The sequence below is a fragment of the Camellia sinensis genome, chromosome 5 (assembly GCF_055761805.1).
Source record: "Camellia sinensis isolate YWXY chromosome 5, ASM5576180v1, whole genome shotgun sequence".
Lineage (NCBI taxonomy): Eukaryota > Viridiplantae > Streptophyta > Magnoliopsida > Ericales > Theaceae > Camellia > Camellia sinensis.
In genome coordinates this window covers 13,200,476-13,272,564 of record NC_138965.1, presented here as the reverse complement: position 1 = coordinate 13,272,564, position 72,089 = coordinate 13,200,476, and the positions used below count along the sequence as shown (strand labels likewise).

The window sequence follows — 72,089 nt, the reverse complement described above, 5'->3', positions numbered from 1 at the left end:
TGTTAACAGTTATTAGATGAATTTCATCATTTTTCCAACAAATGCAACTTTACTCTCTTTTTCTAAGAATCTAAGGTAGTGTTTTGATAGAGTTTTAGAATTATGATTTGATAATAGAGTTGTATTTTGAGTTTGTGAATTTTGGAATTATGTTTTGAAAAGAGAAAATTTGTTTGATTATGAGTTTTGAATTGAGTTTTGAATTTTTTATATGACATATGAAATGAAAAAAGTTGTTTGGTTATAAGTTTTGAAAAGAGTTTCAAAACTTAATCGAAAAACTTATAACTCATAAATAAATACACAATTCAAAACTCTATTGAAAATTCTATTCAAAACTTATAACCAAACTCTTTTTAAAATTCAATTCAAAAAAATAATTTGTCATTTTGGTTTAAAAAATAATTTATATATTTAAAAAAAATATCAAAAACAAATATAATTTTTTTTTTTCCAAATAAAAGGTGGCAATTGGCAATTGCGCGCACACGCGAGCGCGCGCGCACACACACACACACAAAAAGTGTACTGTTCCGGTCAACCGGCCGGACATCAAGGAGGATATTCGGGCAAACAACTGAGTAGACCAAAAATTCAAAAATAGTCTATTTTACCAAACATGTTGTCAAAATGTATTTTGAAATTGATTTGAAATCATGATTTGAAAATCTAAACCAAACATAGCATTTGAATGTATGGGTGAAATTAATTTTGACAAAGCTCTAACAAACATTTCATAATTCTACACAGGAAATTAGATCCAACAATACATAATTTAACAACCACCACACAAAAAAAAAAAAAAAAAAAACAAAACAAAAAAAAACAAAACAAAACAAAACAAAACAAAAAAAAGAAGTCTCATAAAAAGAAAAAATTAATGACTTAATACAATAAAAGACAAACTAACTATTCTTATAGTTTCGAGTTTGTGTCACTTTAGTTTTTGATTTTTTAATTGTGACACATTTGACTCTAAATTTTAAATCTTATTTTAAATAAGAACAATTAAAAATACCATTGTTTAGTTTCAATGGCAAAATCGTCAATTTGATAAAATATAAACTAATTTGACAAAAATAAATGTTAAAAATATGTTTTTGAATTTTTAAAATTTATTTCTACCCATTAAAGATAAAATTATGTAAAATTGATAAATCTTTTAGACATTTATTTATTTTACCAAATTAATTTTTATTATGTATTTAGATGATAATCATGTAATGGGTAGTTGTTTTTATTTTCATTAAATTAGTTTCTATTTTTTCAAAAGTCAAATATGGCGACAATTTTGATATCATTATTAAATTAATATCCATTAAATCAAAAAATCTAAAACTAAAAACATTTCATATATTAAATATATCGATTACACATTAAAATCCTAACAACTACCCATTACATAATCATCATCCAAACACATAATAAAAATTAATTTGGTAAAAATAAATAAATAAATATCTAAAAGATTTATCAATTTTACATAATTTTATTTTTGGTGGGTAGAAATAATTTTTAAAAATTAAAACTTATTTTTTTGATATTTATTTTTGTCAAATTAATTTATATTTTATCAAATTAATGATTTTGCTCTTGAAATTAAATAATAGTATCTTTAATTGTCCTTATTTAAAATAAGATTCAAAATTTAAAATCAAATATATAACAATTAAAAATTCAAAAATCAAAATAACACGAACACTAAACTATAAAAATTGTTAGTATAACTCGCCGGAAATAAAAATCCTAACAATGCAAAGGAAATCATTATTATTATTATTATTATTATTATTATTATTATTATAAGATTAACCTTCTCTCACCTCCCATGTAAAAATATACTAGTGGCAAACTCAAGTACATCAGATGGTTGAAAATCAGAAATCAGTGTTCACAAAGACTATTCATTGCATTTTCCTTTTTCTTTTTCTTTTTTTCTTTTTTGGGAGAATGATGACATTACACTATGATGGAACAACGAAGCATAGCCACATTTTCTCAATGGTTTCCGCTTGTCTTCCCTTGGAGATCAAGATTCTACCTTTTAGTTTATTTCATGAGCCTATTTTTAGATCTCATCTCAATAATTCAAACCATTCACATTTTAAGATTTGTCAAGTATATTATTTCTGTAAAATATTAAGTCGATCGGATAACGACAATTACTTATTCGAATCAGTTTTATATGAACCATTTATTTTTTCAATGTTTATTTTTTTAATACAAAATTGATTCGAACACATAGTTACCGTTATCCAATCAGTTTGATTTTTTACAGAAATAATATATTTAACAAATCTTAAAATATAAATGATTTAAATTATCGAAATGAAATCCAAAAGTAAGCTCACAGAATAGACTGAAAGATCCAGTCTTGATTTCTAACTAAAGAGAGACAAGCTGGACCTTTCCCAATCCATTCCCTTCGAATCCGGATCTTCGGTCGCGCTCCCCTGTCGCCCTCCACAACGACGTCGTTTTGGAGGGTTTTTTTTTTTTTTCTTTTCTTTTTCTTCTTTCTCTTCCGTCTGTGTTTGGTTTTTGGAAGAAAACCAGAGGAGAGGAGAGGGGAGGGGAAGAAGAGAGAGAGGAAGGGAGAAGAAGAGTTGAAGCAAACCACCTCTCCTCTATCCTCTACTCCGGCCGGATTTGGAACAAAAACCCAATTCATCAAAATCCAAATTCAAAAAAACCCATCTGTAAAAAAAAATCAGATTTCAACATATCTACAAATCTAATTCAGAAATCTAATTCAAAAAAAAAAAAACATATCTACAAATCTAATTCAGAAAGATTACCATAGCTGTGTTGAAAAAAATTCAGAAAGAGATCCAGATCCAACTGTTTGTGTTTTTGTTTCTTTCTCTTTCTCTCTCTTTTTTTTTTTTTTTTTGGATGACCATGGCCATTCGACAGAGCTCTGTTCTTGGTTGAAGTTTCCTAATAGAACATCATAGAATCATTTTGTATCTTTGGACCCTTGAATTCCTGTGTTGTTTTGGGTTTCTTGCTTGATGATTTTTAGGCGAACATAATCTGTAGATTTAGATCCAATTTTGATGGGTTTTTTTTTCTTTAGATCAAGAAATGAAACATTTTTACTTTTTATATTGGTCTCTGATTCTGTAATTTTTGGGGGGGGCCTCTTTTTCTGTAGATATAACCAGTAAAATTTGATGTTTCAGTTTCAGTTTCAAATTGAATTTTTGATGGGTTTCTATTGGGTTTGATTCACATATATGGGAAGAGCTATATTTGATGGTAATATTTTTTGTTGTGGGTTTGGTGAAAAAGATGCTGAATTTTGAGAGTTCCAGATTGGTTTGTTGATGGGTTTTCAGTAGATTTTGATGTTTATCACAGCTTCATTTATTTAAAGTTTGTGAAAATGGAGAAGCAAACAAATTTTGGTTGTGGGTCTGTCGTGAATTCGGGTAGAGAAACGAAATTAGAAGAAGATGAAGAAGATTTCCGGAGTTGTTGCGAAGATGAAGATGAATTGATGGAGAGGGAAGAATCAGCGAAGGAAAGTTCGAAGGACATTCTTGATGAAGGTTCAGTGAATATGCCCTCATCTTCTTCAAAAACCAAACACAGACGGAAGAGAAAGAAGAAAAAGAAAAGGAAAAAAAAAACCCCTCCAAAACGACGTCGTTTTGGAGGGCGACAGGGGAGTGCGACAGGCGAGTGCGACCGAAGATCCGGATTCATTCCCTTCCACATGCAAAAAGCTATTAGGTGTACGGTTTTGGCCACAATTGAGTTCTCACTTTCTTGAGTTTTGTTTTGTTTTACTGCAGTGTACCAAATAATGTTTTGCATCTTTTGTGTCCTAAGAAATGGACAAGCACTCATGGTATGTTTTCATACAAAATGGGAACAACTTTAATGGCCTCTTTTGTAGGCCTAAGCCACCTTGTTAGAGCATCTTTAATGTTAATCATAACAGCAGCCAAAGTTAAAATATGATAATTTGAGTTGATTTGGGTTTTCTAGTGACATGTTATAGCGGCTGTCAAATTTGATAATTGTCAAAATTTATATTAAATTTGGCACAAATTTTGGCAAATATCAAATCTGTTAGCTCAGTCAAAATCAACTGATTTCATTCATTCCTTCCTTCTCTTCCTCCCTTTCTCAAATAATTTTTTTTTTTAAATGAAATTCACCAACAAAAAAAAAATTAAACAAAATTCACCACTAAACCCTTCAAAAAAAAAAATTAAAACCAAATTTCACCAAAATTTTGTTAAATAAAATCAGACAACAACAATGTATGCACATGCCGATTGCATAAGATATTACATAAAGTGGTCATCCTGCGAATGTCCTAGAGGATGACCTCAATATTTTAGAGTAGTTGTCCTGGAAAATGTCCATATCTTGGTTGAGATTGTGCCAAAATGGCTTTGCACCATTGAAACTCTAATGCTATAATTTGACAATTTATTACTGCAGCATGTCAAATTATAATTTTGCCAATGCTATAATAACAATTCACATTAGAGATGCTCTTAGAATGACCTTTTAATGTCATCTTTTACCTTGAAAATGATTTGTAAGGTACAAATTTTAAATTAATGTAAAATTTGACTATTGTGAGTTATATTAAATTGAATCTTCTTTACTTATTTAATTATTGAAGGAGGCACAATTACTCAAGCCTATTTATATGGAACCTAGTTGGGTTGGACGAAGATCCCCGCTCCGAAGTGGGCCCTCTCTCTTACACTAAGATAGGCCGAGCTAAGGGATCAGTCTTGGCTCATTCCTTACTCCGAACAACAGAATCGCTCGCAAACGATGGAATGACGGAATCGCTCAGCCAACATCATGCAAGTGAAGGGCACGTGGTGCTCGACGAAATCACTTAACAGAATCTTTGCTCTCCTCTATTAAAGGGCATATTAGCATCACGGTTGGGTGTCAGGTGGCGAATGAAGACGACTGAGTACCAGGCAATGAACGAGGAAGCTTGATAAACAAGTCATACGATCCTTATAAAAGGTAACCTTACTCTCTTTGAGAAGGGGCAATCTATGGACTCTAGAGACACACTCGTACTCTCTATCTTTTCCCTACCAAACTCCGATGCTGACTCGACCGTCAGAGAGGTTTCTGACCAACCCTCGATCGGGCAGCCTAACCGTTTGTTCCTTACGCAAGCCTCTACCCATCGGTGTACTAGGGTTCATCTACAAAGTTCCATCTTACTCTATTGCAAAAACAAGTTCGCATATTTGGCACTGTTTATGGGAACCGTTCTCTGATTGCTTTGTGATGAACTCCGACAATGGGTATTGAAGAAACCACACAACCTGGGGTTGGATAGAAAACTCCAAGAACGGAGAGAGCCAAAGACAAGGGTCTGGCTTTCCTTACTGGGAATGACAACCTAATGGACCACGATAGTTCGACCATCGATACGGCGGAGGGACGTCATGCCGCCGTATATTAATCATCTCAACGACTGTTTGTTAAGAAGGACCACCGTGAATGCATCATCGACTCGATGAGTCTGGAGATTGAGGAGCTACGTGCACAATTGAGGGAGCAGATGGTGCCTCAAGGTGAACCAATGAAGTCTGAAGGGGGACCGTCACAGCAACGGAGGCACACTCCACCCCCATGATGGGAACGGTCCAACTACGGTCCTGTTCGTAGTGAGCGTAATCGACCAATTCCAGTACACAGTGAAGAGGCCAGCAGTAAGACGGAGAATCTCTGAGAGGACTCTCGCAAGAGACAGAAGACCGTTAGTCATCATTCAATAATTTATCCTCCTCCGTGCCATCGTGACGAGCGACCACGTAACTTGAGGACATAGTTGAACGACAACTGAGGGGATGACCGACGGTCGAACAAGGTAGCAGAACGGCGACTAGAAAGGGGAAAAGAGCATCTAGATCAATTTGTTCATCATATAGAGCTTCGTGCTCTAGACCGACTAGTTTCTTCCCTCCTTTGCCCTGAGATTGAAGCAGTGGAAGCTCCTCATAAGTACAGTCCACCAAAATTCATCCTTTATGATGGGAAATCAAACCCCCTGACTCACATCAGCCACTACCAGCAAATGATGTCACTTTGGAATCAGAACGATGTGTTCATGTGCAAGGTTTTCGCCTCTAGCCTTGGTGAGCACGGCCTCTAGTGGTATGACAAGCTTCCTCTTCAATCAATCTATGATTGGGCTCAGCTCTCCGAAGCTTTCCTTGCATGGTTTGTTTCTAATAGCCGAATCCCGAAGGGATTTGACACCTTGTTCAATGCTTGGAAGAATAAAAATGAGTCTTTGTACGAATACGCTCGGCAGTATTGGGAGGCGTATGGCGATTTAGAAGAAGATGTTTGTAGTGAGCCATTAGCAACTCTATACTTCAAACAAGGTCTCCCTTCTTCACACAAGCTTAGACAATCGTTGACGAAACGACCCGCCTCTAACTTGAAAGAGTTAAGGGCCTGGATAGAAGAGCGAGCTCGTGTGGAAGATGACGCTGCCGCTGTACAAGTGTCAGTTACAAATGATACAATTAAGGCCTCCTAGCAACAAAGGGCCTAAACAGCCTAGGAAGGAGGATCACCGAAGGAGGTATGGCCAAAATAAGTAACCCACAGTAGAACCCAAAGAAGAAAGAAGTAGATCTTATGAAGCCATAACCACTGTGTTCACGAAGGCGATCTACAGGCTCTTAGAAAAGATCAAGGGAGAACCCTACTTTGTTTGGCCCCCTAAGATGATGGGGGACCCTGCTCGGCGTAATCAAGAGTGGCGATGCTCCTACCATTGTGAGAAATGACATAAGACGTAAAACTACAGAGACCTTATGAGGCATCTTAAAGACTTGGTCACTGTCGGCCACCTCCAGCAATGGATCGATGTGGAGAAGACAAGGGCAAAACAAGGGCAACCCCCAGCCCCTCCACCAAAGACCAAGCCCCAAGGCTAGTGATCAACGTCGTCCATGGGGTAACCGACCCCCAAAGGGAGAATTCCCTTTGTGATGAGATTCAGAGAGCCATGCACTTGCAACAAGTCATGTCAATAGGACCATTGCTTAAGAAGTCCAAAATGGAAGCAAAACCCTCTCAATTCGACATTATGTTCTCCAAGAAAGATCTGAAAGGGATCCAACATCATCACACTGATGCACTTATCGTCACCGTTGGTGTGGCGAACAAATTTGATATGAAACGGGTCCTAATTGATCAAGGGAGCGCCGCTGACATTATGTATTATGACATTTTCAAAAAGTTAGGTCTTAATGAGCAACACTTAATCCCCACAATCTCCCCTCTGGTTGACTTCCATAGACAGACAGAGTGGCTGCTCGGCCGGATCACCTTGTCTATTACAGCAAAGTCCAAAGTGGTCTCCCTATCGACTTCTTGGTGATCAACACTTCATCTCCTTATAATGCAATCCTCGGTCGACCTTGGATTCATACAATAGAGGCGGTGCCATCCACTTACCACCAGGTAGTCCCTTTCCCAACAAAGAATGGGATAAAAGAGATCAGGGGTGACCAAGTAGCAGTGAAACATTGCTTCATCGCCGCCATAAAGTCTAAACAAGCATGCAAGGAAGTCCAAATGGTCGAATTGCCTAATCAGCCTGTACTTGAAGACTTTGGTAGAGTACTAATAGAAAAGATGGTGGAGGACCTCGAAACGATCTTGGTGGACGAAGGAGGTCCAAATAAGTTCTTTCTGCTTAGCACTTCGCTTCTCGCTGGAGAGAAGAAGTAGTTGCTACCTCTCCTCCGCAAGAATATCCAAGTATTTTCCTGGTCTGCTTACAAGACTCCTGGGTTGGACCCAGCTTTTGCATGTCACCAACTCAATGTCCAACCAACAGCTCGGACCGTAGTCCAAAAGAGCAAATGATCGTTCACAGAACACACAAAAGCGGCCATCCATGAGGTAAACAAGCTTCTAGCGGCAAGGGTCATACGGGAGGTACAATATCCGAAATGGTTGTCTAATATCATTGTGGTGAAGAAAAAGAATAGCAAATGGAGGGTGTGTGTAACAACCCAAATTTTCAATTATTCTGTAAAATTTATACTAATACTATTTAATCATAGTTGGAAAAATATACGATTTATTTTGTATTATTATGTGCAATTTTGTAAAATAAAATAATTAGTTTAAGAATTGAGCAAGGTTTAAAATAAAAAAAAAAATAAAAAGAACAAACCGAAGCAACACGTAGCCTAGATGATAATTAGGCATGCATAGGTGTAGACTAGTGAGTCACCTTTGAGATAAGCTTGAATTGAGGGAGGAGAATTTGGAGAAGCCACGTGTGTAAGTTGTGCTTGGGTTGCCTCCTATAAATAGGGAGGTGGTGATCAACTATGTGGAAAGAAAAGGAAAAAAAAAAAAGAGGGGGAGAGGCACGTAAGTTGTTAGTAGTAGGAATCTATAGTAAGAAGGTTATGATAGTGGAGTAAGGCTAAGGGTCAATATTAAGGTGTGTTATATTATACCTTGAGTTACCATAATATATTTTATGTATGTTTCGACTTACCATAATTTATTTTATACACGTTATATTTTATTAGTCATATTAATACAAGTTATGTTTTATTAACATTTTAATTACGTGGATTAATTTCTGAACTCTATTTGTGTGACACCCACCTCCTTAATTAAGTGATTAATTAAGTTAATTATCTACTTATTATTAATTATGTGATTATGTGTTATGAGAATTATGTGCCACGTGATATATACATATATATATATATATATTTCCGTTGATGGGTATTGTAGTGTTATTGTGAACAGATACGTAAAAGAATGAATTTAACCTGTCTGATTCGCTAATTTTAATAAATTATAATTAAGAAATTGGATATGAAATTAGGGCCTAATTCACCTTGGCATAATTCAATTTAGTGCAATTAAGCTTAGATGATGATGAGATTAATTAAATTTAAATTACTTCACTATAATTTAATTTAAGAAATGAATTACTATTATTATTATTGTAGAAAATTCCACTTATCTTTTAATTAAATTGGAAATATGTTCTTCTTTATCCATTTATTATTATTATTGAAGAGAACTAGTGGGCCTTGGTAACTCAGCCTTATACACGTAGAGAGAGAGAGAGTGGTGAAGTGCTCTAAGTGTAGAACTCACAAGGAGGAAGGAATGAAGGGAGAACTAGGAAGAAGTTGTGAACTTGACTGAATTTTCTTCAATTATCAACAATAGGTAAGCTTTTCTTTCCAATTTCTTGAAGCTAAAGCTCTTTTACTTATCACCTTCTAGAATATAAGTGTAATTGAGAAGGATTTGCAAGGAATTAGAGACCTTAATACATGCAAGCCAAGATAGAGAAGAATGGAGGGAAGTAGGTCCTAATTTCAACATGCATGTTATGATTTCACCAAAACTTTCTCCATTCATCTAGTTCCTTGCATGAGGTTAGGATGTGTAGGAGGCAAACTCACTGAAAACTTAAGGATTGGGACCCAATTTGCATGGTTTTTGAAGTTTGCATTGCAATTTATGGATTTAAGCTTTTTGCATAATTTGGGGCCTCAATTTGTGGACATGAATTTAGTTTCAAGTCTTCTTTGTTATGTGTAATATTTTCTTGAGTGTTTTGAGACTTGAATTACTTGGAATTAAAGTTGAATTGCTTGGAAATGCACTGCCCAACAGAGAAGTTTTCGAGCTCTATTTCAGTCCAGACTGCTCGAGCGGATTAGGCCCCCGCACGAGCGGCTCATCTCCACTGGCCCAAGAATGCACACTGTTTTCTGCCGCTCGTGCGGCCAAACCCACCACACGTGCGGCCAAGCCACTGCACGAGCGGCCAAGGCAACCGCACGTGCGGCCAACATGGCAGTTCCAGTTTTGTTCTTTGCTTCACTTTTTCCTTTTCCGGGCCTCCGTTTGCATAGTTTTTAAAGGTTTTCATGGTCGTTTACATCTCATGTGTGCATTAGAATGCATGAATGAAGTTAAAATCAAACGAGTGAACAATGAATAGAAATTAACGGAATAATAACCAAGCGAATAAAAATAGAAGTGATTGAATCCGAAATGGGTGAAATTGAACTGTTGTGCTTAATTTTGTTTGTTAGGTCGGACGCCATAGCTTAGTGCCGTATCGTTTGCATATCGAGGAGCCCACTGTGAGAAACAATGTTGTAAAGATATGTTCAATCATATTTATTTTCAGATTGATAAATTATATTGCTTTCGTAAATGATACTTTTATAGATTGAATGATGATCCTATTTTGAACTGTATTCGTGGCATCCATAACGTATTGTGATTGTTATTGTTATTGACATTGTTATTGTTATAGAGATCTCTATCATTTCCAAATCTTGGAACTATTGTTATTGTATGATGGCTATCAATTGATTGTTCGATCTTTTAAGACCTAGTGTATTGTTGCTTGGATGTAACCACGTATGACCCATATGAACACGACGAATCGAAATGATAGAATGAAATGATTGATTGACGAATGATATTGATTGAAAATGTTCTAAATGCTAGTCGATTGTTTCAAAAATTGAAGGATATCATTCTAAACCTCTTTACACATTCGTTATTCACTGGGCTATAGCTCACAGTTTATTATATATATGTAGGTGGCCAAGCACCGGACCAAAGCTAGAGGCGCTGACCCAAGCTCATGTTTTGTCAAGCCAGCCATCATGCCTCATATCGAGGTTTCGAACCTGCATGAGTCAAGGCTTTTTGGGTGATACTATCCACCCTTTTGCTAAGTGTTAAGAATGTCTAAGGTTTTTGTTTGTACAATTTTTGATGATGGATTATGTCCCTATCTTGTATTTGCATTTTCTGTTATAAGTGGTTGTGAATATGGCTATGTGCTTGAAAGTTTATTTCCATTCAGGTCTTCACAACTCATTGGACGATGTATATTATTATTGATTGGCTTCCGCCTGCCCTTTTATATCGCATTATTGTCACTATTGTTATGCAGGTCTTTGGTAATCACGGATTACTGGCCAGTTACGATGCTAAACCTATTTGGGCCGTGACAATTTGTTAAAATGAAAACCCATGGATATGTTTGTTTAAATTTTAAAGAATATTTTACTATGACCTTATAAACAATTATGTTTTGTAAGTACCACCAGGGAGTCTTATGCCTTGGGAGACTTAAATAATCATTGGCCTCTGTTTGGTCACTTTGTGGGCCTCTATTGTTATGAATCTATTGACCTCTGTTCTGTGCAGAGATAAGTACTACACTAAGGTGGGAGCCACCTCTATAATCCGTACAAGCCACTTATTGAATCCGTACCTCTGTTCTGATTGTCACTCCTATGACCTCTGTTCTATTCTGTTCGGTACCGTGGTTATGGTTATTTATTTACATAATCTCACTTTTGTTACTTAAATGATTATTTGTTCACACTAAGTTATCTTAAATATTTTAATTACATAAATATCCATGATTATTTTGTATTCTTTATACTCTGGGCATAATATTTCTCACTCTGCCATGTGCTTATAGCTATTTACCAATTTTCAGGAAATAATGCAATTCAGAAATAGCTTTTGAAAAATCTTAGACACGGGATTGCAAAATAGACACACACAGCACTTTTATGATATTTTTATATGTAAATATCGGCCTTTTTGGTCAATAAATTTTGTAATAAAAATAAAAGCTCCGATGATTATTTTGGTACCCTCACTTAAATATTATTTCCGCTCGCGCTTATTAATTTGTTCAAGAATTAGCTGGAGGTAACTTTAGTTACTGGCCATCACAATACTTAACCATTGGGTATGGGGAGCGGGTCGTGACAAATGGTATCAGAACAATAGTTTATAAATAAAAAAAAAATCATCATTGGAGCATAGGACACACGCATATTTAAGAAGTAAGATAGCGGGTAATTAGTACCTAAATATTATAATTTGTTAGTGATTTAATTATATTATAATTTTATATATATATATATATATATATTAAAAAAAAAATTGTGTGTGCATAATTTGTGAAGGATATTAGATATAATTTATATTTGTTATAGCAAAAGAAGGAAAAGAAAGAAACGGTGTTGTGCTCAAGCACCCACCAAAATTATAATATAATTAAATATATATAATTTCCAGTTCAGTATTCAAAAAAACAAAAAAATCATTTCGACTTTTTAAAAGTGGGTTCAAATTATAAAGATACTAATTTTGAAACTATTTTCCATCAGTGAAAAGTTCACGGATAAAAGAAATGGAAGCTCATCTCAAATTCGTTCAACTCTTGCATGTGATTCTGTCATTTCATTTCCAGTTGCTTGTTTAATTATATTCTTATTTTTTTCTTTTCAGAAATAAAAGCAATGAAAAGTTTTTAAAGCCACCGCTTGTTTCTCATTTTTGCCCAAAACAATTTTTGACAACTAAACAGTGAGTTGTTTTTGGTAAAATTTTTTTGAGGTAATATTTTCTGCTAGATTAATCATCTAATATGTATTTATCGAGGTGCGCAGCGGATAGCTTACATATATGACAAATTCGAGGACGAAATTTTAAAAGGAGGGAAGATTGTAACAATCAAAATTTTTAATTATTCTGTAAAATTTATACTAATATTATTTAATCACAATTGGGAAAATATACGATTTATTTTGTATTATTATGTGTAATTTTGTAAAATAATATAATTAGTTAAAGAATTAAGCAAGGTTTAAAATAATAAAATAAAATAAAATAAAAAGAACAAACCGAAGCAACACGTAGCCTAGATGATAATTAGGCATGCATAACTGTATAATAACTTTGGGATACAATACCTCGGATAAATCTTGACTGTTTGCCTCGGCTAACCATTTTCATACCTCGGCTAACACTTTAAAAATAAAAATATTTTTACAAGTGTTATTATTTTTTTACCTCCATACGCTATCTTCTATTAAAACTTCACCCTTTCCAAGTTTTGACAACCTGGTTGGTCACCTCTGATAGCATGTATCTCGGATACTTTATTCATCATTGCATCAGCTAACTTCAACTTCTAAATTTCTCCGAAATTTCAACAAGTGTTAAGTCCATTTCTGAAAATTTCAACAAGTGTCAAACACTTAAGTTTGTTTATCACTTCAGCTCCCTGCACCCTAATGTGAACCTAAGTTCCACTTAAGTTCACATTAAGAATGTGACTATGGTCTTTTGCCAAAGTCATATCCAAACAAAGGCTTCTCAAGGTGTTTCAACCTTGGTTTCTCTGTTAATGAACTTAGTTCCATTCTAAGTTTGACTCTGCCGATATGGCAAGTCCAGGTTAATTTAACTTAGTTCAACCCTATTATATGCAAGTATAATTCAACTATGCCATAAGTTTAAGTTATTCGTCATATTTCATTCAGAAACATCGCCAACTTAGTTCAACTCTATTATATGCAAGTATAATTCGACTGTGCCATATAATAAGTTTAAGTTATTCGTCATGTTTTATTCAGAAACATCGCCAACTTAGTTCAACTCTATTATATGCAAGTATAATTCAACTCTGCTATATAATAAGTCTAAGTTATTTGTCATGCTTCATTCAGAAACATCGCCAACTTAGTTCAACTCTATCATATGCAAGTATAATTTGACTCTGCCATATAATAAGTCTAAGTTATTCGTCATGTTTCATTCAGAAACATCGTCAACTTAGTTCAACTCTATCTTATGTAAGTATAATTCGACTCTGCCATATAATAAGTCTAAGTTATTCGTCATGTTTCATTCAGAAATATTGCAAACTTAGTTCAACTCTATCATATGCAAGTATAATTCTACTCTGTCATATAGTAAGTCTAAGTTATTCATCATGTTTCATTCAGAAACATCGCCAACTTAGTTAAACTTTATTATATGTAAGTATAATTCAACTCTGCCATATAATAAGTTTAAGTTATTCGTCATGTTCACCATGGGAACATCGTCATACGATATTTCGGTCTTATCGCATAATCATGGATTCCAACAACATTTTCACGCTTTTTTACATAAGCTTCGGCATCCTTTTGCATGTAGGGTCACCAGAATCCCTATAACATAGCTCTGTGGGCAAGGGATTTGCCCTCTGCATGGATTTCGTGTAAAAAGTCTTCAACTTGGGAAGGATGTACACATCGCAATAGAGGTCCACTAAAAGTCCTTCTGTATAGATGGCTTTCTGCCAACAAGAAGAACTTGGCCGACTTCAATCTGATCTTGTGTGTTTTTTGTCTTCTGGGATCTGGGATCTACTCATTTAGGCTGAGTTCTTATCTTCTCGGACCTACTCATCTAGGCAGAGATCTTGTCTTTTAAAATTCGAGATCTGGAATCCGGGATCTGCTCACTTAGGCTGAGCTCTTGTCTTCTCGGACCTAATCATCTAGGCCGAGATCTTGTCTTCTAGGATATGGGATCTGGGATCCGGTATTCGAGATTTGGAATCCGGGATCTGCTTACTTAGGCTCAGCTCTTGTCTTCTTAGACCTACTCATCTAGACCGAGATCTTGTCTTCTAGGATCTGGGATCCGAGATCTAGAATCCAAGATTTGCTTCACTTAGGCCGATCCTTCTATACTTGAAAGTCATCTCCTTGGAGCGCTCATGCCCCCTGTCTTTGCATCCCTTCTGAAAGGGTCTTCATTCTGTTAATGTCGACACATTCTCCATCTTCGTTAAACTAGTCGTTGCCGACATGTTGATCTTGCACGACACATTCTAACTAAGTTCCCACAATCGGTGCCAAATTGTGGGTGTTAATTTCCGACCACACAACCAAACGGGGACTCAGCTGGAGAGCAGCGGCAGAATAAATTTAGCCCAAACACCTACCAACAAGAATATGAGAATACCGTGGCGGTTCGTCCACCCGGGGACACTTTGACGATCAAGTCAGTAATCTTATCTCTCACAGACATCAATACAAGTATTTAAATTTCAACAATGAAAGCATAAAAGCATCTCAAATAAAGCATACCTTAGACCCACGATGGTGCCTTACTTTTATAATGATCAGTGTCCAACTTCTCCTATAAGTCTTACTTCATGGGACTCTATCCTTTACAAGAATGACATTTATCACAACTCACACTTCAGATTAACATGAACTCCCTCAAGAGTCCCATCTCTATCCAAATAGGTAGCTTGATGTCATCTAGAACTCTAGTCTTCTATCCAAATATCTTGAATTCCGGTATTATCGCACCATATCTCGGTACCATGGTCCATCCACGTGGCACCTCGGCTAACAACCTCGGCTACGTGGACTATCTAAAAATATATCCCCACAACAATTAATAAATTATTGATAAAAAAATGACCAAGGTTTATGTAAATTAATCTGGCACATTCATATTCATTGATAGTGAATCTCATATGAGTTTCATTAATGTTTAATGGTAATGGATGTATCAGATCAAATGTTAAATGAAAAAAATATTTATAAAAACATGATTAATTTAATAGTATTATTAAAGATATCAATCTTGTGACTGGTAGATGGTGGAGTACTTTTTCCCCTGCCAATTGAGTTATGGAAAATTTTCCCATCCTAGAAAGAAACAACCACTACCAGTGAGTATAATAATCACATGATTAGTGTACTCTTTGGCCTTGTTTAATTAATAAAATTAATAGTAAAAGGATTAATAATTTCATAAATTAGTTATCTAATTAAATTAGTGAGACAACTATTTATTATGTATTTATTTTATTTTTTTTCCTTTCATATTTGAAATTATGATTCCTAGCTCCTTCAATATTAAAAATTCGTCAATTTCATTAGATTAAATGTCCGTCGTACATGTAATTCGGTTAACAAAATTTGCAATTAAACATGGGATTGTGAGTCCTGGACTAACAATCTCAGTTCTACACTATAATCTCAAACATAACCTTTATTCCAAGATTTTGGCATAGGTGACCCGTGAGCCTTTTAACTCATATTAGTTCATGAGCTTGGTTCAGCTCGTTATATATGTAAATAAATTCGATTTAAATTTTTAGACTCATTTAATAAACGTGTCAAACTCATAAACTTGACTTATAAAGCTTGACCCATATTATTTATAATCTTATTATCAAACAAAATAAAATATTTTATATATGCATATTTAATATAGAATAATAATGAGTTGATTGAACTTGATTAGCGAGTTAATTTTTTCCTTATTGAGCTAAAGCATGATTAGAATAAATGAACCGAATCGAACTCAAACTAAGTTAATTTTCAAGGCTGAACTAGAGTTTGATTTTCAAGCTCGATGAACGAACGAGCTAAACTCAAATTTTACAAAATTTGACTTAGCTCGACTCTTTTTATAGCAGAGTGAGTTTGACCAATTGATATTGTCCCATAGAAGACATTCCTTCGCTTATTTTACTTGCCTTGAAGGCCTTTTGATCCTATGCTCCGAGCAGAGTTGATGGAAAGGGTTAAAGTAAAGTTGGAAGTATTGTATTGGTTCACGAAACTTAGAAGCATTTGAAACAATTTAATAACGCCAAGTTTAAAGTAGTTGAGTCCTTAGAATCACACCAAAGCTTGAGATAGTGGGTTTCTATGTTGGATCACATTCTGGCAAAGAGGTATACCAAATACCAAGACCTTTGTTAGGAAAAGTTGGCATTCATGACAAGTGGGCACACACCATTCCATGTGGGAGCTTAGAGGTAATCCAACACAACTAAGTGTTTTGTCTAGTAAAAATACACATAAAAATATATATTATATTTAAAAATATTATATATCATAAAAATTTATTCTAAATCTTATTCCGAAAGTGAGGGTGTACTGTAGATTTAAAATTAGTGAAAGATAGATCACACTTATAATAGATGTAAATCATTGATTCTCTTTTTTTGCTTAATTTCCTAGATAAATTTTTCTGAATTTGTAGCATTAGTATATTATATTTTATTTATTCATTTTCAACATATTTTCAAAATTAATTTGTTGTACTTTTAAAACATTTTACATGTAGCTAATCCAGACAAGACTAGGTAACATATTTAGGTCATGTTTGTTTGGGTGGACATGAGCTTGGGATTGGACTAATAGTCTAATAAAATTATTAATCCGATGTTTGGTTAAACAATTGAATAATTATTTTACACTTGACTATTAGTTAAGATAGGATACATAATCCAACGGATTCGTAGTCCTAGGACTATTAGTCATGGGAATGCTAATCCAGTCCGCCCAAACAAACATGGCCTTACTGTGCTAGCTATTTTCCTGGAGCTTCATTTTATGATGACACAAGACCAATTGCATAAAAATTTAAAGCATCTTTAATTCTTGTTGAAGATGCTTCAAGTAAGTGGTTGGGGGCTTACTCTCGTATGACTTGATTAGGGGCGGTTTGACATCTCCTATATAATTCATCTTTTTATCTTTTTTCTATTACATCACATCTTTATTTTTTTCCACATTTTTTCGTAAAAAGACAAAAAATATAATTATTTAGATCATCCCAAAAAGACAAGAAGAGATGTCTCTGCGATGACAATTAGGCTTAAATTTCGTTTGACATTGGTTGCTATAATCAATTTTTTTTATATTGAAATTTTTTTAGTTTGGTTTTTTTAACCTTGTTTGGTTTGGATTTTTTGATTTTTTTTTATTTTAGTAAAAAAAATGTAATAATTATAAATTGAATGTGATATTTTATCTTATTAACTTATTTAGTCTATTTTATTATTTTATACATTTTTAACTCCAAAATAATAGTCAAACTAGAGTATCTCCAAAAGGATAGTTACAAAAGGCTTGTTAGACATTTTAGCCAATGTAACTCTAATTTTGAGTTCCAATGAGCTGGCTATTGGGCTAGCTACTTTACCATCTTACTTTTTTGGTGGTTACAATTGAAGAGCCTCAGAGGCTCTCCAAACAAATATGTATGTATATGTCTTAGATTTTTATATATTTATGCCTTGAATTTAGAATTTTATATATTTTATATATGTATATGTGTATATAACAATTTTATATGTTCTTTTAATTCTGTTTGATGAATTACAGAATAACTTATTTTGTATTTTTTTTTTCTCATTCTACAGGTTTTGTATGTTTGTATGGATAAATTTATTATTATTGTAAATTTATATTAATAAAATATCAGTAATTAGTATTTTTTGGTTTAAAAATTAATTAAGTTAGTTTGAATGACTAACTAAAATAAAAAATGTGGTTAAAATATACAATAATTAAAGTAATTAGATAAAATAAAAAAAATATATTTTTTCATATTTTAATTAATGAAAAGTAAAATGTGTGATTGAAGTTTAGGTCGGCATTAACTCTTTTTCGTTGTGCCATTGATGGGACTAAAGCAAAGCCATACTCTCGTGTTTTCTGATCCGTCTAGGTCTCTTTTGTATTGATTCCTCAAACTTCTCTATGGTCAAAAGAAAAAGTGAGTCCAATCTCCAAAAGGCAACAAATGCATCTACATCATAAATGTACAACCAATGTAAGTAGGCCCCAAAAAAAAAAATAGCACCTTTTGTCCATTTGAAAAAATTATTTATTACAATGTGATATTGCCAGGCATTGCAACTACATCATGAATGTAGTACCGATTAATGTTGTGACGTGTCACACACATCGAAAACCTTCTCTTCTGTTTCTTTTAGTGATCAGTATGCCTGAATTAGTTTATATATTTTAGTGATCAGTATGCCTGAATTAGTTTATATACATTAATTCTCTTTTCAATCGGATTAAAGGCAAGTTATTCACATTAATATTAAAAAATTTACGGGAAATCATTTTCTCGGCAGCCTGACTTTAAAAATCAAACTCTGAAGAATTGTATGGGAAGCACAATCATTAATCACTCGGAACAATCTTATGGTTATATGAAATTACCTTATTATTTCTATATAAAAAATATTATGAACCTCAAATAATCTATTAAATTTTTTACTAAACCTTTCACATGGATGTGAGATTCATATAAATCTACATGTGTATAGATCTCACACTCATAAAAAAAAAATTAATAAAAAATTTAATAAATTATTTAAAATTCTTAACCTCACACTTTTATATATATATATATATATATATTTTGAATCTTTTTGACATGCTCTCCTATAAAAATACATCTTTCCACTCACCTTCTTGTCTTAAAAAAAAAAAGAACTCCAAATATTGAGAGACAGAGAGAGAGAGACAGAGAGATGGGTGTGGTTGTAATGCTCATGATCTCTCTCATTGTAACCATGCCATGGGTTCAAACCCTTCAAGTCGAGCAACCCAATAACCAACTTAGTTGGGCGAAGACACTCAAATCCAAAAAACAAATTGTAACCAACCTCCAATTCTATTTCCACGACACAGTCAGTGGGAAGACCCCAAGCGCAGTGCGCGTGGCTCAATCTATCTACACCGAAAACTCGCCGACCCGTTTCGGAGCCGTGATGATGGCTGATGACCCGTTAACCGAGTCGCCCGACCCGTCATCGAAGCTGGTGGGCCGGGCCCAGGGATTGTACGGGTCGGCTGGGCAGACAGAGTCGGACTTCGGGTTAATAATGGCTTTGAATTATGTGTTCGTAGATGGGATTTACAATGGAAGCTCTATTAGCATTGTCGGCTTGAACTGTGTTCTTCATTCGGTCCGAGAAATGGCGGTTGTCGGAGGTACTGGGCTGTTTCGACTGTCTCGCGGGTACGCCGTCGCGAAGACCCACTGGTTCGACCCGATCACTGGGGATGCCATTGTAGGGTACAATGTTACCATTGTTACTTAATAAAGTTGCTTTTGGAGAAAGAATCACAAAATTTAATACAATATTTGAATATTTATTGTGTGAGATTTTGTGATCGGATTCAATGTATTTAGAATTATTCTAACAACAATGTTATGGACTTTTAAAAGTGAGTGTGTGATATAGATTTAAAATTAATGGGATATGGGTTAGTCTCTTCGCTCGGAATGGTTAACAGGACACTCTGGTGATCTCTGAAAGGGGCGCTGCCTTGGACCTGCGGGAGGGTAGGGAAGATTTTCGTGTAACCAAAAAAAAAAAAATGAATGTAGACTTTTGATTTATTTTTGTAAATAATTTTCTGAATTTATAGTGGTGTTTTGAATAGTTGGTAAAAAATTGATTTTTTGACTTTTTAAACTTTTTTGGTGGTTTTTTTTTATAGCAAAAAGTTGGATTATTTTAGGCAAAAAAGTTGACTTTTTTTTGACTAAAAAAAGTAAAAACCTAAAAAGTTGACTTTTTTAAGCCTCTTCCCAAAGTGCCCCATATTGTTATTCTAATTAGAATTTAGAAAAAGTATGGGGACTTTGAAGGGGGTAATGCTAAGCATATTATATATATATATATATATATTATCACATTTGATTTATTATTCCTTGTAAGATTATCTCCAATGTTAAATAAAAAATTTGATCAAATTTGAGTAAAAAATTGATGAAAAAATTGATTTAATACCGTTTACTTTAGTGCTAAAATAAATTTTTTATCAACTTTTTTTACATCCCCGGTTGTCCGGAAGGATGTCCAGGCAGATGTCTTGAAGGCGGTATGAAAATGAATAGAAAAGTTGTCAAAGTTGCTCTTGGGTGGACAACTAGAAAGATGTCCAACCCAACGGTAGTAATTTAAATTTGATGAAAGATAAAAGACTCATTTTATTTGATGAAAGTTTTTGTTTTTCCTCTATTTTATATGAATATGATGAAAGGGTTGAAGCATCAAAATGAGGCGCCTTATCTGATATTGGATTGGAGATACTCTAATGCAAAAATAACATATTATATATGGCAAACTAGATATAGTAGGAAAAAGACCTTGGGATTTGACCTAGTGGTCTTATAGTTATATCTTAGTGTGTGGTGAGGAAAAGGTTAGGGATTCAAGCTGATGGAGCAGCGACAATACCTTTAGTTGTAATATAACTTTATAAACAAATTAATATCCTATAATCTTGACAAAAAAATTAGTTGTAATATGACTTTACTAGCAAATTAATATTTTATAATCTTGGCAAAAAAAAAGTAGAAAAATGTGATAGGTGTAACATTACTTAGTCTAAAGTAGCATAGTTTCTTTTTTTAAAATTTACTCATAAATGAAGTGTATGATATAAATTTAGATTTAGTGTTTTGTATATTATACCTAAATTTAATCTAGTACGTATATTTTATTTTTTAATAAATTTTTAAATAATCTTTTAATGGTTCTAAACAAATTCATAAGAAAAGGGAAAGGGCGGCATATAGGAATGGCAATGGGGGGCAATGGGGTGGATATTAATTCTCCATCCCCATTTCCCTATAATAAATTTTCTCCATTCCCCATTCCCCATTCCCCATTCCCATGGATACCACCCTTCCCATTTTTTAATGGGTATGGATTTTCTCCAACCCACTTTAATCCCCATTTTTATTTTTTATATTTAATGTTAACAACCACTTTTTTTTTTTTTTTTTTTTTTTTTTTTTTTTAAAGGTTCACAACAAAAACTAAATATACCTTCAATCTTTTTTCTTTCTTTTTTAATATATTTAATGTTAACAAATTTTTTTTTTTTTTTGAGATTCACAACAAAAGTTAAATATACCTTCAATCTTTTTTCTTTCTTTTTTAATATATTTAATGTTAACAACCTTCTTTTTTTTTTATAAAGGTTTTACCTAAATATACCTTCAATCTTTTTTCTTTCTTTTTTAATATATTTAATGTTAACAACTTATTTATTTATTTATTTATTTTTTTAAGGTTCACAACAAAAGCTAAATATACATTTAATCTTATTTTATTTTATTTGGTTCAACAATAAAATCAAATACACATTAATTAATTAATTAAAAAGTTTGTTTTATAATAATCAAATATATAATTTTGAGACAATCAAATAAGTTTTAGTAATTGAAAAAAAAATGTGGAAGAACGTGTAAGATTAAAAAAAAATTACAACCATCTCTCTCTCTCTCACTCTCACTCTCTCCCCTACATGTTATAAGAATTTGTTTGAAGAAATAAAATGTGAAAGAACCTGTTTGAAGAAAGTGTTATAAGACTCATATTAAATTGCATCAGGGCATAAATAAGGAATTGTTTGTTGATCTCTTAGCCACGGACATTTTAGACATTAAACCATCTTTTTCTTAGCAAATTTGAACCATTCATTTTAATTTATCCAAAATCTAATTATACCTTTAACAAATCTGAACCACTCATTTTAAGATATCTATGCATTACCACACCCAATCCATCCTCCATCTTCTTCCTTTAGTCCCCCACGAATTTTGTTGTTTGTTACTTTTAAAAAACAAAAAATATTTTTTCAATTAAATTTTTACTAATTTCACAACACCATCACCACTATTCTCACTTTCATTGTCACACTACCATCACCATAGCCACTACCATCATCACTGCCGCCATCACCCCACCACTATGTAACAATCTCTATTTTCACCTTCGTTCCATCACCACCACCACCAAATATAAAAAAATATATATTTTTAATTTTTTTTATAAAAAATATTTTTCATTAAAAAATATGTTCTATCTAAATAAATGAAGCATAACAATGGGAAACAAGCTGATTTTAGTTAAATCTGTTCATAACTAAGAAAAATTCTTTTAATTTAAAAAAAATTATTTAGTAAGACTTTGTATCCCCTTTTTGTTTTTCTAGCAAATAAATCTTTGTACCCATCATTTCTAACCAATCACGACTCATGCTTGTTTTGATTCTCTACAATTTCCTTATTTTCAAATACATTCATATATATATATATGTTGTATAAATTGTGTGATAACATAAAGCAAAGAGATTCATACTCGTTAATTGAAATTTCAAAACAAGCAAACCATTCTGAAAATTACAATACATAACAAAATAAAATAACATAGAAAAGCAAACCGAAACCTACACTAGACAGTGTCCTTAATTTTTTTAAATAAATTAAAAAAATTCTAGATATGTATAAAATTTGACAAGAATAATGTGACAATGTTAATTAATGTGTATTTGATTTTATTGTTGAGCCAAATAAAATAAAATAAGATTGATTGTATATTTAGCTTTGGTTGTGAATCTTAAAAAAAAAAAAAAAATTGGTTGTGAACCTTAAAAAAAAAATTAAAAAAAAAACAAAAGAAAAAAGATTGAAGGTATATTTAGCTTTGGTTGTGAATCTTAAAAATTAAAAAAAAAATGGTTGTGAACCTTAAAAATAAAAAATAAAAAAGATTGGAGGTATATTTAGCTTTGGTTGTAGATCTTAAAAAAAAAAAATGGTTGTGAACCTGAAAAAAAAAAAATAAATAAATAAAAAAAGATTGAATGTATATTTAGTTTTGGTTGTGAATCTTAAAAAAATAAATAAATAAATAAATAATAAAAAAAATAAAAATATGGGGAAATTAGTGGGTACCCATCCCTAACCCATCCCCTGTGGATATTTAAAGAATATCACTTACCCTACCTAATGGATAAGAAAAAGAGGGGAAAACCCATATATTTGGGTTGGTTCTCCATGGATATCCACAGGGTAGGTTATCCATTGCCATCTCTAGCGGCATAGAGGAAACAGGATGCTGACCTGTTCTTTTTAAAGTTGATGCCAAATTTTGTGTAATTTTATAGTGATTTTATTTCACTTTTAAATTTGGCCATTTGAATTAGGTTTTGAAAAATGCCTCGTAGCTCAAATTTTGTGGCTCAAAAGTGGCTCAAATGGCCAAAACGACGTCGTTTTGGCCATTTTTATGTTGTTCTGTTCTCAAAACGACGTCGTTTTGGCTATTTGAACCACTTTTGAGCCACAAAATTTGAGCTACGTAGCATTGTCGATATGTTTTTTCATTGACATTTAATGTTAAGGTAAAGATCATAACAAGATCGAAACACAGAAGTACAACAAAAACCCTTGGTCTATGACGAGTGGATGATCTGGGTGGAAGACTCAAAGTACTGATCAACTTGTTTTTGTTTGGATTTTTAGGATTTATTTTTTTTAAAATTAAATTTTTTTATTTTTCATATTTTTTATTTTTATTGAATTTTTTAATATTCTAAGTATTTTTTTTAAATTTTTAGATACATCTAATATAAATACACTTAAAAAGTATAATATTTGTGAAAAAAATATTTAGAAAACTTACTAAATACCGAATATATATATATATATATATATAATATGAGAATTCAGTACATTTTTCGTATTCTTGTGTATTTATTGATTTTTAAAAAATATTTTACTTTTTAAATATATCTAAGTAAAGTGCATCAAAAAAAGTAAAAAAAATTAATTAAAATTTTTAAAAAATTCACAAAAAAAAAAACCTCAATTTCTAAAAAATTGAATTCAGAAAATTGATACCAAACACACTAAGGATGCGTTTGATTGGAGGGATAAGGGAGGAGACTATTTACTATTTTGAATGTAATCCATTGGAAGTGGATAATCCGGCTTCTTCTTTTTTTTCCGTCCGTCAGACATGGAGTCCGGGCGGGGGATTATACTGTCTCGGGGGGGGGGAGGGGGCAGTGTGAGACAATTTTCATGGGATAATTTATTGTTGAGATTAGGTGGTAAAATGATCATTTTGACCCTCTACTATTTAATTATGTATTATATTTAGTAAAATTTAACAAAATTTAAATGTCTCAATTTAAAAATAAAATAATTTAATTTAATTTTTTATTGATGTTTTATTTATTTAATTTTTAAAAATAATTCTTAATAGATATTTTATTGATGTTTTATTTTAAAATTTTGTTTATATTTTATTTAATTTCATTATTTAAATTTTAATAGATGTTTGATTTAATTTCATTATTTAATTATTATTATTTTTTAAAATAAATGTATTTAAAATTTTAATTAAAAAAATAACATATATTTTTATTGATATTTTATTTATTTAATTTTAAAAAAATAAATTTATTTAATTGTGTGAGAAATAAAATAAAATAAATTTTTATTTAATCTAGCTAAAAATAATTAAAATATTAAAGATATGTTTAATATTGCTATTACTTAGTAAATAATTGAAAAAATGATAAAATAGTCGTTTGCTCGTTTATCTTATCCAGTCCATCCAACCAAACATTGGATTCACTAAAAATAATCATTTTCAAATATTTAATCCCATGAGAAAACAAACACGAGATACACATTCAATCCAACCAAATAGTCCGGGGGACACATAGTCCCAAGATTCAAGTCTGATGGATTCTAATCCCCCTTATCCAGTTCGTCCAATCAAACACACTGGACTATTAGGTTGGATTGGTTGTGCATCCCATGTTTGTTTCTCATAAGATTAAATGTCTGGAAATGACTATTTTTAGTGAATCTAATGTTTGGTGAGATAGACTAGATAGGAGAGATGAGCAAAATACTATTTTACCTTTTTTTTCAATTATTTACTAAGTAATAACAATATTAAACATATCTTTAATATTTTAATTATTTTTAGCTAGATTAAATAAAATTTTATTTTATTTTATTTTTTACACAATTAAATAAATTTATTTTTTTAAAATTAAATAAATAAAATATCAATAAAAATATATGTTATTTTTTAATTAAAATTTTAAATAAATTTATTTTTAAAAATAATAATAATAATTAAATAAATAAAACATCTATTAAAATTTTAATAATGAAATTAAATAAAATATAAACAAAATTTTAAAATAAAACATAGATAAAATATCTATAAAAAATTAAATAAATAAAACATCAATAAAAAGTTAAATAAAATTATTTTATTTTTAAATTGAGATATTTGAATTTTATTAAATTTTACTAAATATAATACATAATTAAATAGTAGAGGGTCAAAATAGTCATTTCACCACTTAATCCCAACAGTAAATAGTCCGATGAAAATTGTCTCACACACCCCCTCCCCGGATAGTATAATCCTACATATGGGAGATAAGGAATTCGGCTGAACTCTATATCCGACGGACTAAAAAAAAAAACAAATGCCGGATAAAAAGCTTTCCCTGAATTATAATCTCAATAGTAGATAGTTCCCTTTAGTCCGGCGAATCAAACGCACGCTAAATGTTAACAAAGAATTAAGGGCAAATTACACAAATAGTCCTTATAGTTTGGGACTCGTGTCACTTTGATTCCTGACTTTTCAATTGTGACACATTTAATCCTGAATTTTGAATCTTGTTTCAAATAAGGACAATTGAAGATACCATTATTTAATTTCAATAGCAAAATCGTCAATTTAATAAAATATAAACTAATTTGACAAAAATAAATGTCAATTTTTTTTTAATTTTTTAAAAATTATTTTTATCCACCAATGATAAAATTATGTAAAATTGATAAAAATTACATAATTAATTTTACATGATCATCATCCAAACACATAATAAAATTTAATTTGGTAAAAAAAAAATGTTTAAAAGATTTATCAATTTTACATAATTTTATTTTTAGTGGGTAGAAATAATTTTTAAAAATTCAAAAATATTTGTTTGACATTTATTTTTGTCAAATTAGTTTATATTTTATCAAATTGAAAATTTTACCCTTAAAAAGTCTAATGATATCTTTAATTGTCCTTATTTGGAATAAGATTCAAAATTCAGGGTCAAATGTGTCATAATTAAAAAGTCAGGGACCAAAGTAACACAACCCCTAAACTATAGAGACTATTAGTGTAATTCAGCCCAGAATTAACTTACCATTTTGCTTGTTGATTATGTTATTAGATGAATCTCATCATTTTTCCAACAAATGCAATTTTACTCTCTTTTTCGGCTCCGTTTGAAAAGTTGGAGGGTTGGGTTTTTTTTGGCTAAAATAGTCATAAAAATAAATAAATAAATAAAATAATTTTTTAGTTTAATGAGATAAAACATCATATCCAACTCATAATTATTACATTATTTCTCTCACAAAAAGTCAAAAAAGTCAAAAATCTTTCCTAAATGAGACTTTTTAACCCTAGACTAAAATAGTAAAAAAAAAACCAAAAAATCAATCTACTTTCCAAACGAATCCTAAGAATCTAATTCTACACAGGAAATTAGATCCAACAATACATAGAAATTTAGCAACCATCCCCCCCCCCCCCCAAAAAAAAAAAAAAACTCATAATAAGAAAAAATTAATGACTAAATACAATAAGGGGTGAATTATACTATATGTCCCTATAATTTGAAATTTGTATTACTTTAGTCTATAATTTTTTAATTGTGACACATTTGACCTTAAATTTTAAATCTTGTTTTAAATAAGGACAATTGAAGATATCATTGCTTAATTTCAAGGACAAAATTGTTAATTTGATAAAATATAAACTAATTTGACAAAAATAAATGTTAAAATTATGTTTTTGAATTTTTAAAAATTATTTCTATCCATTAAAGATAAAATTATGTAAAATTGATAAACCTTTTAGACATTTATTTATTTATTTTACCAGATTAATTTTTATTATGTGTTTGGATGATGATCATGAAATAGATATTTTTTATTTTCATTAAATTAGTTTCTATTTTTTCAAAAATCAAATATGACGACAATTTGATATCATTATTAAACCAATATCATTAAATAAAAAAAATCCAAACTAAAAACATTTCATATATTAAATATATCAATTATACATTAAAATCTTAATAATCACCCATTACATAATCATCATCCAAACACATAATAAAAATTAATTTAGTAAAATAAATAAATAAATAAATAAATGTTTAAAAGATATATCAATTTTATATAATTTTATCTTTGATGGATAGAAATAATTTTAAAAATTTTAAAATATTTTTTTGACATTTATTTTTATCAAATTAATTTATATTTTATCAAATTGACAATTTTTTCCTTAAAATTAAATAATGGTATATTCAATTGTTCTTATTTAGAACCAGATTCAAAATTTAAAATCAAATATATCACAATTAAAAAGTTAAGAATCAAAATGATACAAGTCTCAAATTAGAAGAACTGTTAGTATAATTTTCCTTATAATAAAAATCCTAATAATACAAAAGAAATTATTATTATTATTATAGGATTAACCTTCTCTCACCTCCCATATAAAAATATACAAAGTGGCAAACTCAACTACAGCAGATGGTTGAAAATCAGGGTTCACAAAGACCATTTTTTGCATTTTCCTTTTTCTTTTTCTCTTTTTTTTTTTCTGTTTTGGGTGAATAATTACATTACACTATGATAGAACAACGAAGCATAGCCATATTTTTTCAATGGGTCCAGCTTATCTCTAGTTGGATATTAAGATTGGACCCTTTAGCCCGCTTCATAAGCCTATTTTTAGGTCATACTTTAATAATTCAAACCGTTCATATTTTAGAATTTGTCGAATACATTATTTCTGTAAAAAATTAAATCGATCGGATAACAGCAATTACGTGTTCGAATCAGTTTTATATAAAACATTAATTTTTTCACTGTCTATTTTTTTTATACAAAACTAATTCGAACACGTAGTGTTGGCTTATTTTTCCTACGAAGGAAAATATCATAAATGCGAGCGTGCCAGCAAAGATTGAAAAATCCTTACAGATTAAATTCAAGCCAATTATCAAGCGATTGTGTTGACGGTTCTTTTGCCTCAACAAAGAGGACTTCAAAATTGCCAAAGTGTAGAGAAAAGAAAAATTAAAAGAAGAATGAGGGAGACGGAGAAAGATGATTGAGTGAACAATCAAAGTAATAATTACTTACCTTTACTCCTATGCTTCGAAAAGGAAGTGCATGAAATGCTTCGAAATGAAAGTGCTAAAAATAAATGCTTCGAAATATAAATCTATGTTAAACTACTCCTAAGATAAGGAAAATAACAAGAAATATTGAAATCAAGTGTCTTTGATTATGAATTCTGGATCCTTTACAATGTAGCCATTAATGGCTATTTATAGAAGAAAAAATACAGCAATAACTACTTAGTAACTACCCATTTCTTCCATCTTCATTCTTGTCTTACCATGTGTCCTTCCACTCATCCACTTTGTCCTCCCACTCATCCACTTTGTCCTTCATATTCTCCATTATCTCTATAACTTCTTTTAACTTCCAAATGAATAAGAGGATGCCACGTGTCCTGCAATTATATAAATAATAAATAATAATAAAAATTGCAGATTTATGGTGCTAACATTACCTCCCGCGGCCCTTAAAAATGATGTTTATTTGAATTTTTGAAGGGCCGAACCAAGCACATGACTAACCTAAGCAGCAAAGTGCTTCGAATGATGTAACGACACCAATAAAGTGCTTCGAATGAGTATGAAATTATGACTAGATGACTCGAATTATTACTAGTAACAAGCTTCGAAAGTGATATAAAGGACCAAAATCATTCTTCGAAGGTCGATGGAACCGACAAAAGACGAATTACATCCTCAAAAATACTCGACAAATCTTCGAAGGTTCAGAACCACCATTATTATTTCTTCGAAGCTGTTGTTGATGCAAGATAGAGTGCTTCGAAGCTTACAAAATTATGGCAAAACGGCTTTCGAAGCAACTTATGGCAAAACGGCTTTCGAAGCTGTTTTTGGCCAACCATTGTGGTTTATTCAAAACTTATATGTTCTGGTTCACACATATAATGAAAATATTAATTTTGTGCTTCGAACCAATTATTAATTCTTTGAAGACACCAAAACTGTTGTTCTTCGAGCCAACTTATGATGCCAAAAACAGGCATTATTCGACAACTAATTAATTGTCATTTTACATATATTTGAAGAGATGTACACATTTCGAAAGTTTTCAAAGTTTTATACAATTTCGAAGGTGAAGTAATCAACCTTCGAAACAACTCTTGATGTTTCGAATGTATATTCAAAGCTTTATACAGCTTCGAATGTGAAGTAATCAACCTTCGAAACAACTCTTGATGCTTCGAATGTATCTTCGATGCTTTGATTGTGTACATACAAACAACTGGCCATCAATTTGAAAAGATAAGACATTCTCAACCATTTATTTAAATGCACAGGCTTTTTCTAGCCAAGTTCATGCATTTTAAATGGTCATCCATTGTTCTTAGTGCTTCGAACTCATAAGAACAATTTGTTAATTTTATTAGCCACATCATCATAATTATATTTTGATGTGAACCACAAATCCAAAAAGGATTTTGAACACCAAAAGTCATGGTATAGTGTGACCATGAAAATTTATACTTTTTGACATTTTGAAAAATATCAAAAATTTTGAATTCATGAACAGTGGCTTGTTCATTATTCTTGACCATGTTTGTTTTAAAAACATGACTTTTGCCGAATAGGTTTTCATAATTATTTGGCAAAGTGGGTTGTTTTTCCATGTTAGCCATTAATGGCTTATGAAAATCACCCATAGATATATTATTTTCATGACTTGACTCTCTAAAATTTGGTTTTTGGACCCCTCGAGTCATACATGGAACATCATTCTTAGCCAAATTTGGCTCAAGAACATGCTCTTTCGTTGTGTTAATTTCATAATTTGGCTCTTTTAAAACAAACTCTTGAACCCCCCGAGCCATTGATGAAATCAATTCTTTGCTTTTGCTATTTTCAACCATGGAAAAATTCAGAAAAAATTCAACAATTCCGACCATTAAAGCCTCAGTTAAAGACTTGGTAGTGAGAGTTGATAACTCATCATTCCATTGGCGAATTTCCATATGAAGTTGATGAATTTCTCCAATTAAATGGTGTCTTTTTTCTTCCACCAAATAATATTGTAAGGGATGAAAGTTTATTTCATCAAGAAAATGGATCTCTTCTTGAAGATCCAAAATTTCTCTTTCACGCCAATATATTTCATATTGACAAGTTCGAATGGCGAAATCCAAATCGTTTGTCATTTCTTACACTTCGAGTCCCACTGGGCGTGCCAAAAATGTTGGCTTATTTTTCCTACGAAGGAAAATATCATAAATGAGAGCGTGCCAGCAAGGATTGAAAAATCCTTACAGATTAAATTCAAGCCAATTATCAAGCGATTGTGTTGACGGTTCTTTTGCCTCAACAAAGAGGACTTCAAAATTGCCAAAGTGTAGAGAAAATAAAAATTAAAAGAAGAATGAGGGAGACGGAGAAAGATGATTGAGTGAACAATCAAAGTAATAATTACTTATCTCTACTCCTATGCTTCGAAAAGGAAGTGCATGAAATGCTTCGAAATGAAAGTGCTGAAAATAAATGCTTCGAAATATAAATCTATGTTAAACTACTCCTAAGATAAGGAAAATAACAAGAAATATTGAAATCAAGTGTCTTTGATTATGAATTCTGGATCCTTTACAATGTAGCCATTAATGGCTATTTATAGAAGAAAAAATACAACAATAACTACTTAGTAACTACCCATTTCATCCATCTTCATTCTTGTCTTGCCATGTGTCCTTCCACTCATCCACTTTGTCCTCCCACTCATCCACTTTGTCCTTCATATTCTCCATTATCTCTATAACTTCTTTTAACTTCCAAATGAATAAGAGGATGCCACGTGTCCTGCAATTATATAAATAATAAATAATAATAAAAATTGCAGATTTATGGTGCTAACACGTAGTTACTGTTATTCGATCGATTTGATTTTTTACTGAACTAATGTATTCGACGAATCCTAAAATATGAACAGTTCAAATTATCGAAACGAAATTCAACAATAAACCCACGAAATAGACTAAAAGATCCAATCTTGATCTCCAACTAAAGACAAAGGCAAGCTGGACCTTTCCCAATTCATTCCCTTCCACAAGCAAAAAGCTATAAGGTGTACAGTTTTGGTCACAATTGAGTTCTCACTTTCTTGAGTCTTGCTTTGTTTTACTGTAGTGTACCAAATAATGTTTTGCATCTTTTGTGTCCTAAGAAATGGACAAGCACTCATGGTTTGTTTTCTTACAAAATGGGAACAACTTTAATGGCCTCTTTTGCAGGCCTAAGCCACCTTGTTAGAGCATCTTTAATGGTTAACAGTAGTCAAAGTTAAAATATGGTAATTTGAGTTGATTTGGGTTTTCTAGTGACATCTTATAGCAATTGTAATTTGGCACAAGTTTTGACAAATGTAAAATCAATTGATTTCCTTCATTTTTTCCTTCTCTCCCTTCCCTTCTCATCCTTTTAATATATCAATTTTTTTTAAAAAAATGAAATTCACCATCAAAAAATAAATAAATAAATAAACAGAATTCACCACTAAACCCTCCCCTCTCCAAAAAAAAAATAAAAAATAAACAAACTTCACCAAAAATTTGTTAAATAGAATCAAATGACAATAACAATATATGCACATGCTGATTGCATCAGATATTACATAAAGTGATCATCCTACGGATGTCCTAGGGGATGACCTCAATAGTTTCGAGTTGTTGTCCTCGAAAATATCCTGATCTTGGTTGGAATTGTGCCAAAATGGCTTTTCATCATTGAAACTCTATTGCTATAATTTGACAATTTATTACTATAGCATGTCAAATTATAATTTTGTTAATGCTATAATAACAATTACCATTAGAAATGCTCTTTAAATGACCTTTTAATGTCATCTTTTACCTTGAAAATGGTTTGTAAGGTACAAATTTTAAATTAATGTAAAATTTGTATATTATGAGTTATATTTAAATTGAATCTTGTTTACTTATTTAATTATGAATAAAATTATAATATATATTTTTTCTCATATTTAGCCCAACTGCTTGGTGGATTATACATCCTAGAAACTAATAACTTACATGCTTCGCTTCCCTACCCAATTCATTACATTGCTTATCGTGATACTAAATAGTTCTATTTTATCATATTTTTTTTACAGAATTATCCATCAAAATGATATGGTATTGTACTAGTAGTGGCAATTTCGATAATAAGTAATCTTGATGAGATTTTGTTTTGAAGTAATAAACTGGCAAGTCTATCACATCATTTTATATATGGGTAATTCTATTTTCACACTATTACTTGTCTTAATATACATTATTTACTCAATTCACACCATACACAAATTAATACTTTTAATTTTGTCTCAATACATATCAATAATTTTCAGATAACATTAAACTACCCTCATCTTCTCCAACAAATCCTAACCCCAACTATCGTCAGCAACCACCGTCTTCCACCGGCGTCGTTCCCTTCTTAGCTTCTCTCAACCTCCCACGGCTGTCGCCCCTCCTCAATTTCTCTCCCCCTCTTGCCACTGTTTTCTCCTCTCAACCTCTTTTCCTTTAATCGCTGTCCTTTTCTGTCAGTCCCTCATCATTGTCTCCTTCCGCCATCATCGCCGTCGCTATAGCTCCCTTTTATTCAGTCGCAATCACTAGATTGCGATCTTTCTTCCACCTGCAATTTCTCTATCTCTCTCAATCGCAATGACCATCAGCCTTCGCCACCCTTATCGCCAGTAACCCATCCAACCTTTCATTTCCAACGACAATGTCGCAGCCCCCCATTGCCAATAACCCCTTCCGATAACCCTCTGTCGTGATCGACCCCCTCATTCAGCTAGGGTTTGGGTTTCTAGATATAGGGTTTGAGCAAGAAGAAGAAGAAGGGTTTGGGTTACTAGATTTAGGCTTTGAAAAAGAAGAAGAAAAAAGAGGGTTGCGAGATGGGCTACGAGAGATATTGGGGTTAGGAAGGAAGGGGATGGGGCTAGTTATAAAGGATGGAGAAGAGTAGAGGACGACAGAGGGGTAGACGACGGAGTTAGGGAGACGCGATCGAATTCGGAAGAGTAGGCTAGACTGGGAGAGCGGTTGGTGGTGGTTGCAGCGACAAGGGCTGGATAGGGGCAATGAGATGGCACTGGTAGGAGGAGAGGAATGCTATGAATGTGGTGATAATCGGAAATGAGTATAGCGTTTCTTGTTTAGACACTATCCATTTTGTATTTTAGACTCAGGATTCATAACCTTGTACGGTTGTTCATGTCTTTTTCCCTTTATTCTTCCTTAAACTTGATTGTTGGAATGTAGTTATTATGTTTGGAACATGTTGGTTGTTTGATTTTCAAACCTTTGTTGCTCAGATTTTTGCTTCTCCGCTTGAGCAGCACTTCTTGCACTCGAGCGGGCTTTGCAAACCCTCAGTAGTTTTACAAGTCCTGCAAAACTACTAGGAAAGTGTATTCTACGCTCGAGCGGCATTTTTTACGCTTGAGCGGGTATACGCTCGAGCGATGTTCTTTTGTCTGCAAAACTACTAGATGTATGTATTCTGCACTCTAGTGGCCATTTCTTGCGTTCGAGCGGAACAACTCATTGTGGTTGACGTTCGAGCGTTAACTCTTGCGCTTGAGGGGACTGTGCGTATATCAGGTTACAGCAGCAACTTTTGACATCACTTTTTCACATCTTTTTCCACCAAAACCCTAGATCGGGACTCTCTCTCTCTAAAACTCACATTCTCTCTATATTTTCACCTAGATCTAGTGATCTCTTTACCCGTGTGCCTTTGTTAAAAAGGTAGAGCACCTCAAGGGCATCGTTTTGATCCGAACAGACTTTGGTTTTGGCATCTTTGGAGTTCCTCCTTTGCTTTGTTTGCCTTCTCTCTTTGAGGTAGGGACTCTCTACACTCTTTATGAGTTTTAACTTGGTCATTTTCTTGATGTGTGAGAAACATTGGGTTGTGAAGTAATTTTGACAAACCCAGGGTTTGGGGTTTCAATTTTAAAGAGAGGTTTTATAATGGATGTCTTAGAAATGGTTATGGGAATGGATACGACCTTGGGTTATGCTATAAATGGTCGATTTTTGGTGATTGAGATGAGATTGAAAAAAAAAAGAAAGAGTTTTGTCCTAAAATGTTCAAGTAATTATTTTGCATAAAACAATGAAATTGGAAATGAGAATATAAAATTAGATGAATGGTTATATAAATGGTGAAGTTGGACGTGTATCACCTTTCACCTATGGAAATTTAAATAATTATCTGTTGAGAAGATTGTATATCTGTTTTGGGCTATCAATAGATGATAGCTATGATTGTTGTAAAAATTGTATAAGGATTAGGTAAATTGAAACCAATTTCTTATTGATTGTGTTTAATACATTGTGTATGTATGATGTTTGGGAGGAGAAAGGTGATAGACTCCATTAAATTAAGTTAGCCTATGCGTCCAGGGTGAAAGCCTCGAAAACATTGTGTATACATGGATGTCGATTCCCGCGAATGAAATTTCTGTAAAATGGCAAATTGAAATGTTTGTGTGTAATGGTTGTGTGATAAGAAAACTACTGAGTTGTAATCTCAATTGGGTTGTTTGGACAACAATGGATATGACTCATGAAGTGAGGAGATATGAAATGAATTGATATAAAATGGATTGGGATATCATACTTGGCATAATATGGATTTGGAAAGAAGAGTTGTAAAGGGTTTTATTTTAAGCATTGGCCATGTGCATCATGTTTATAACCTTGTTAAAGTTCATATATTGTGCTAGATTGTTTCTGCTGGGTTTTGGCTCACTCTATTTGGGAAAAACCATTTTCAAGTACTTGTGATATGCCTCCACCAAGGCAGTAGCTTGAAGGGATTGGGAGTAAGAGCTTATATTATGTTATATTTAATTTTGTATAGCCAAAGATTTTAAATTGTGTTGAGCTATGCTTACTTTCGTTGTAACCAAGAAGTGTCTTAGAAAGATGTAAGCCCATAAGGTATTTATTTCGTTGATAATTTAGTTTGGTGCCATATGTTATAGATTTAGGGTAGAGCTTATGAATGTGTAATGCATGTGCCCCTTTGTAAATGGACTCTAATTAATGAAAGTTTAATACTCTATTTATGTCATTTTGTATTATTCTTTACGGTTAAATTATTGCATTATTTTCAGGGTGTAACAAGGAGGGAGATGGTTGCCAATGGCCGGTCGAGGCAAATGTTAGGGTTAAGTTGAGAGGGAGGGAGTGAGAGAGAAAAGGAGGGGTGTGTTGGTAATTTGATTGAATGATAGAAATGTAATAAAAAAAAAAAAATTGGAGAAATGGTTTGAGAGAAATAGTGGTGTGTAGATAGAATCACCCTTTATATATATTTTCTAAGATAAACTACTAAGAGGTCCTAATAGTTGGATTTAATTCTCATTAAATCCTATTAAAAATAAGTTCTAATAAAATCGTCGATAAAAATAATTTTTTTGTGACGATTTTTTGCATGTCACTAAAAATTAATAATTAGTGACTTTTTTTTTTGTCACGGTTTTTATAAATTATCGCTAAAACTTACAATTAGTAATTTTTTTGTGATGAATTTTTCAAACTGTTACTGAAAGTTAAAAATTAATAACCTTTTTTTGAGACGATTTTTTTAAACAGTTGTTAAAACTTATAATTAGTAACATTTTTTGATAAAATTTTCAAATTGTCGCTGAAAATTAACAAGTAGTGACATTTTTTAATAGTAGTTGATGAAAAATATCATTAATTCACATAAGACCTATTGAATAATAAGTTCACCTATTAAAACTTAAAGTAAGTCTTCCTATTTTCTATTTAAATATCAGAATAAAGCTTTGGACCCCCAGTGGGGTACTGGGGGTCACCTCCCATTGGTCCAAAAAAAAAAATAGTTTTTTTTTTTTTTTTTTTTTTGAGTTTTCAGCCAACCCCAGGCCGACACGTGGCACTGGGGGTCACTGGGGGTCATCCCCAGTGGGGGTCTGTAGCATTGCTGTTAAATATCATTACCCATATTATAAATATGTGAGATATGTTTGCCTAACTCACGTATCATGACTACTTATGAACTGCATGAAAACATAACTAGGTGAAGCTGGGATTGAGATTGGTATTGGGATTGGAAAAGCTGATAAAAATTTGTAATGTAGTGAGCAAACCATAGAATATATCACTCCATCCCTAGCCAATTTATCTGGATGTTGGGCTAGCTGAGAATATTAAGCGGGTCACTAGCCGTCCTATCTTCAAACATTCTCGTATTTCTTTTCCTAATTAATGAAAATTTTAGCTATCAAAATCTTTTGTCAACAACTTTATATCAACATAATCACTACTTTGATTTTGATACCCTGTAAGATTGCACGCCAAACATTTGCGCTCTAAACTCTAAAAAGCTCTGCTACCGATATGAAATGCCAACAAAGAGAATACTCCACCAAAAATCTGTCATAGTTTAGTTCAATTTTGGACACAAAAATATAACCAAATTTGATACGATACTTTGGCCGGTTGAGAGAGATATAGACATACAAAACTCACTCTCTTCTTTCACATGGACAATCTACATCAAAAAAGCCATTCTAATCTACTACCACTATCATTTTGAGACAGAGAGAGAGCGAGAGAGATGGGGATGAAGAACCTCTCTATTATGTTTCTCATACTTGCCATAGCTGTGATGGTTTTTTACAACCCAAGCCCAATTGCCTTTGGGCCCAAACAAGTTCTACAAAAACTATGCGAAAATCCCCAATTTCACTTCTACTTCCATGACAAGATCAGTGGGAAGAGCCCAAGTGCAATGCGGGGGGCCCAATCCGACATCACCGACAAATCGCCCACCTTCTTCGTCATGCTCAATGCGATGGACGACCCATTGACGTCTTGGCCCACCCAAATTCAAAGATTATGGGCCGGGCCCAAGGGTTTTACATCGCGGCAGGTCTTGACGAACTGGGCCTATTAATGGCCTTGACCCTTGTTTTCACAGATGAGGACTACAAAAATAGTACTCTTTGATTTTGGGCCATAACTTCATTCGGTGAGGGAGATGTCCACCGTTGGTGGGTCCGGTGTTTTTCAACTGGCACGTGGCACCGCTAAGGCGAAGACACATTGGCTCGATACCACCACCGTTGATGCTATTGTGGAGTACGATGTTATGGCCATTCATTATTAACAAGGATAAATTACAAACATATTTTCTGTAGTTTACTTAAATTATAAATTATTCTTTGTAGTTTTAAAAATTACATTATGCTTTCTAAAGTTTTTAATTTCATAAGAAATAAGTCATTTTATTAATAAATTATTAGGTTAATTAATAATTTTTTGATAATATTAAAATTTTATTTTAATTAATAATTCAGATAATTTTGTTATTACATAGGTGAACAGTTAGAAATTTTACTTTTTCAATTAATTCTGTTAAATGAAGAATTATGACATGAAAGTATTTGTAATTTTTCAAACAACGTTATGTAATTTGTATTTTAAGCAAATCTCAGGGGGTATATTTATAATTTATCCTATTAATAAAGGCTTGGAGAAAAGGGTTAATTGGTGATAAATCTAATTTAGAGCTCGTTTGGAAAGTTGAGGTTTGGGCTTTTTTGGTTAAAATCGTCACAAAAAAACAAAATAGGTTTTTTAGTCTAATAAGACAAAACATCACATCTAACCCATAATCGTTACATTATTTCTCTCGTAAAAAGTCAAAAAAGTAAAAAAAAAAACCATTTTCAAACAAGACTTTTTAGCCCCAAACTAAAATAGCCAAAAAGTCAACTCGCTTTCCAAACGAACCCTTAAGGAAAGTATAAGGCTTTAGGTTGAAGAGATATTTTTTGTTAATGAGAAGTCCACGTTTTGTGAAATAGTTTGGTGAAAAATCCTAAAGAACATTTTGTTTCAATTTTACCCTTTGACTTTTTTTAATCTGTTTGACTTTTGGTTGATTATCTGTTCAAATTTATATATATTTGTTTAAATTTTTTACCTATCTGTTCAAATTATTTTCTATCTGTTCAATTTTTTTGTCTACTTGTTCAATTTCCGCCATAAATTATATCTATTTGTTCAACTTTTTTCCTAAATTCTATTTATCTGTTCAATTTCCCCCCTAAATTACAACTATCTCTTCAAAATATTTCCTAAATTCTATTTATCTGTTCAAATTTTTTCATGAATTTTATTTGTTCAAATCTTTGTTATAGAAATACACCAATCCACTATTGAGCCACTATCTGTTCAAAATTAACAGATCTTTTTTATCTGTTGCACCACAGATTTTTTTTATATGTTGCAGTCATTATCATCATCAACAACTATTTGTTTCATCATCAACAATAACAACAAAAATTGCAACTACAGAAAAAAAAGAACATACACATAAATACATACATTTAGATCTATAAAAACAACAGTAACAACAAAAAATTTGAATAGATTTGAACAGATCAAATCTGAGTAATAAATAAATTAAAAAAAGAAGAAGACAAAAAGAAGATCTAAAAAATTAAATAATTAAACAAGTAAAAGAAGTGAAGGTATTTTTTTTTCGCCATCAAACACCGGCAGTGAATCCCTGCTGTCGAAGTCTCTGTAACAATAGATCCACAGAAACGCTTCCAACTACCATTGCCAACAGCAGCTACAACAAAACCAGAGACTCCTTCCTGATCTCGTCTCGCCGTTAGATCCACCGAACCACCGCGACCTCTTCCGAAATGTTACGACGTTAGAACCATATGACTTTAACACCTGTACATATGGTGATGAATGAATGGAGGCCCTAGACAGCAGCGATCTAAGGCGATGATCTCATATCTGAGGTGATTGACGGCGATGGTGATCGTGACATGTCGGCGAGTGGCAAAATAGGGACCAAAGCAACAGGAGTTGGTGGTAGAGAAGAATAAGCGGGCGACAGAGATGTTGCGGATAGAGATGGAGAAGATGGTGGCGGCAAGGTAGTGTTTGTCACCGGCGAAGGCGTTGTAGTGGCCGATGGTGGTGGTGTTAGTAGTTGGTAGTGATGTTGGAGCCAAAGATGCTCCTAGAGATGAGAACATTGTCGAATACTTCTCTCTCTCTTTATCTCTCTCTATATATATATATATATATATCTGTGTGTATATGATGAGAATTGAAACTGTGTGTATAAAAATGAGCCTAGTGGCCAGAGCAATGTATTTTGTTTTTCTCTCTATATTTTGTTAGAGAGAGAAATAGAGAGGGAAACGATAGCGACACGACGTTAGGCAGTGAAGGTGGGTTGCTGGTGGTAGAGAGGAGGCAGTGACGGTGGAGGCGGTTGTGGTGGAAATGGCGCACTTAGGGTTTAGGTGAGGAAGAGAAAAAGAGAGAGAAAGAGATAAAGAAACGCGAATGATTTCATTTAAGAGAAGTAGGGTTTGATTGGTATATATAGATGGTTATTTTGGTCATTTTGATTCAATTTGTCCTTATGGACAAACTATTTCTATGCCTGGAGCTTTGGCCAAAGAAAATGTAGTTTTAGACTTTTGGCCTGAGCACCCTTGGGGAAATTATTAAAAAAAAAAAAAATTGATGGTTATAACAAAATAAATTTATAATTTTAATTTTGTCAATTTAAATCTTAAATTTTTAATTTGTGTTTAATCTAAAGGGCATTCGGTTGATAAATCCAAACTTAAATTTTGTCGTCAAAAGTCCACACTCTAAAATACCTTGTCCATAAGGACATGATTAGATAAAAGGACCAAAATACCCCTATATATATATATACACTAATGTAACCACGGTTTGGCCTTTCTCTCTCTCTCTCTCTCTCTCTCTCTTTGTGTTTTCTCTTCATCTTCGTCGCCGTCATTGCCGCTGACTGACCACCATTACCTTTATCTCGTCGATCTATTCTCTCTCTCTCTCTCTCTCTCTCTCTTTCTCTCTCTCTTTCTCCTTTTCTCTTCATCTGTTTGTTTCCTTCAAATCTGAGCGAATTAGATCTGTTGTCATTATTGGTATAGCTCCTAGCAACTATGCCGCAGCCACCTCTTCTTTTTTCTTACCTACTAGATCTATAGATGCTTAAAGTTGTGAGTGAGCTTTCCTTTTGGTCCCCTCATTTGAAGGGCGTTCTCGTTGTCTTCGGCAACGGAGATTATTTGAAAGAGAATAATGTCATTTTTGGAGGAAAAAGTGGTAGTGATAGAGAAGAAGTTTGAATTAGGGTTTTGGTGGTAAAGGCAAACGTAGGAGGTATGAAGAAATGTAGAGAGGACAACGATTTCCCGATGTGATGTCACTGATGTTCAGGTCGAGCAATACTTATCAAAACTCTTTGACAAAGAGGTAATCTATCTCTTTCTCTCTCTATACACACACACACACACTATTGATGTTCAACAAATGCTTTGTTTGTTTTTGGAGTGATTTTGATTTCAATTATGTTGATTTGTAAGCCAGATTTTACTTGACTCTCAAGTCTCCATGTTACTATCAGTGTAATTTTGTGATCCTCATTTGAGATGCCCATAGTCTCTGACAGCAGAATCATTATCACCATCGCCGCTTCGTTTGCCCTCAAATCTAAAGACCTCAGATCACACAAACAGATCACACTCTTACTCACTCTTGATCTTCCTTCGTCTTTCTTTCTCTCTCTCTCTCTCTCTCTCTCTCTCTCTCTCTCTTTATAGTACCTGTCTTTTTTCTTTTCTTTTTTTGCCTTTTCTAATTACTATTGTAGATCTATTATTCTCCTTGTTGTTTTTGTTGATGATGAAATAGATCTGTAATAACATTGAAACATATCTATTATTGTTGGATTTGGTTTGTTTGGATTGTTGAAAATATGACAGATAGGACCTCCTGTGATGCAAATTTGTTCAAAAAATGGCTCAGATCTGTTTAAAATGACACAAATATTTCAACAAATAGTATTTTTAACAGATTCATAATTTAACAAATAGGTGTTAATTTTGACAGATAAGAAAAAATTCAACAGATAGGTTGAGGTAGGTTTAAAGATAATGTTGAACATATAGGAAAAATATTTGAACAGATAGTCAACAAAACTCAATAGATAAATTAAGGGGTAAAATTGAAAACCAAATGTCATTCAAAACAAACAAAAAGACTTCTCACTAAACTATTTCACAAAGGATAGATCTCTCACCAACAAAAAATATTCACTAGGCCGAATACCTTAGACAATTACTAGAGTGAATTTTTTTTAACAATTTTCTCTAATCTAAACCCTTTACATATTTTCGTTACATAAAATTAACAAAAAAAATATATTTTTTAATCATTAAACCCAACGAAAAATAAAATTTTAGACATTTTATGTATATTTACATTGAATTTAATGAGTAAAATACCCTTTTTCGTTACTTAACAAGAATGGATTGATAATTTAGATTGAAAATAAATCAAAAGATTGGTACTTAAATTGATAAAACAAAAAATTTAGATTTATTTTATTATAATCACTACAAGAAATCAACTTTTTAGGGACAAATTTATTCTGTCTCTAAAGGTGTAATATTTGTTAGGAAAAATTTTAGCCAACTAACTTAATTCGTCGCAAGGTTTGTCCCAAATGATCCATCCGGAAAGTCAAAAATTGACTTTTAGAGACAAAATTTTGCATTAGTCACTATAAATAGATTTTTAGAGACAAAAACACGTGGTTGCAAAAAGTTTTTGTTCTGAGACAACCAAAATTTGTCTAGTTTTTTAGACAACAAAAGTTGGTCTCTAAAACTTTTAATTTTTAAGACAATTAAAAGTGGTCTCTAAAAGTTGTAAGTTTTTTGAAACAATTAAAATTGGTCTCTAAAAGTTTGATTATATATATATATATATATATTTGCTTTTTGATTTTATCAAATTATTCATAATTCAAAAGCAAAAGCAAAAGCAAAAACCAGCTTTTATCATCATATAGCAAAAGCAAAGTGCTTTTCTAATTCATCTACATACTCACAAAGCTTAATATAGTTCATCTCATAAAATTTAATCTAACATTTCAACCTCATAATTTCAATGACAATTCAGTTCATTGATTGATATAACTTATCAATAAATTACATCATTACTATGAGAAAAAGAAAAAAAAAAACAAAAAAAACAAATCATGATTACATTTTTAGCATATTCATTCATAATATGAACAAAGTTGTATAGGTTTCTGAGCCAAAAAAATGAAAAAATTTTTAGCAAAGAATAACTGCTACCGTTTTTTTGTTTCCTTCACTGAGATGTCTGTCAATGTCAAGGCTCCATCTCAAGACCGCGACATAGATCACTATCTAATTTGGCCAATTTGGAAGATGAAGATATATACACAAACCAAGAAGCCGTAGATAGCTAATCAACTCAATTCTTTTCTGGATCCACTTTATCTAAGAAATTTTCATAAAAGATATAACCATGAAACATAAGAGACTTGAATTATATACTTGGAAACTACATTTGGTTGATATATTGCTGCATTGAATTTTATTTAAAGAATATTGAATTTTCTTGGGTAAAACAATGTTTACAAAGTTTAATATAGCATCTAATGCATGGTATGAAGTTTTATACAGAGTTATATGTGAAACTCAAATTACTAAACATGTTTGCCAAATGATTGTCGAACACATTCCACAATCTCACCCAAGTATTGAATGTCTGACATGATACTTCATGCATTCAGAAGAGTCTGTGTAACATAACTCATCAGTTTGAGTTCAATAACTCTTTCAAACTAGTTAAACAAATGAGCATGTGAAGAAAATGTAGATCGTGATCAAAGATAAAGACACTTAAGTTTTTACTATGTAATAATGATAGAAAGTCAAGCCAAGTTTAGTAGGATCATGAGATTTTACCTCTTGCACTCTGTTTCTTGATCAGGCAAGTAGCTAGTATTCATTCTCAAACATGGATTCCATGTAAACCTACCAAAAAATTGATTACCAACAGTTAAAATAGGAGAGGAAAAGCAAAATATTTAAAATAGTAAAAAAAATAAAATAAAATTTCCTAATTTGAAAATGATTGTTAAGTGCAAGCATATTTTGACATAGATTAGCATTGTTTCCTTTAATGACAGAAAAATGAGTTCAAGTGAAAAATCCAACTGGTGAGCTTTTGCCTCCACAATCTGCAACCAAAAAGAGTTTCACAAGAACTTGAATATTATAGAACATAACAATAAATATAGCGATACGATATATTATGAATATAATTTAATCACCTCATGGTTCGTTCAAACAGTTTTACTCAGCACGGTAGTTATTCTAGACTCCCAACAACATACAAATAACATCAGTCTTGGGCTTATCCTCCACTTCTACACTTTCACCACCCTACACTCTTCAGGACATTGAAGCTATTGTCAAAAAGGTTTTTTCTACATTTAGTACTACGTTTGGTACACCCTTTACTGCTCTCTCAGTCACTCCAAGTACCTTTTCTTGATATTTTCATTCAGCTTGTTACAACCATATGACCGTTGATCCTACACTTTTTTCCTTTACGATATCTTCTTTTAAGTTACCTGTCATTCACACTGTTGATTGCTCTCAAATGCATGTTAGTCATATTGGTCATATTTTCATTTCTAATGTTTCTCTTCCATAGACTTATCTGATTCCCAATCATACATTTAACCATATTTCAATTGGTCAACTCTGTGATCTTGGCCTCACTGTTCTATTTTCTCCAACTAGTTATGTTGTGCAAGATCCAAAGACATGACAAACTCTTGGGATAGGTCGTAGAAATGGACGTCTGTACAAGCTCATCCATGTTCGCATTTCCTCCTCCAACCCTTCCACTGTTGAGATTGCAGCTCCTGCTACTACTAATTCTCCCCTTGCTTTATGGCATTCTCGGTTAGATCATGTGTCTTTTGGTCGTCTACGATCTCTAGTTTCAAGTGGTCAGTTAAGTGTTGTTCCCAATGATAAAGTAGATTGTCTATCTTGTAAACTTGCAAAACATCCTGCTTTACCATTTAATACTAGTATCTCTATGTCTCATGCACCTTTTGATCTTATCTACTCTGATATTTTTGGGCCTTCACCTAATACCACTATGGGGGGGATCTAAATATTTTGTCACATTCGTCAAAGATTTCACTCATTTTACCTAGTTATTTCTTATGAAATCTCACTTTGAGTTACACTAAATATACTATGATTTTTCACAAATAGTCAAAACTCAGTTTTTTTCCACTATCAAAATTTTTCCTGCTGATAATGCCTAGGACTACAAAGAAACTCATTTTTTGAGATTTTTTCATCAAAATGGTACACTTTCTCACTATTCTTGTCTTGGTACCTCTTAACAAAATGGTCTTGTTGAGCGTAAACATCGCCATATCTTGGACACTGTTTGTACTCTTTTAATTTCTTCTTCTTGTCCTGAACATTTTTTGGGGGAAGTTGCTCTCACAGCCGTCTATACTATCAACCATGTCCCTTCTTCTACCATCAACAATCAAACCCCATATGACCGTTTGTATGGCACACTTCCTGCCTATACTAGTCTGTGTGTTTGGATGTACTTATTTTGTTCTTCTTCAGCCACATGAGCATACCAAATTAGAACCTCACACCCATTTGTGTTGCTTCCTAGGGTATGGAATTGAAAATAAAGGTTATCGTTGTTGGAATCATCTTTGTCGTCGTTTCCATATCTCTCGTCATGTGGTATTTTAGGAGCACAATATGTTCTCTATATCTAAGTTTCATTTGTCCACTCCTCCCATTACACCATTCTTTACAGATCATTCTCTTCTGTTTGTTGGGCTTGATATAGTCATTACTTCCGACAAGATGACTCTGGCCCACCCTGAGGATTCTACTCCATCTCATGGTCCTACTACTCCATTCCTTGATCCTGAGCTTGCTCTTGCTCTTGCTTCTACTCCTATTCTTATTCCACCTCCTAGTCCTGTCTTCATTCCCCCACATAGTGAGCCTCATGCATTCCTTGATTCCCTTGCATCATCTTTTGCACCAAAGGTACCTCTTCGTCATTCTGCTTGGGTAACACAACCTTCTGTTCTTCTTTATGATTTCATTGTTAGTTCCACTGCTTTTTTTTTTTCTCATGAACTTATTTCCTATCACGAGGCTTGTTCTAGCCCTCTTTGGTAGCAAGTTATGATTGATGAACTACAAGCTTTAGATAAAACTCATACTTGGGATGTAGTTGACCTTCCACCTGGAAAGAGTGTTGTTAGTTGTAAATAGGTTTACAAGATCAAAACACATTTTGATGGTTCCATTGAGTGTTACAAAGCTTGTCTTATTGCCAGGTTTACTCAAGAATATGCGATCGACTATGAGGAAATTTTTGTTCTTGTTGTCCATCTTACTGTAGCTCATAGCCTACTTGTCATTGCTGCTGTTCACCATTGGAGTCTTTGTTAGATGGATGTTAAGAATGTTTTTTTTAATGGTAATCTCATTGAGGAAGTTTATACAATACCTCAATCGCTAGTTTGAGATGAAATATTTGGGTTTGCTTAGCTACTTCCTCAGCTTGGAAATTTTTCATAATCCTTCTGGTTACTTTCTCACCTAGGCCAAGTATACCTCTAATCTCTTGGCTCGTGCTGGTCTTACTGATTGCAAGACTGCTCCCACCCCAGTTGATCCTCAAAATTATCTCACACCTTTTAATGGCACCTATTATTTGATGCTACTTTATATCGTCAACTAGTTGGCAGTCTTGTATATCTTACGGTTACTCATCTAGACATTGCTTATATTGTCCACATTGTCAAGATTCTTGCTTTTCGCACTATGATGCACTAGTTCGCATTTTGCGCTATCTTAAAGGAACTATGTTTCATGGTCTTCACTAATCAACCCATTATTTTCTATAATTATATGCCTTTTTTGATGCAGATTGAGTAAGGGATCCAACTGATCGCCGTTCTACTACAGGGTTTTGCTTCTTCTTAGGTGACTCTCTTATTGCTTGGCATCGTAAGAAGCAAACTCTTATTGCTCGTTCTAGTACTGAGACTGAGTATTGTGGTCTTGCCGATACTACTCAAGAGTTTGTATGACTTTGTTGGCTTCTTTCTGACATGGGTTTTTCTTATCTTACTGCCTCCACCCTCTATTCTGACAATTAGAGTGCTATTAAGATTGTACATAATGATGTCTTCCATGATCGCACCAAACATATTGAGATTGATTGTCACTTTATATGACAGTATGTTACGAGTGGCATTGTTCGTCTACTCTATGTTACCTCTGTCAGTCAGACAGCTGACATCTTCACCAAAACTCATCCTCTAGGATGCTTTTTTGATTTACCTTCCAAGCTCAAATTGATATCTACATTACCACCTTGAGCTTGAGGGAGGTGTTACATATAGCATATATTCTTTGTATATTCATATACCATATTATGTGTATTACCATAATTAGTTTATCTCCTCTTATATAAAAGAGTCTTGTATACATTGTTTATTATTCAATTCAATACAAGAGTTTCTCTTTTCTCTTCTCTATGTACTCTCATAACAACACTAATAATAATATTAAAAAAATAAAATAAAATAAAAATATATAAATAAAAAACATAATAGTTGAAGATCATGGAGCTTCTTTGAGAAATCATATTCCATGTTTGCTTATAGACCTTCAGATCTTGGAATGTATGCGTTCTACAATATTTTATTATTTATTTATTTATTTTGGTCTGGGTAAGTGAACATTTCATTACAAAAAAAGGGGTAATTTTATTTTAGTATAAGTTTAGAAAATTATTCTCAAATTAATGATAAATTTTATAAGTATTAAAAAGTGATATCATAAAATTTTGGGTAAATTACATTTTAACCCTCTGTAGTTTGCCCAGAAAGCACGGAACCCCCCTATAGTTTCATTTGTAACATTTAAACCTCTAGACTTAATACCAAACTGTAATTTCTGACGAATCTGTTTATTTAAACAGAATGTGGGCTTTACGAACATAAAAGTATAGTGCAACAGAGCGTGGGTTACACTCTTGGACCAAAACACCTCTTCTCGCTCCTTCATTAGATAAATATGAAACACCATCACCTTCCATGCAAAGCACCACCATCACCTTTTATTTCTTCTCTCATCTCACTACCATTACCTTCCATGCAAAATCACAACCAACTTACATCACCACCATCGTATTCCATGCAAAACCACCACCATTACCTTTTATTTCTTCTCTCATCTTACTATCATTACCTTTCATGCAAAATCACAACCAACCAGCATCACCACCATCATGGAATCAAACCCACTTTTCTCTCTCTAAAAATTATCCAAATCCACTTTGCTCCTCATGATTCAAATTAGTAACAAACCCAACCCATGGAATTAAACATTAATATGTGGAAACATTTTGATTTTTGAAATAGCATTGATGGGATTCGTACATATCTTCTCCAAACCACATGCACGAACAAGCCCAAAAAGATCAGATTTTCAGATTCAAACGCACCGCTTCAAGCCCTTGTATCTCTTTCGTCGTAACTCTATTTTGCCTCATTTTTGCTTCATTAGATTCACCTTACGACCTAATTTTCATATCACTCTTCACACGCCTCATTCCGTTTTTTTTGCGTTCTATCGGAGCTTTGAAAGATGACCAAAAATAAGATTTTTTTTCCAGTTTCTAACATTTCTTTAGCCCATCTTTCGGACTCCATAATTTTCTCAATTCTTAAGAAATTTATCCCGTTCTTTCACAATCTCTTCACCTTGCTTATAATTCATCCTACGCCATCTTGTTTTGTCATTTCTTACTAAAATTGGTGATTTTGGCACGCAGAAAGTTGTTCGAAAACTAACTTCACACATTCCAAAGAAACATCTCCAAATCTATTTATTTCTTTTTCATCATTCGCCTTCTTCTGCTATTTCATAGCACTTTGTAAAGGGTGGTTCTTGGTTTTGATGGAGTTGGACGATGGTGGTCGTGATAATCCAATGGTGACGTGGAGCTTACGGTGATGGTGATCGTAGAGCTTAATGGTAGTGATGATGGAACTTGGTTGTGAAAATGGGTGAAAGAAATGGGTTTGGTGTTGAAAGATAGTGGTAATGATGGTGGTCACAGTGAGAGAGAAGATATATATATATAGAGAGATACGAAATAATACTAATGAAACGACTAAGTGTAAAATACATAGGAGCATTTATGACTGTAACAATCCTGACCTCTGATTAACGTTAATTCATGAATAAATAAGCCTAATCAATAATTAAGGTGAAATTCTGAATTAATTGCATGTGTGTGTCGCATTATTGTGCTTATATCTGTTTATCGTAGAAATATCTGTTTGTATTTCTATTTCGTTCTATGAATTGAAGGCCTTATTGACATCTGATTACGAAATTGACTTGATTTATGTGCCATTTAGGATTTTTAGAACATTTTGGTAGGTTTAATTAAAATTCGATTCGGAACGATTAAATTAAAATAATTAATGTCTAATTGAGTAGCTTAATCAAAATTTAACTAAGCTGTAAACTAAGCCTATATAAGGCCCATATGAACTCATTAGCTCACTTTACACTCTCCTATCGCCTTACCTTGAAGAGAAAACGTGAGAGAGAGAGAGAGAGAGAGAGATGAAAAATTGAGTTCAACGCTAGGAAAATGGGAAATTGTTAGGAATTGTTGGAGACTTGCAAAGAAATTAGGAGTTGAAGTTTCTACACTTGTGCAATTAAGACTCTAGGTAAGAATTTTGTCCTTAAACTTTGTAATCAAGACTTTAATACAAGAATTATTGAGAATTAAGCTAAGTTATGCAAGAGATGAGCTAATGAATTAGAAAGGAGGATCATTTCATGCTTGCATGCATATATCATGGCATTTTGAGTTTGAATTTCACTCAAGTCATACTTGCATGTGTCCATCTTGGCCTTGTTTTGAGAATTCATCACATTTCTTACCACGTGACCTTAATTGATTATGTTTTGGAAGCTTTGAAGTCAAGATAAAGAATGCATGTTATGTTTTCAAAGAATTGAGTGTTGTTTTGCACAATTGGCAAGCTTTTGGGCTTTGATTTTGTGAAATGATTTTGAATTCACCATGTTTATCCATTTACAAGTGTTTCCTCAAGTTTCCTTAAGTTTTTGGCCCAAAAGACCATGATTTGCAACTTTAAAATTGAAATTTGCACTTGGTAGAGCAATTTGAAAATTTCAGATTTTGCTTCTCCACTCGAGCGACAGATCTTGCGCTTGAGCGACCACTCCGTGATTTGCACCTCTGCTCGAGTGACCTTTAGTTGGCTCGAGCATAAAATCTATGCTCCTAGAAGTTTACATGTTTTGCAGACCGTTCGAGCCACAATAATTGCGCTTGAGTGAAAACCTCAATCACATGCTTGAGAGATCGTCGAGCGGTCGTCGAGTGAAAATTTCACACAACCAGTACTTTTGCAGAGTTTACAGACTGCTCGAGCGAGGGATGTTGCACTCGAATGACCACTCACATGTTTGGACGTCTGCTTGAGGAAAAACTCTATTTTCAGCAAATTTGACTAAGTGTTCTGAATCACATTTTGGCATCCTCATTGCATCCTAGGCATTCTTAAGCCCTATTTAAGACAAAATAATGAGGAAAAGAGGTAGAACACGCCAATATAAGAAAGAACTAAGTTACGATTTTGGGTGTGTGATTCTGTCCGTATTCGTTCTATATCTATGTAGGTCATGCGCAGCAAGTTATCTGATCTGCCTACTTAGTCTGTTTGCTTTGGAGCCATTTGTGAGTAATAACTCTGTAAAGTTACGTTTAACTTCAACTATTTTCTGATGATATAAAATGATCTTTTTTCTGAAACACTATTTTGTGAATCATGAATGGATGTCCATTTTCCTGATATGTAATTGTGGCATCCTATATTCACATAGCCTTCACCCGGGGGTAACAATACTGTGGTCCATATGCACGTGGCCCTCGCCCAGGGGTAACAATACTGAGGCCTATACTCACGTGGCCATCGCCTGAGGGTAACAATACCATGGCTACTTGTGCATAAGGTGTTGACCCATGTGGTCATCGGTACTGACTATGCAAATTTGATATGTTATGATAGTTAAATGGATGTACTACAAATATCTGCTTATGATTTCTGGATAAGTATGTGGGTCCGAATTTGTTTCTAAAATGAAATATGATATGGGACATCATTCATTAAACTCTTTACTTTGTTATTATTCATTGGGCTTTGCTTATCATTTATGTATATATATAAGTGACCACGCGTGTGACTAAGCTCAGTGAAGACAGCCTAGAGAGTTTTTATCAACCAGCCTTTGTGCCTCCCGAGGAGGTTCCGTACGTCTTATGGTCATGTTTTGTGAACGTATAAGGCTTTGTTTTTGTCACGACCCAAACCCGACCCTATGGGTTTAGCACCGTAACCGGCCAGTAATCCGAGATTACCGAAGGCCTGCAGAACAGTAGAATAATAAAACAGAGTACAGGGCCTGGCGGAAGCCAATACAGTAAATAAATAATGTCCATTGAGCTGTGACAGTCTGCATGCCAAAAAGATTTTTCATGCATTCATACATACAACAGTACAGTCTATACAATAATCTACAGTCACACAGTACAGGGACCTAATCCCTTGATAACAGTACAGTAAACATTCAGTCTATACAGAACAGTAGACGGTACAGAAGGGGGAATTGTAAAACACCCCGAAGCCTTAACACGATAGGCTTGGAACCTCGCAGTGAGGCACAAAGGCTGGCTTGACAAAACTGGAGTCTAACCCGCGCTCCTAGCTCCGATCTGGTGGCTGAGCACCTACATATATATATAAACAGTGAGCTAAAGCCCAGTGAATAACATAATGCGTAAAGGGGTTGTGAATGAAATGTCCTTACAGTAATGAAATCAGTTCATTAAACAATACTTCAGTCTTTCAGTCAGAACAGTTATTCAGTCATATGTGGTACACCCATTAGCATAGCAGTAAACAGTAGGTCTTAAAGACCGAACAGTAATGATGGCCATCAATCAGTAAACAGTAGTGGTTCCACGAGGGAACCGACAGAGATCTCTGTAACAGTAACAGTCAGTAACAGTAGTTGCTAAGGATGCCACAATACAGTTCAGAATAGAGGACATACATTCATTCAATTAACAGTAACAGTTCAGAAAGCAGTACAGTTCAATTGTTCAGAAAATAATCATTTTGAACATATCTTTACACAGTTGTTACTCACAGAGTTTGGGCTACAGTATGCTAGAGCGTGCCTCCCCAGTCGCCAACCCTACACAGTTAACAGATTGAACACACACTAAGCTACACAGTTGGGAGATAACATAATTTAACCCCTAATGCCTCGGTGTGTTCTACATCTATCCTCAACAGGATGTCTTAAACTAGGCCTAAGAATGCCTAGAATGAAATGAGGATGCAAAGATGTGATCAAAAGACTGTTTCAAGATTTTCAGAAAAACAGGGTCCCGCTCGAGCGCAGGTTTCCCTGCTCGAGCGGTCATGTGACAAAGGTACACGCTCGAGCGTCAACTTTCCCGCTCGAGTGTACTGTAAAAGTACTGGATGGGTGAAATCTCCGATCGACGCCCGCTCGAGCTTGAGACATGACTCCGCTCGAGCGCCCAATCCTCCACTCGAGTGGACTGTAAAACAGTGCAGAGATACAGGATGCTCGGATTCCACGCTCGAGCGGCACTTCCCCCGCTCGAGCGGAAGTGCAGAATCCGGGAATTCCAGATTGCACCTCCAAGCTCAAACTCACATTCAAATACATCAAAACCAATCCTCTTGGGCCCATTTTCTGGAAAACATTTATAAACACATAGAATAACATGTTTCAAAGTTCAATTTTAAGAAATCAAAGCCCAAGGGTGTTTAATTCAAACTCAATTTAAACCATTTTTCAAGCACAAGATGAACATGCAAACATGCATGAATTCAAACCATTTGGAAGCTCTAATTTGATGCTCTAAGGAGCCAATTGATCCAAAAACAAGTTGAAAACATGGACCATTACAAAATTATGAACATGCATGTTCCATTTCACCATGGATTCAACTCAAACCTCATCAATTCAAACATGCATGCATGAATTATGCTCTATATCAATATGTATGAAATAAAACATGGCTCAATCCTCAACTTTAACATGAATCATGCAAGAACAAGATAAGCAAGAGGGTAATTACTCTACCTTAGGTCTCCAATGCAAGATTAGGAGTTCAATTATGGAGTCTATACATCAATTCTTTAATCTCTCCAAGCAATTCACAAAGTAGAACTCAAGATCAACTCAATTCTCTCTCACTCTCTATCTTGGTCGGTTGAGTCAAGGGAAAGAGCTGATGCAAATGTTGTTTTAATCAAATGCACTAAGTGTAATAAGCCTCAAAAGGTTTGAGGTAACGGGCTACTACAAGGCTAGTTTGGTAAATAAGTCCTACTTGGCCAATCAGCTTATTTTAATCTAATTTAATCATACTTAATCAGCTTTTAGATAAATACACTATAAAATCACATTAATTACGACGATCATAAAACACCAATCGGTTTCTAATTCGGCCGCCGATAAGGCCTTCAATGAGCAGTTTAAACACAAGTCATGAACAGATCAAACATACAGTCAATAGATAAAATGCAATTCAAACAGATGTATTCATCCAATTCAGTTTCAATTTCGGTCAGTCAGTTCGGTACTTTTAATCAGTCCAATTATCAGTCATAATCAATTCAGTTTAACGGTAATCGATGGTTATCGGTAATCAATCAGTCATTAATCGGTAAACAGTATGAGGGTTGTTACAGTTTTCTCTCCGGATTATGAACAAGTTTTCTGTTAACTGTATATTGGGCTAAGTCACTTTTGGCTATATTTGTAATCAATGTGACGTAAGACTGCTACATTATGACGTTATGTCTATATGTATAAGGTTTAAAAATTTTCTGTCCCATCCACAACTCAATGGACTATGTATGTTTCTTTATTTGCTTCTGCAGCCCCTAATTATAAGTTATGATGTTTGGAGGCCTTTGGTAATCCAAAGATTACTGGCTGGTTACGAAACTAAACCTATAGAGGCGGGTTTGGGTCGTGACAAAGTGGTATCAGAGCCCGCGTTATACTGCACACATGAGTCCATATGAGCTATAGGATGTCCTAGTAAGAGTTAAGGGCATTCCATTTGCATGTGTGGGTCTGTATTAATTTCTGTACATGAGAAAAACTGTATCTGAACATGAACACATGAAATTAAAACGAATGAACTGGGAGTGAATGTTCCGAACATTGTGAAAAGAACTATTTGCCTATGTTTATTGTTCTCCCGTTTCCCTATAACAATGGAAAATACAAGAAGTGATGATACAGCAGGGTCCTCTGAGGCTCGAATGAGCCGAATGGAACAAATGCTCGCAGCCTTAACTGAAGCAATGACACAACAACAGAGGCAACAACCTTTACCTCCCCCGCCTCCGCCAGTGCAAGTTGAACCGGACAATAATGACATAATCAACCTCACTAAAAAATTCTTGAAGATGAAACCACTAACCTTCTTTGGGGGTATTGAACTCCTAAAGGTAGAAACATGACTACTGGAAATGGAAAAGCTATTTGAAGTATTCCGTGCTCCAAGACACAAAAAGTCTTTTTGCCCACCTACACTTTAAAAGATGAAGCGCGAAGATGGTGGTTGTTAATTTGCGATAGCAATGGGAACATGAAATGGGCTCAATTCAATGAAATCTTCTACAACAAGTACTTTCCCCAATGCTTCAAAGATCATAAAGTGTCAGAATTTCAAGAACTCAAGCAAGGCAAGATGTCTGTAGCCAAGTATGAGGCTAAGTTCACTTAGTTGGCCAGATTTTCTCCTCATATGGTTGACATAGATGACAAAAAGGCTTGGAAATTTGATGGGGGATTGGATCTGGACGTGTTTGATCTAGTAGGCGTCCTAAAGTTGCCTACATATGTGAAAGTACTTGATAGAGCATTGATGGCAGAGGCCATTTTGGCAGCAAAGAAACAAGCTCTAGCTCCAACAACTGAATGGAAGGGTAAAAGATCCAGATTTAATTTCAAGAGGGGTTGGTCATTTCCAAAAAGGCAGAATACAGGATCCTCTAGTAACTCTAGTCAGAATAGTCTCTCTATTCCAAACTGTTCCGATTGCGGAATGAAGCATAAAGGTGCATGTTACTGTGCATCAGGTGCGTGTTTTCGGTGTGGCAAGATTGACCGCATGGTTAGGGGTTGTCTGATGAGATCTAATGATGTTAACCGTCCTACGGCAAGTTCAGCCGGGTCTGCTTTCGTAGCAAGGTTAAATGCAAGAACTAATGCCAGGGGTAACACTGGAAATGAAACGTTAAGGCAAGGGAGAGTATTCGCTCTAGTGCCCGGAGATGTGCAGAACACCGAGTCTGTGGTGTCAGGTATAATTTCTATTTGTGCCCACGATGCACATGTCTTAATGGATTCTAGTTCCACACACTCATTTGTGTCACATGCTTTTTCTCGAAAATTAACTAGACCCTTAGAATCCATGAATTATTTATTGTCTATATCTACGCCATCTGGGGGTTCTATGGTATGTGCATATTTGTATCCATCATGTGATATTGTGATTGGTGATGTGACGTTGTATGTTGATTTATTGCCTTTAGGAATTGATCATTTTGAATGCATATTGGGTATGGACTGGTTAACAAAGTATTGTGCAACTATTGACTGTGTGAATAAGTCTGTTATATTTCATCCACATAGTTTACCTGAGTTTATGTTTATTGGGAATGGGGTGGGTCTTCCCCCATACTTGATTTCTGCCATGAAAGTTGTTAAATTGCTTAGGAAGGGATATAGAGGGTATATGTGTTGTGTTTTGACTATGGCTTCTGATAATCCCACTATAGAGAACATCCCTATAGTAAATGAATTTCTTGATGTATTTCCAACTGAATTGCCCAGAGAATTATTTGATAGGGAAATTGAGTTTACAATTGATGTTGTACACGAAACACAACCGATTTTCAAAACCCCATACAGAATGTCAACTTCTGAACTAAAAGAGTTGAAAATTCAGCTCCAAGAACGCTTAGACAAGAAATTCATCCATCTGAGCACCTCACCTTGGAGAGCGCCAGTGTTGTTTGTCAAAAAGAAAGACGAGTCTTTGAGGCTATGTATTGACTACCGTGAATTGAACAAAGTAACTGTCAAGAACAAGTGCCCACTACCCCGAATAGATGACCTATTTGACCAACTTTAAGGGGCACAAGTGTTCTCTAAGATAGATCTTAGATCTGGATATCACCAGCTGAAAGTGAAAGTAGAAGACATTGAGAAAACCGCTTTCCGAACTAAATACGGACATTATGAATTCTTAGTCATGCCATTTGGGGTAACTAATACACCTGCAGCATTCATGGACTTAATGAATAGAGTGTTCAAACAATTCCTTGATGAGTTTATTGTTGTGTTCATTGATGATATATTGATTTATTCTAAAAGCATGAAGGAACATGAAAATCATCAGAGAATTGCTTTATAGACCTTAAGGGAGAATAAGTTATGTGCAAAATTTTCCAAATGTAAATTTTGGCTTAACAGTGTGGCATTTCTGGAGCATGTAATCAACAAAGATGGTATCTCTGTTGACCCGCAAAAAATTAAATCTATTGTGGATTGGCCTAGGCCGACAAACGTGTCAGAAGTGAGGAGTTTTTTGTGACTTGCTGGCTACTATAAAAGATTTGTGAAAGATTTCTTGAAACTTGCACTGCCATTAACACAGTTGACATAGAAAAATCTACCATTTGACTAGAACGATCAATAAGAGTCAGCCTTTCAAGAATTGAAAACCAGATTGGTAACCGCACCAATTCTGACCTTGCCTAACGGAACTGATGGGCTTTAGATTTACAATGATGCCTCCTATAAAGGTTTAGATTGTGTGCTAATGCAAAATGGGAAGGTAATTGTCTATGCCTCTCGGTAACTCCGAACACACGAAAAGAACTATCCGACGCATGACCTTGAACTCGTAGTTATAGTCTTTGCTTTGAAAATCTGGCGTCATTATTTGTATGGAGTAACTTGTGAGGTGTATACCAATCATAAAAGTTTGAAATATTTCTTCACCAAAAAAGAACTGAATATGAGGCAGAGAAGATGGCTGGAATTGATCAAGGACTATGATTTGTAAATTCTGTATCATCTAGGAAAAGCAAATACCGTTGCAAATGTATTGAACCAAAAATCTATTGGGAATTTATCATGTTTGCTCACCGATTAGAGAGAGTTGTTGCATGACTTGGAGAAGAATAAAACTGAAATTGTGTTGCGGGAACAAGGCGGGATCTTGGCCGTCATTTCTGCTCAACCTGCAATCATTGAAGAGATTAGAGAGAAACAACTGCAAGATGAATTCCTGAAAAAGATTATGGATGAAATAGAATCAAAACCAAGGTTGGGATTTGTGTTGGCAAACGATGTGTTGAAATTTCAGAATAGATTTTGTGTACCAGATTGTTTTGATTTGAGAAAACGTGTTATGAATGAAGCCCATAACTCTAAATTTGCTATACATTTGGGGAATATAAAGATGTACCATGATTTGAAATAGAATTTCTGGTGGCCTGAAATAAAGAAAAGTATTGCTGACTACGTGGCTAAATGCTTGCATTGCCAACAAGTTAAAGCTGAACATCAATGACCTGCTGGATTGCTTCAACCGCTTTCAATACCAGAATAGAAATGGTTACCATGGATTTCATTATCGGGCTGCCTCGCTCTTCTCGAGGTATCAACTCTAATTGGGTTATTGTTGACCGTTTAACTAAGTTTGCCAATTTTCTGCCTGCTAAAACTATTTATAACATGGACAAGTTGCCTAACATTTATATGAATGAGATTGTAAGACTACATGGTGTACAGTATCCATTGTATCTGACAGAGACTCGAAGTTTACATCAAGATTTTGGCAGAGTTTACAACTGGCTTTGGGAACTAAACTGTGATTGAGTAGTGCCTACCATCCACAGACAGACGGCCAATCTGAACGAACCAATCAGACTCTAGAGGATTTGCTCAGAATGTGCGCCCTAGATTTACAAGGCAATTAGGAGACCTACTTACTATTGGCTGAATTTGTGTATAATAATAGCTATCACTCAAGTATTGGGATGGCTCCTTACGAAACTCTATATGGAAGGAAATGTCGTTCTCCGATTTGTTGGGCTGAAGTAGGTGATAGACCTTTATTGGGACCGGAACTGGTACAAAAAACAACTAAAACTGTGAAATTAATTCAACAGAGAGTGAAAACTGCACAAAGCTGCCCAAAGAGTTACACGGATGTCCGAAGAAGAGATCGAGAATATGAAGTCGAGGATCATGTATTTATCAAAGTGACTCTTATGAAAGGGCAAATGCGGTTTGGGGTAAAAAACAAGTTGGCACCGAGATATATTGGACCATATAAAATTCTTGAGAAAATCAACCTGGTGACGTATCAGGTAGCTTTACCGCTAGGCATGGAACATATACACAATGTTTTTCATGTCTCTATGCTTCGGGATTATTTGAGAGATTCGTTACATGTCATTGAACCAACCCATATGCTTTTGAAAGATGACTATACGTATGAAGAAAGGCCAATTCATGTTGTAAACTGCAAAATCAAGAGATTGAGGAACAAAGAAATACCATTGGTGAAGGTTGATTAGAAAAACAACAGAGGGACTTATGCAACATCGGAAACAGAAGAAGATATGATAAAGAGATACCCTAAATTGTTCCTTCTGGATCCGATATTCATACAGACCGAAGGTAATTCGAATTTAGAGGGCCAAACTCTTTAAGGGGGGAAGACTATAAAAACCCCAACCTCTAATTAACATTAATTCATGATTAAATAAGCCTAATCAGTAATTATTAATTGCATGTGTGTGTCGCATTATTGTGCTTATATCTGTTTATCGTAGAAATATATGTTTGTATTTCTGTTTCGTTCTATGAATTAAAGGCCTTATCGACATCCGATTACGAAATTGACTTGATTTATGTGCCATTTAGGATTTTTAGAACATTTTGGTAGGTTTAATTAAAATTTGATTCAGAACGATTAAATTAGAATAATTAATGTCTAATTGAGTAGCTTAATCAAAATTTAACTAAGCCGCAAACTGAGCCTATATAAGGCCCATATGAACTCATTAGCTCACTCTATACTTTCCTATCACCCTACCTTGTTGAGAAAATGTGGGAGAGAGTGAGAGAGAGAGAGATAGAAGAAAAATTGAGTTCAAAGCCAGGAAAATGGGGAATTGCTAGGAATTGTTGGAGATGTGCAAACAAATTAGGAGTTGAAGTTTCTACACTTGTGCAATTAAGACTCTAGGTAAGAATTTTTTCCTTAAACTTTGTAATCAAGACATTAATACAAGAATTATTGAGAATTAAGCTAAGTTATGCAAGAGATGAGCTAATGAATTAGAAAGGAGGATCATTCCATGCTTGCATGCATATATCATGGCATTTTGAATTTGAATTTCACTCAAGTCATACTTGCATGTGTCCATCTTGGCCTTGTTTTGAGAATTCATCACATTTCTTACCACATGACCTTAATTGATCATGTTTTGGAAGCTTTAAAGTCAAGATAAAGCATGCATGTTATGTTTTCAAAGAATTGAGTGTTGTTTTGCACAATTGGCAAGATTTTGGGCCTTGATTTTGTAAAATGATTTTGAATTCACCATATTTTATCCATTTACAAGTGTTTCCCTAAGTTTCTTCAAGTTTTTAGCCTAAAAGACCGATTTGCAGCTTTGAAATTGAAATTTGCACTTGGCAGAGTAATCTGGAAATTCCAAATTTACCTCTCCACTCGAGCGACAGATCCCGCGCTCGAGCGGCCACTCCATGATTTGCACCTCCACTCAAACGACCTTTAGTTGGCTCAAACCTAAAATGCATGCTTCTAGAAGTTTACATGTTTTGCAGACTGCTCGAGCGACAATAGTTGGGCTCGAGCGAAGACCTCAATCACATGCTCGAGTGACCGTCGAGCGGTCATCGAGTGAAAATTTCACACAACTAGTACTTTTGCAGAGTTTACAGACTGTTCGAGCGAGGAAAGTTGCACTCAAGCGACCACTCACATGTTTGGACATCTGCTCGAGCAAAGGAAGTTGCGCTCGAGCGAGACTCCTGTTTTCAGCAAATTTGACTAAGTGTTATGAATCACATTTTAGCGTCCTCATTGCATCCTAGGCATTCCTAAGCCCTATTTAAGACAAAATAATGAGAAAAGAGATAGAACACACCAATATAAAAAAGAACTAAGTTACAATTCTAGGTGTGTGATTCTGTACGTATTCGTTCTGTATTTGTGTAGGTCACGCACCGTAAGTTATCTGATCTGCCTACTATGTTTGTTTGCTTTAGAGCCATTTGTGAGTAATAACTCTGTAATATTATGTTTAACTTCGACTATTTTATGATGATATGAAATGATCTGTTTTCTGAAATTCTATTTTGTGAATCATGAATGAATATCCATTTTCCTGATAAGTAATTGTGGCATCATATATTCACATCGCCCTCACCTGGTGGTAACAATACTGCGGTCCATAAGCATGTGGCCCTCACCCAGGGGTAACAATACTATGGCTTATATTCACATGGCCCTTGCCCGAGGGTAATAATACCAAGGCCTATACTTACGTGGCCCTCACCTACGGGTAACAATACCATGGCTACGGCTACTTGTGCACAAGGTGTGGACCCATGTGGTCGTCGGTACCGACTATGCAAATTTGATATGTTATGATAGTTAAATGAATGTACTACAAATATCTGCTTATGATTTCTGGATCAGTATGTGGGTCTGAATTTGTTTCAGATCTGAAATCTGATATGGGACACCATTCATTAAATATTTACTTTGTTATTATTCACTAGGCTTCGCTCATCATTTATGTATATATGTAGGTGACCAAGCATGTGACCAAACTCAGTGAAGATTGCCAGGAGAGTTTTTGTCAGCCAGCATTTGTGCCTCCCAATGAGGTTCCGTACGTCTTGTGGTCATGTTTTGTGAACGTATAAGGCTTTGTTTTCTCTCATGACTATGAACAAGTTTCCTGTTAACTGCATATTGGGCTAAGTCCCTTTTGGCTATATTTGTAATCAATGTGACGTAAAACTATTACATTATGACGTTATGTCTATGTGTATAAGATTTAAAAATTTTCTGTCCCATATATGTCTCCACAACTAATGGACTATGTATGTTTCTTTATTTGCTTCTGGAGTCTCTAATTATAAGTTATTCTGTTCAGAGGCCTTTGGTAAATCAATGATTACTGGCCGATTACGACGCTAAACCTATAGGGACGGGTTTGGGTCGTGACAATGACTTTAATTACTTCTGTTACATCCGTCCAAAATCATAGTTTGGTGTTAAGTCTAGGGGTTTAAGTGTTACAAATGAAATTATAGGGGAGTTCAGTGTTTTTTAAGAAAACCACAAGGGGTTAAAGTGTAATTTATCCTAAATTTTTTTATGAATGTGTAATTAAATTGTGAAAATTCCACTTACATAGAATTTTCCCAAAAACAAATACATATCCTAGAAGGCACCAACTCTAAAAATCAATATTGGATATAATAACAATCTAATGAATGATTCAATTTTGTAGTAGTGATCACAATATGATTGAGTCAATGATAGACGAAACTTGTACACTTAATTTTTTTTGTATCTTTTATTAATTAGTGACACTATTTAAATGTTATCCCCACAGTGGATGTGTCTGTAAATAAAATGTCTAAATAAAATAAACAACAAAATAAAATAATTCAGAAAATAATTTAATAAATTAAATTTTGAATTACTTGCTTACAGAAATTATAAGTCGAGGCTTACGTTGGACACAATCTCCTTAAAGTAGATTTCGCCCTCGCTCCGGTGCTTCAAGTTTTAATGACGTCTACTTCCCATGATGCAACGACTACTACTTGATTTCCAACACTATAAAATCAAGTCTTGTGAACCAAATAATGTTGTAACTCTTTCTCTTTCTTTTCCTAGAAACTAAATGGTAAACAGATGCAGGAGCACAAAAGGACGAACAGAAAAAGAAAAGGAAGAGTTTTTTTAGGAAAATTTCGATTGAATGAAATATTGGAATGACAGGCTATATATAGGAGAAGAAGTGCCCTTTATCAACAAGTATAAACATGTTCGGATAAATTTGAATCTGTTCGGGTAGAATCCACAGGTAGAAAACCTGTTCGGTTTGAATTTCAACAGGTATGAACCTGTTCAGGTGGAATTTAACAGGTAGAAAACTTTTTCAAGATCTATTTGGGTAAAGGAAAAATCTAGACCAATTTATACCAATTTACTTTGAATTTTGAAACCAAAATTAAAAATAAATAAATAAAATACAAATATTTTTGGCTCACAAAGATAAGTATTGGACTGGACAAGCCCAACCCAACCCAACCTCACACCCAAGCTCGGCCCCCCGACCGACCGGACGGACGGACGGCGGCGGTGGCCCATGTGTGTGGTTTTTGTTTTGGATCCAATGTGTCTAGCCTATTTTACCCATAACCTCACCCTTCCACAAACTTGGGTACTCTTTGAGGCCCATCCCAAGTTAGAATTTATATACCCATATAAATCCTTAAGCTTTTCCAATGTGGGACAAGCACATTTCACAAATATGTAAGAAACCCACCTAAAGCCATTTTCACAAACCCAAAAACACGCGTTGAATTCTCATTCATTCGGAAATGGTTTTGAGCAACCAAATACACAATGTTATTCACTACGTGACATTAAACATGAAGCCAATGAGAAATTAAAAAATAACGCTTAGGTATACCTTGATTAATGCTCAAAGTTACCAAAAAATAAGGTTTTTCAAAGCCATTTTCCAACAATCCCCCACATGAATGGAATTCACAACAACGGACATGCAACAAAATGCAGACAAAGAAAGAGTGCATTAAGAAGATACACCACATCAATATAGGTAGCTTTTGACTTTGAACCTCCTCTTGTGAAGCCTATCGAATTTACTAGCTAACTAGTAGATGCGATGCCTTGAATTGTTCAGTTGTTTATGTAAGCTAAGACAATAGACTACACATTGTGTATCCGTCAACACAATTTGGTTCTTGTGGTTGTGTTCATTTTGGTCTTGAACAACACCTGGTAATTCATGAGTGCTCTAGAGAATTTGGCCTTCTCAATTCTTACAAAACTGGCACAATTCATACTCACATAGGTGACTTCTTATTAAGAGTATCCTGCCATACCCCACTTGGATGTCCAAGCTATATGAATCATTAAAAGGAAAGTTTATTCTACTAGCATTGCAAGTATCACTCTTCTTATCATAGAAATTGGTAGGAGTAAACCTCCTTAGTGATACGTGGAGTCATCCATAATTCGGTTGTCCCTTTGAACCTAGATCTTAGGATCTCTAGTCAACTAGGTTGAGTTTCCATTATGGCAACTTTTAAGTAATACGCTTTAATCCTATTCCCCTCGATAAATGGTACACTTAGTCTCTGGCTAGCCCTTTAGTCAATGGATTCGCAATATTCTCCCTTGATTTTACATATTGTATGGATATTATTTCATGTGAGAGTAAATGCGTAACGATATTATGTCTTCGACAAATGTGTCGAGACTTATCGTTATACATATGATTTTGTGCTCGTCCTATTGCTGCTTCACTATCACAGTGAATGCATATAGCTGGCAAAAGTTTAGGCCTTATTAAAATGTCTTCTAAGAAATTACGAAGTCATTCTGCTTCTTCTCTTGTTTTATCTAATGCGATAAACTCAGATTCTATTGTCGACCTTGCTATGCATGTCTGCTTAGAGGATTTCCAAGAGACTGCAACACCTCCTACAGTAAAGATATATCTACTAGGAGATTTTGAGTCTTTAGTATCTGATATCCAATTTGTATCACTGTACCCCTCGAGTACTACTGGATATTTGGTATAATGTAAGCCATAATTCTAGGTATGTCTTAGATACCTAAGTACTTGTATTATCGTTTTCCAATGATCGAACCCTGGATTACTTGTGTACCTATTCAATTTGCTTACAGCATAAGCTATATCTGGCCTAATGCAATTCATTAAGTACATCAAGCTTCCGATTATTCGAGAGTACTCTAATTGTGATATGCCTGCACTTGTATTTTTTGACAAATGAAGACTAATGTCAACAAGTATTTTAGCAGGACGGTCGTCATGCTTTTCGAATTTCTCCAGAATCTTCTCAACATAATGAGGCTGAGATAAAGCATATCCTTCAGATGTTCTAGTAATTTTTATTCCTAGAATTAGATCTACTACTCCTAGATCTTTCATGTCAAACTTTTTGTTCAACATTTTCTTTGTGGATTTAATCATGTCATTATTGCTTCCAATAATGAGCATGTTATCTACATAAAGATAGACTATGACATAGCCTTTGTCTGTATATCTAACATAAATGCACTTGTCACATTCGTTTATCTTAAAACCATCCGAAAGCATAACGTGTTCAAACTTTTCATGTCATTGTTTCGAAGCTTATTTTAATCCATAAAGGGTTTTGACAAGTTTACAAACCTTTTTCTTTTGGCTGGAAACTTGAAACCTTTCCGATTATTCCATATAGATTTCCTCATCTAATTTGCCATTCAAAAAGGCTGTTTTAACATCCATTTGATGTATCTCCAGATTATACAAAGCTGCAATCGTAAGTAGCATGCGAATAGATATTATTCTTGTCACTGGTGAATAGGTGTCAAAATAATCAAAACCTTCCTTCTGCCTGTATCCCTTAACAACAAGCCTAGTCTTGTATTTATCAATTGAACTCTCTGCTTTTATTTTTCTCTTGAATATCCACTTATATCCAAGAGCTTGACACCCTGGTGGAAGATCCACTAGTTCCCAAGTATAATTTTGCAAAATTGATTCAATTTCACTATTCAAAGCCTCTTTCCCCAGTGGAGCTTCAAGACTTGGCATCGCTTCTTTGAAGTTTTGAGGCTCATTTTCTAACAGGTATGTCAGAAAATCTGGACCAAATGATTTAGAGATCCTAGCCCTCTTGTTACTTCTAGGTTCATCCACTTCATTATCATTTTGGTCTTCACTACCACCCATAACAGTATCAAAAGTTCTTTTATTTGAACTTGTCCCTTTAGTTTCCTTACATGGAAAAATGTGTTCGAAAAACGACGCATTCCTTGACTCAATAATAGTGTTTACATAAATATCATGATTTTTAGATCTATGAGCTAAAAATCTATATGCACTACTATTCTTTGCATAACCAATGAACACACAATCAATGGTTTTTGGTGCTATCTTGGTTGTTTTGGGACTACGGACTGCCACCTTGGCCAAACACCCCCACACTTTGAGGTAATTGTAGGTAGGTCGTCGACCTTTCCATACTTCATAAGGTGTTTGATTAATTTTCTTGCGGGGAACCCTGTTAAGGATAAAATTAGCAGACAAAATTGCCTCCCTCCCCCTCCTCTGCCACATGTTCTGAGGTAACCCTAAACTAATCAACATGGCATTCATCATCTCTTTAAGAATTCGATTCTTTCTCTCAGTAACTCCATTTGACTGAGAGGAATAAGGTGCAGTGGTTTGGTGAATAACACCATGTTCTAAACAAAATTCCTCAAATGGTACATCATACTCACCACCTCTATCACTTCTCACTATCTTAATAGTTTTGCCAAGTTGATTTTCAACCTCAAATTTATATTGCTTAGAAGCATCTAAGGCTTCATCTTTATTTCTGAATAAGTAAATATAGCAATATCGAGTGCAATCATTAATAAACGTAATAAAGTATTTTTTTTACCTCCTCTAGTTTGAACAAATTTTAAATCACAAATATCAGTGTAAATTAAACTTAGAGGTTCAGTACTTCTTTTTACTTTATTAAATGATGCCTTAGTGAGTTTTGCCTCAACACAAATCTCACATTTATGATTAGGATCAAACTTTAAGTTTGGCAAACATTCTAAAGAAACAAATCTATGCAAAGAATTAAAATTAACATGTCCTAATCTACCATACCATAAAAAAGAAGATTCAGTAATATAAACAGAAGATGTGTTCTTATTATTAATAGCCAAATTAGGTACAACAGTTATTACATTGAGCTTAAAAAGCCCATCACTCATGTAACCTCACTCCACATACATTCCACTCTTGGAGAGTACAACCTTGTCAGATTTAAAGACTAATCTAAATGCATTCTTGATCAACAATGACCCAGAAATCAAATTCTTGTGAATCTCTGGCACATAGAGTACATTGTTAAGAGTGAGTTCTTTCCCAGAGGTTATTTTCAGCACGATCTTCATTGTCCTTCTACAGTTGAAGTGAAGGAGTTTCCCATAAAAAGTTGTTCCCCACTTTCTACCACTTTGTAGGTTGTGAACATCTTCTTATCTGCACAGATATGGCGGGTTGCTTCAGTATCCACCCACCACTCCTTGGGATTGCCCACCAAATTTGCTTTTGAAACTACTGCAACAAGATTGATGTCTGCCACTCCATCAAAAAGATAAAAATCCTCAGCTATGTTGGCTTGTGCTGGCTTTTTGCTTGAACCCCCTCCGTCCATGCGAACGTGACAATCCTTAGCGCGATGTCTATCTTTGCCGTATACAAACACTTGCTTTTGAACCTCTTGTTGAACCCGTTGTTGATCCCTTTGTTGATCTTACTAGTGGATCCTTGTTTAGGACCATTGCCATCATGTTTCCACTTCTTGTTGTTGAACTTTGACCCTTGTTCATGTTCCATAACATTTGCTTTAGCCTGCATGACATGGTTTCCTGATTTCTTGTCGGATCCACGATTGTCATCCTCAATTTTGAGTCACACTATCAGTTTCTCTAATTTCATCTTCTTGCGCTTATGCTTTAGATAATTCTTGAATTCTTTCTAGGATTGTGGCAATTTTTCAATGATAGCCGTTACTTGGAAAGATTCACTGAGAACCATCCATTTCGCATGTATATCATGGAGAATTAATTGTAGATCTTGAACCTGGCTAATAATCATCCTGAAATCTATCATTTTAAAATCCAGAAAATGGTCGACAATAAATTTCTTTGTATTGGCATCCTTTGTCTTATATTTATGATCTAGAGATTCCCACAGTTCTTTTGCAGTGCTTTTGACACTATACACATTGTAGGTGTATTGTCCAACCATTGAGGATATAATTCCGACACAAAAAATCATCATATTTCTATGCATCAACTGCGGCAACCACTTGCCGGTCAATTTCTTCCTCATTCAATGCCAAAGCTTTTTCATGAGTGAAACGAGAAAAATTCAATGTCATTAGATAAAACATCATCTTTTGTAGCTATCTTTTAAAATCTTTTCCATTGAATTTTTTCCCCTATGATATACTAGTACTACCGGAGTCATCACTAGCACAACGGGTGTGGGAGTCGGAGTAAGAACAGTCTCAATACTGTTTGTTTCAATATTCATACTTCTGACGAAATAATAATACACCAATAACAAATTTATATAGAATTGAATTTACACACAAAATATACAGAATAATATTTTGTAACAAAATTTCAATGATAAACAGTATATGACTACTATGTTATCAAAGAAATTATTAAACAGTATATTACTACTATTTAATAAATTAAACAGTATATGACTACTATTTAATTTTCCGAAACAAAATATTTGTTTGTCTAACACACAAATTTAAATAAATAAATAAATAAATCTACTTTAAGATTGTTATCCCCACGGTGGATATGTGTGTGTAAATAAAATGTTTGAATAAATTAAATAACAAAATAAAATAATTTAGAAAATAATTTAATAAATTAAATTCTGAATTACTTGCTTATAGAAATTATAAGCCGAGATTTGTGTTGGATACAATCTCCTTAAAGTAAATTTCGCCCTCGCTCTGATGCTTCGAGTTTTAATGGCATCTACTTCCCAGAATGCAACAACTACTACTTGATTTGCAGCACTACAAAATCAAGTCTTGCGAACCAAACAATGTTATAACTTTTTCTCTTTCTTTTCCTAGAAACTAAATGGTAAATAGATGCAGGAGCACAGGAGGACGAACAAAAGAAAAAAAGGAGATTTTTTTTTTTTTTTTTGGGAAAATTTTGATTGCATGAAATGTTGGAATGGCATGCTATATATAGGAGAAGAAGTGCCTTTTCAGAATAGGTAGAAACCTGTTCGGACATATTTGAATCTGTTCAGGTGGAATCAACAAGTAGAAAACCTGTTCGGTTTATTTTGAATTTTGAGACCAAAATTAAAAATAAATAAATAAAATACAAATATTTTTTGCCTAAAAAGATAAGTATTGAGCCGGACAAGCCTAACCCAACCTCATAACTGCACCCAATGGAGGTGGCGACGGCGAACGCATGGTTTTTGTTTTGGGTCCAATAGGTCTAACCCACTTTGCTCATAACCTCACCCTTCCACAAACTTGGGTACCCTTGGGGCCCATCCCAAGTATCCCAAGCTAAAATATATATACCCATATAAATCCTTAAGCTTTTTTAATGTGGGACAAACACATTTCACAAATATGTAGAAAACCCATATAAAGCCATTTCCACGAATCTGAAAACGCGCGTTAAATTTTCATTCATCCGGAAATGATTTTGCGCAACCAAATACACGATATTATTCACTATATGGCATTAAACATGAACCTAATGAAAAACATAAAAAATAACGCTTTGATCCCTCTTAATGAATGCTCAAAGTTAGCAAAAAATAAGATTTTCCAAAATTATTTTTCAACAGTAAAATGGTATTATTATTTCACACATTAAAAAAAAAAAAAATTAACTGACGAAAATTAGAAGCCTCTATTTCTAAAAAGTAACAAGTACAACATACTCTTTCAAAAAAAAAAAAAAAAAAGAAAAGGGTACAACATACAATTCAATGGAAATGAGAAATCCCTCGCAACATGAAAACCTAAACAAAACTCTTCATTAATCTTTTCCTTGAGCCAATCTTGAAGTTTCCCTTTTAATTTTTGCCGCTTGTCTCATCTCTTGTGGTGGCGGATTTTTAACCCTTGTTCACATTAAAAATGACTAGACAAGAGTCAAAAGTATACCAAATTTATATTTTTCATGATAAGGTCTGATCAGTGTCGACTTTAAGGGAAAAAATTTAGTCGTGACATTCACAAACGTAAAGTTTATAATTTTTCAAGAAATTTTATTAGGTATTCTTGGAAAAATACTCCATATTATTTGAAGGAGGAAGATTCCCTCTAATCCATAATTTGGACTAGAAGAAGCTGTTTGGACCCGTGGATGCACCATAGGTCTCATTTAGATGATATAAACCGTTTATTTTGTCAGATATTTTGTATATTTATTTCATATTAAAAATTAGGTCGATCCGATAATTGTAACATATTCAATTTATTGCATTTATCACCTAAAAATATGGACGACAATTATAATTTTAAAATTAAACTATCCATTTTCTAAACAAAATAAATCTTATAATAATAAATGTTAATAGCTTTGTAAATTAATTATTATTTTTTTTATTATTGAAATAGCTTTGTAGTTAAGTAGACACAATAATTTCAATATTTTTTTATCATATAATATATGGTGGTGGTACATATACCAATTAATGTACTAATTAGTGTATCAATACTAGTTATAATATTATTATTGACCCCACTCATTATATAAATTACAAATACCAAAAACTTCCTAAATTATATCACATCATCAGTTGATATACTAATTAATGCATTAATCAGTGCATATAACATTATTCTATAATATATGAATAATGCTATATACACCAACTAGTGTACCAATTGATAATGTGACATAATTTAAGATGTTTTTAGTATTTGTAATTTGTATAATGAGTGAGATTAATAGTAATGTCATAACTAGTATTTTTTTTGATAACTGAGTGTCCGGGCCAGCTTTCGCGCACCTCGACTAATCTCAGGGCCCTGAAGTTAACGACCGGGCAAACCTCCAGTGGCCCCAAGATGTCATAACTAGTATTGGTACACTAGTTAGTACACTAATTGGTGTATGTAGCACCACCGATAATATATGTAAAAGTAAAGTAGAGACTTTTCTCGGGAAACTTTAAAAAGGTATTGGGGGTGTTTGTTTGGAGTTTTTTGAGCTAACTTATAGCTTTTAATTTTAGAAAATTTATTTTAAATTGTTTGGTTAAACTTATTTAAAACATCCTTTGATTCTAATAACTTATTTTAACGAAAAAAGCTGATTCTGAGAAGCTGCTCACCCCCTATTTCTGATTATCAGCTTCTGCTGTGGACATGCTAATTTACAATTATACTCTTAGAGTTTTTTATTTTTTTGTTTTTTTAAAAATAGAAAAAGACCCAAATGAACTATAAATTATTATTATTTTTTTATTAGAAATGTAGACAAATAGTGAATAAAAAAAATAAAAGTTAATTAAAAAAATTACTTAACAGCATATTTAACAAATACTATTCAGTAACTTAAATCTATAATACAACAATTACACCAAACAGATTAACAGTTTTTTATTAAAGTCATAATTTATAATCTGTTAAGTTATAATATATCTGTTTTAACAACTATACCAAACAGGGCCATTATATGTCACTTTTAGCCTCTTAAAATTTTGTGAAGTGTCATTCCTAGAGTTAAAGATAGGGCTTTTTATCTTTTAAACTTTTCCCCTTCCTTTGGTATTTTTTAATCATTCTTTCTTTTCTTTTTTATTCTTCTTATAATTTTTCTTATTTAATCTATAAATGCATTACTTTGTGTATACATTTTGAATTATTACACCCTATATATTTATGTTTATTAGTTTAATAACATGTGGAAGAAAATTATAATTTTAAGTACTCTTATAAAAGTATGATAAAACAAATGTAAAAGATTGTTAAAAAAAGATATAAATATATATATAAAAGGGAGGGGGAGGAATTTGGCAATCGACTTATAGGGGTACATGAATAAACTTAGGGAATGATGTAATGCATAACTATTTGGTATATATATTCATATTTATATTTTATAAATATAAAAAAATATTAGATTTAATTATTAAATGTAAATTTTAAATAGAAACCGTGTGTGTTTGAATACTAGTTATGTTATAAGTTCAAAGCTTTGTGGGTGCATTTATTTTTATTTTTATTTTTTTGGGAAATTATACCGGTAGTCCTTTTATTTTAGGGACAGTTTTTCATAAATTCCTTTTTATCTACTTATGTTCCATTTAATCCATATTATTTTCTTATATTCTAATAAGTCGTATGAGTGACATAATTATCAAAATACCCCTAATAATATTCGCATTTACAATGTGACAATTCTGTGATGTGAATGTTCACACCGACAATATGAATGTTCATACCATCAATGTCAATGTGAATATTTACATTATCAATGTGAACATTCACACGTCATTGACGTGTGAATGCTCACATCACCAAATTGTTAACCGTTCAAAAATATTTGTAAGGGTAGAAATGTACATAAAATACCTTAAATATGATAATTAGGATTTGATAGATCAAATATTCAAATAATAGGTTATTGGAATATGTGGACTCACTTTTTTTCGCGCCCCATTTCGGAAGGTTTGAAATGAAGGCCTCACAGTTCGAACTCCCGCGGTTCTGAATCTAATCTCATAAGTGCAATGTGAAACTGATAAACGCTAAAGAGTCCAAATCCGGCAAATCTTTTTGAAAAATTGATTTTAAATCAAATAATACCAAAATTAGACTGCTTTGCCAGATACAAAGTCGCCACCTAAATATTTTATTTTGGAGAAATTTAGAAAACCCTGACTCATGCCAAATGCCACATGTCTATCATCACCAAAGTTGCCTCGGCTCGGGAACTTAGGTGCGAGAGGAAAATGTCATAAATTGAGCACCCTCACTCGCCCGATCAAAGATCGGCCTCTACTAATCATGATATGATTTTTATAAACATTATGTGTTGTTGTTCCGGTTATTAGCTAACATTACTATGTGATACGCACAAGCAAGTATAGACTAGTTTGCTCAATTTGAAACAATTCAACTTATGTTTGTTTACAAAAATGGTTTGAATTTGCCACCTCAAGTGGGCTTAAAGGTTTGCGGATTTGCCACCAAACATAGTGGGCTTGAAACATGTTTTGCCACTCAACAAAGTGAGCTTAAAACGCACATTTGTTGAATTTTTTCAATTCAAACAGGAAGCCTTCATCCACAGGCATTCATGCAATTTTAGCAAGTAAGCACATAACTTCATGGCAAGCATGCTAAACATGGAAACATAG

General features: G+C 33.6%; 1 protein-coding gene across 1 annotated transcript; it reads left to right on the top strand.

Moving 5' to 3' along the window:
* The first annotated feature begins 19,104 nt into the window (after positions 1-19,104).
* Positions 19,105-19,887, top strand: LOC114279561 (dirigent protein 23). The gene has a single exon (XM_028221811.2). It carries the CDS (start codon positions 19,184-19,186, stop codon positions 19,754-19,756), a length of 573 nt encoding a protein of 190 aa, XP_028077612.2. The 5' UTR covers positions 19,105-19,183; the 3' UTR covers positions 19,757-19,887.
* The last annotated feature ends 52,202 nt before the right edge of the window (positions 19,888-72,089 follow it).

Excerpts from the sequence above, each read along its gene's own strand:
- LOC114279561 (XM_028221811.2), top strand. The coding sequence starts at position 19,184 with ATGGGTGTGGTTGTAATGCTCATGATCTCTCTCATTGTAACCATGCCA.